Genomic DNA, 72,089 nt, shown 5'->3' with positions numbered 1-72,089 from the left:
TAACATCCACCAGACTGTAACGTCCACCAGACTGTAACTTCCACCAGACTGTAACTTCCATCTTATTATAACTTCCACCTTACTGTAACTTCCATCGGACTGTAACTTCCACCTGACTGTAGCTTCCATCTGACTGTAACTTCCATCTGACAGTAGCTTCCACCTGACTGTAGTTTCAAACTGACTGTAACTTCCATCTGACTGTAACTTCCACCAAACTGTAACTTCCATCTGACTGTAACTTCCACCAGACTGTAGGTTCCACCTGACTGTAATTTCCACCTGACTGTAACTTCCACCAGAATGTAGGTTCCACCTGACTGTAACTTCCATCTGACTGTAACTTCCACCTGACTGTAACTTCCACCAGACTGTAACTTCCACCAAACTGTAACTTCCATCTGACTGTAGCTTCCACCAGACTGTAGCTTCCACCAGACTGTAACTTCCACCAGACTGTAGGTTCCACCTGACTGTAACTTCCATCTGACTGTAACTTCCACTTGACTGTAACTTCCACCAGACTGTAACTTCCACCAGAATGTAACTTCCACCAGACCGTAGCTTCCACCAGACTGTAGCTTCCACCTGACTGTAACTTCCACCTGACTGTAACTTCCACCTGACTGTAGCTTCCATCTGAATGCAACTTCATCCTGACTGTAACTTCCATCTGACTGTAACTTCCACCAGACTGTAACTTCCATCTAACTGTAACTTCCATCTGACTGTAACTTCCATCTGACTGTAACTTCCATCTGACTGTAACTTCAACCTGACTGTAACTTCAACCTGACTGTAACTTCCATCTGACTGTAACTTCCACCAGACTGCAACTTCAACCAGACTGTATCTTCCACCAGACTGTAGCTTCCACCTGACTGTAACTTCCACCTGACTGTAACTTCCACCTGACTGTAGCTTCCATCTGAATGCAACTTCAACCTGACTGTAACTTCCATCTGACTGTAATTTCCACCAGACTGTAGCTTCCACCAGACTGTAACTTCCATCTAACTGTAACTTCCATCTGACTGTAACTTCCATCTGACTGTAACTTCCATCTGACTGTAACTTCAACCTGACTGTAACTTCCATCTGACTGTAACTTCAATCTTACTGTAACTTCCATCTGACTGTAACTTCCACCAGACTGCAACTTCAACCAGACTGTAGCTTCCATTTGACTGTAGCTTCCATCTGACTGTAATTTCCACCAGACTGTAACTTCCACCTGACTGTAACTTCCACCTGACAGTAACTTCTACATGACTGTAACTTCCACCAGACTGTAACTTCCATCTGTCTGTAACTTCCATCTGACTGTAACTTCCACCTGACTGTAACTTCCATTTGATTGTAAACTCCACCTGACAGTAACTTCCACCTGACAGTAACTTCCACATGACTGTAGCCTCCAGCAGACTGTAACTTCAACCTGACTGTAACTTCCATCTGACTGTAACTTCCACCAGACTGCAACTTCAACCAGACTGTAACTTCCACCTGACTGTGACTTCCACCAGACTGTAACTTCCACCTGACTGTAACTTCCACCAGACTGTAGGTTCCACCTGACTGTAACTTCCACCAGACTGTAACTTCCATCTGACTGTAACTTCCACCAGACTGTAACTTCCATCTGACTGTAACTTCCACCTGACTGTAACTTCCACCAGACTGTAACTTCCATCTGACTGTAACTTCCCCCTGACATTAGCTTCCACCAGACTGTAACCTCAACCTGACTGTAACTTCCACCTGACTGTAGCTTCCACCTGACTGTGACTTCCACCAGACTCTTACTTCCACCTGACTGTAATTTCCACCAGAGTGTAACCTCCACACGACTGTAACTTCCACCAGACTCTAACTTCCATCTTACTGTAACTTCCATCTGACTGTAACTTCCATCTGACTGTAACTTCCACCAAACTGTAACTTCCATCTGACTGTAGCTTCCACCAGACTGTAGCTTCCACCAGACTGTAACTTCCACCAGACTGCTGGTTCCACCTGACTGTAATTTCCACCTGACTGTAACTTCCACCTGACTGTAACTTCCACCAGACTGTAGGTTCCACCTGACTGTAACTTCCATCTGACTGTAACTTCCACCTGACTGTAACTTCCACCAGACTGTAACTTCCACCAGACTGTAACTTCCACCAGACTGTAGGTTCCACCTGACTGTAACTTCCACCAAACTGTAACTTCCATCTGACTGTAGCTTCCACCTGACTGTAACTTCCATCTGACTGTAACTTCCACTTGACTGTAACTTCCACCAGACTGTAACTTCCACCAGACTGTAGCTTCCACCTGACTGTAACTTCCACCTGACTGTAACTTCCATCTGACTGTAACTTCCATCTGACTGTAACTTCCATCTGACTGTAGCTTCCACCAGACTGTAGCTTCCACCAGACTGTAACTTCCACCAGACTGTAGGTTCCACCTGACTGTAATTTCCACCTGACTGTAACTTCCACCTGACTGTAACTTCCACCAGACTGTAGGTTCCACCTGACTGTAACTTCCATCTGACTGTAACTTCCACCTGACTGTAACTTCCACCACACTGTAACTTCCACCAGACTGTAACTTCCACCAGACTGTAGGTTCCACCTGACTGTAACTTCCACCAAACTGTAACTTCCATCTGACTGTAGCTTCCACCTGACTGTAACTTCCATCTGACTGTAACTTCCACCAGAATGTAACTTCCACCAGACTGTAACTTCCACCAGACTGTAGCTTCCACCTGACTGTAACTTCCACCTGACTGTAACTTCCATCTGACTGTAACTTCCATCTGACTGTAACTTCCATCTGACTGTAACTTCCACCAGACTGTAACTTCCACCAGACTGTAACTTCCACCAGAATGTAACTTCCACCAGACTGTAACTTCCACCAGACTGTAGCTTCCACCTGACTGTAACTTCCACCTGACTGTAACTTCCACCTGACTGTAGCTTCCATCTGATTGCAACTTCAACCAGACTGTAACTTCCATCTGACTGTAATTTCCACCAGACTGTAGCTTCCACCAGACTGTAACTTCCATCTGACTGTAACTTCCATCTGACTGTAACTTCAACCTGACTGTAACTTCCATCTGACTGTAACTTCCGTCTGACTGTAACTTCCACCAGACTGCAACTTCAACCAGACTGTAACTTCCTCCTGACTGTAACTTCCACCAGACTGTAACTTCCACCCGACTGTAACTTCCATCTGACTGTAACTTCCATCTGACTGTAACTTCCATCTGACTGTAGCTTCCACCAGACTGTAACCTCCACACGACTGTAACTTCCACCAGACTCTAACTTCCACCAGACTGTAGCTTTCACATGACTGTAACTTCCACCTGACTGTAACTTCCATCTGACTGTAACTTCCATCTGACTGTAACTTCCATCTGACTGTAACTTCCATCTGACTGTAGCTTCCACCAGACTGTAACCTCCACACGACTGTAACTTCCACCAGACTGTAACTTCCACCAGACTGTAGCTTTCACATGACTGTAACTTCCACCTGACTGTAACTTCCATCTGACTGTAACTTCCACCTGACTGTAACTTCCATCTGACTGTAACTTCCATCTGACTGTAACTTCCACCAGACTGCAACTTCAACCAGACTGTAACTTCCTCCTGACTGTAACTTCCACCAGACTGTAACTTCCACCAGACTGTAGCTTTCACATGACTGTAACTTCCACCTGACTGTAACTTCCATCTGACTGTAACTTCCATCTGACTGTAGCTTCCACCAGACTGTAACCTCCACACGACTGTAACTTCCACCAGACTCTAACTTCCACCAGACTGTAGCTTTCACATGACTGTAACTTCCACCTGACTGTAACTTCCACCAGACTCTAACTTCCATCTGACTGTAACTTCCACCTGACTGTAACTTCCACCAGACTCTAACTTCCATCTGACTGTAACTTCCACCTGACTGTAACTTCCACCAGACTCTAACTTCCATCTGACTGTAACTTCCACCTGACTGTAACTTCCACCAGACTCTAACTTCCACCTGACTGTAACTTCCACCAGACTGTAACTTCCATCTGACTGTAACTTCCCCCTGACATTAGCTTCCACCAGACTGTAACCTCAACCTGACTGTAACTTCCACCTGACTGTAGCTTCCACCTGACTGTGACTTCCACCAGACTCTTACTTCCACCTGACTGTAATTTCCACCAGAGTGTAACCTCCACACGACTGTAACTTCCACCAGACTCTAACTTCCATCTTACTGTAACTTCCATCTGACTGTAACTTCCACCTGACTGTAACTTCCACCAGACTGTAACTTCCATCTGACTGTAACTTCCCCCTGACATTAGCTTCCACCAGACTGTAACCTCAACCTGACTGTAACTTCCACCTGACTGTAACTTCCATCTGACTGTAACTTCCACCAGACTGTAACGTCCACCAGACTGTAGCTTCCACCAGACTGTAACTTCCACCAGACTGTAACTTCCATCTTATTATAACTTCCACCTTACTGTAACTTCCATCGGACTGTAACTTCCACCTGACAGTAACTTCCACCTGACTGTAGCTTCCATCTGACTGTAACTTCCATCTGACTGTAGCTTCCACCTGACTGTAGTTTCAAACTGACTGTAACTTCCATCTGACTGTAGCTTCCACCAGACTGTAGCTTCCACCAGACTGTAACTTCCACCAGACTGTAGGTTCCACCTGACTGTAATTTCCACCTGACTGTAACTTCCACCAGACTGTAACTTCCATCTGACTGTAACTTCCACCTGACTGTAACTTCCACCAGACTGTAACTTCCACCAGACTGTAACTTCCATCTGACTGTAACTTCCCCCTGACATTAGCTTCCACCAGACTGTAACCTCAACCTGACTGTAACTTCCACCTGACTGTAGCTTCCACCTGACTGTGACTTCCACCAGACTCTTACTTCCACCTGACTGTAATTTCCACCAGAGTGTAACCTCCACACGACTGTAACTTCCACCAGACTCTAACTTCCATCTTACTGTAACTTCCATCTGACTGTAACTTCCACCTGACTGTAACTTCCACCAGACTGTAACTTCCATCTGACTGTAACTTCCCCCTGACATTAGCTTCCACCAGACTGTAACCTCAACCTGACTGTAACTTCCACCTGACTGTAACTTCCATCTGACTGTAACTTCCACCAGACTGTAACGTCCACCAGACTGTAGCTTCCACCAGACTGTAACTTCCACCAGACTGTAACTTCCATCTTATTATAACTTCCACCTTACTGTAACTTCCATCGGACTGTAACTTCCACCTGACAGTAACTTCCACCTGACTGTAGCTTCCATCTGACTGTAACTTCCATCTGACTGTAGCTTCCACCTGACTGTAGTTTCAAACTGACTGTAACTTCCATCTGACTGTAACTTCCACCAAACTGTAACTTCCATCTGACTGTAGCTTCCACCAGACTGTAGCTTCCACCAGACTGTAACTTCCACCAGACTGTAGGTTCCACCTGACTGTAATTTCCACCTGACTGTAACTTCCACCTGACTGTAACTTCCACCAGACTGTAGGTTCCACCTGACTGTAACTTCCATCTGACTGTAACTTCCACCTGACTGTAACTTCCACCAGACTGTAACTTCCACCAGACTGTAACTTCCACCAGACTGTAACTTCCACCAGACTGTAGGTTCCACCTGACTGTAACTTCCACCAAACTGTAACTTCCATCTGACTGTAGCTTCCACCTCACTGTAACTTCCATCTGACTGTAACTTCCACTTGACTGTAACTTCCACCAGACTGTAACTTCCACCAGACTGTAGCTTCCACCTGACTGTAACTTCCACCTGACTGTAACTTCCATCTGACTGTAACTTCCATCTGACTGTAACTTCCATCTGACTGTAGCTTCCACCAGACTGTAGCTTCCACCAGACTGTAACTTCCACCAGACTGTAGGTTCCACCTGACTGTAATTTCCACCTGACTGTAACTTCCACCTGACTGTAACTTCCACCAGACTGTAGGTTCCACCTGACTGTAACTTCCATCTGACTGTAACTTCCACCTGACTGTAACTTCCACCAGACTGTAACTTCCACCAGACTGTAACTTCCACCAGACTGTAGGTTCCACCTGACTGTAACTTCCACCAAACTGTAACTTCCATCTGACTGTAGCTTCCACCTGACTGTAACTTCCATCTGACTGTAACTTCCACCAGAATGTAACTTCCACCAGACTGTAACTTCCACCAGACTGTAGCTTCCACCTGACTGTAACTTCCACCTGACTGTAACTTCCATCTGACTGTAACTTCCATCTGACTGTAACTTCCATCTGACTGTAACTTCCACCAGACTGTAACTTCCACCAGACTGTAACTTCCACCAGAATGTAACTTCCACCTGACTGTAACTTCCACCAGACTGTAGCTTCCACCTGACTGTAACTTCCACCTGACTGTAACTTCCACCTGACTGTTGCTTCCATCTGATTGCAACTTCAACCAGACTGTAACTTCCATCTGACTGTAATTTCCACCAGACTGTAGCTTCCACCAGACTGTAACTTCCACCAGACTGTAACTTCCATCTGACTGTAACTTCCATCTGACTGTAACTTCCATCTGACTGTAACTTCCACCAGACTGCAACTTCAACCAGACTGTAACTTCCTCCTGACTGTAACTTCCACCAGACTGTAACTTCCACCCGACTGTAACTTCCATCTGACTGTAACTTCCATCTGACTGTAACTTCCATCTGACTGTAGCTTTCACATGACTGTAACTTCCACCTGACTGTAACTTCCATCTGACTGTAACTTCCATCTGACTGTAACTTCCATCTGACTGTAGCTTCCACCAGACTGTAACCTCCACACGACTGTAACTTCCACCAGACTCTAACTTCCACCAGACTGTAGCTTTCACATGACTGTAACTTCCACCTGACTGTAACTTCCATCTGACTGTAACTTCCACCTGACTGTAACTTCCATCTGACTGTAACTTCCATCTGACTGTAACTTCCACCAGACTGCAACTTCAACCAGACTGTAACTTCCTCCTGACTGTAACTTCCACCAGACTGTAACTTCCACCAGACTGTAGCTTTCACATGACTGTAACTTCCACCTGACTGTAACTTCCATCTGACTGTAACTTCCATCTGACTGTAGCTTCCACCAGACTGTAACCTCCACACGACTGTAACTTCCACCAGACTCTAACTTCCACCAGACTGTAGCTTTCACATGACTGTAACTTCCACCTGACTGTAACTTCCACCAGACTCTAACTTCCATCTGACTGTAACTTCCACCAGACTCTAACTTCCATCTGACTGTAACTTCCACCTGACTGTAACTTCCACCAGACTCTAACTTCCATCTGACTGTAACTTCCACCTGACTGTAACTTCCACCAGACTCTAACTTCCATCTGACTGTAACTTCCACCTGACTGTAGCTTCCATCTGACTGTAACTTCCATCTGACTGTAACTTCCACCAGACTGTAACGTCCACCAGATGGTAACGTCCACCAGACTGTAGCTTCCACCAGACTGTAACTTCCATCTGACTGTAGCTTCCACCTGAGTGTAACTTCCACACGACTGTAACTTCCACCACACTGTAGCTTCCATCTGAATGTAGCTTCCATCTGACTGTAACTTCCACCTGACAGTAACTTCCATCTTACTTTAACTTCCACCAGACTGCAACTTCCATCTGACTGTAACTTCAACCTGACTGTAACTTCAACCTGACAGTAACTTCCACATGACTGTAACTTCCACATGACTGTAACTTCCATCTAACTGTACCTTCCATCTGACTGTAACTTCAACTTGACTGTAACTTCAACCAGAATGTAACTTCCACCTAACTGTAACTTCCACATGAATTTAACTTCCACCAGACTGTAACTTCCACCTGACTTTTATCTTCCACTAGACTGTAGCTTTCATATGACTGTAACTTCCATCTGACTGTAACTTCCACCAGACTGTAACCTCCACACGACTGTAACTTCCACCAGACTCTAACTTCCATCTTACTGTAACTTCCATCTGACTGTAACTTCCACCAGACTGTAACTTCCATCTGACTGTAACTTCCACCAGACTGTAGCTTCCACCAGACTGTAACTTCCATCTGACTGTAACTTCCACCAGACTGTAACGTCCACCAGACTGTAGCTTCCACCAGACTGTAACTTCCACCAGACTTTAACTTCCATCTTATTATAACTTCCACCTTAATGTAACTTCCACCTGACAGTAACTTCCACCTGACTGTATCTTCCATCTGACGGTAACTTCCATCTGACAGTAACTTCCACATGACTGTAACTTCCACCAAACTGTCTCTTCCACCTGACTGTAACTTCCATCTGACTGTAACTTCCACCAGACTGTAACTTCCACCAGACTGTAGGTTCCACCTGACTGTAACTTCCATCTTACTGTAACTTCCACCAGACTGTAACTTCCACCAGACTGTAGGTTCCATCTGACTGTAACTTCCATCTGACTGTAGCTTCCACCAGACTGTAACCTCCACACGACTGTAACTTCCACCAGACTCTAACTTCCACCAGACTGTAGCTTTCACATGACTGTAACTTCCACCTGACTGTAACTTCCATCTGACTGTAACTTCCATCTGACTGTAACTTCCATCTGACTGTAGCTTCCACCAGACTGTAACCTCCACACGACTGTAACTTCCACCAGACTCTAACTTCCACCAGACTGTAGCTTTCACATGACTGTAACTTCCACCTGACTGTAACTTCCATCTGACTGTAACTTCCACCTGACTGTAACTTCCATCTGACTGTAACTTCCATCTGACTGTAACTTCCACCAGACTGCAACTTCAACCAGACTGTAACTTCCTCCTGACTGTAACTTCCACCAGACTGTAACTTCCACCAGACTGTAGCTTTCACATGACTGTAACTTCCACCTGACTGTAACTTCCATCTGACTGTAACTTCCATCTGACTGTAGCTTCCACCAGACTGTAACCTCCACACGACTGTAACTTCCACCAGACTCTAACTTCCACCAGACTGTAGCTTTCACATGACTGTAACTTCCACCTGACTGTAACTTCCACCAGACTCTAACTTCCATCTGACTGTAACTTCCACCTGACTGTAACTTCCACCTGACTGTAGCTTCCACCTGACTGTAGCTTCCATCTGACTGTAACTTCCATCTGACTGTAACTTCCACCAGACTGTAACGTCCACCAGATGGTAACGTCCACCAGACTGTAGCTTCCACCAGACTGTAACTTCCATCTGACTGTAGCTTCCACCTGAGTGTAACTTCCACACGACTGTAACTTCCACCACACTGTAGCTTCCATCTGAATGTAGCTTCCATCTGACTGTAACTTCCACCTGACAGTAACTTCCATCTTACTTTAACTTCCACCAGACTGCAACTTCCATCTGACTGTAACTTCAACCTGACTGTAACTTCAACCTGACAGTAACTTCCACATGACTGTAACTTCCACATGACTGTAAATTCCATCTAACTGTACCTTCCATCTGACTGTAACTTCAACTTGACTGTAACTTCAACCAGAATGTAACTTCCACCTAACTGTAACTTCCACATGAATTTAACTTCCACCAGACTGTAACTTCCACCTGACTGTTATCTTCCACTAGACTGTAGCTTTCATATGACTGTAACTTCCATCTGACTGTAACTTCCATCTGACTGTAACTTCCATCTGACTGTAGCTTCCACCAGACTGTAACCTCCACACGACTGTAACTTCCACCAGACTCTAACTTCCATCTTACTGTAACTTCCATCTGACTGTAACTTCCACCAGACTGTAACTTCCATCTGACTGTAACTTCCACCTGACTGTAGCTTCCACCAGACTGTAACTTCCATCTGACTGTAACTTCCACCAGACTGTAACGTCCACCAGACTGTAGCTTCCACCAGACTGTAACTTCCACCAGACTTTAACTTCCATCTTATTATAACTTCCACCTTACTGTAACTTCCATCGGACTGTAACTTCCACCTGACTGTAGCTTCCATCTGACTGTAACTTCCATCTGACAGTAACTTCCACATGACTGTAACTTCCACCAGACTGTAGCTTCCACCTGACTGTAACTTCCACCTGACTGTAACTTCCACCTGACTGTAACTTCCACCTGACTGTAGCTTCCATCTGAATGTAACTTCCACCTGACTGTAACTTCCTCCAGACTGCAACTTCCACCTGACTGTAACTTCCATCTGACTGTAATTTCCACCAGACTGTAGCTTCCACCAGACTGTAAATTCCATCTAACTGTAACTTCAACCTGACTGTAACTTCCATCTGACTGTAGCTTCCATCTGAATGTAGCTTCCATCTGACTGTAACTTCCACCTGACCGTAACTTCTCCATGACTGTAAATTCCACCAGACTGTATCTTCCACCTGACTGTAACTTCCACTAGACTGTAACTTCCATCTGACTGTAACTTTCACCGGACTGTAACTTCCATCTGACTGTAACTTCCAATAGACTGTAACTTCCATCTGACTGTAACTTTCACCGGACTGTAACTTCCATCTGACTGTAGCTTCCACCTGAGTGTAACTTCCACCTGACTGTAACTTCCACCAGACTGTAACCTCCACCTGACAATACCTTCCACCAGACTGTAACTTCCATCTGACTCTAACTTCCATCTTACTGTAACTTCCATCTGACTGTAGCTTCCACCAGACTGTAACTTCCACCTGACTGTAACTTCCACCAGACTGTAACTTCCACCAGACTGTAACTTCCATCTGACTGTAACTTCCACCAGAATGTAGCTTTCACCAGACTGTAGTTTTCATATGACTGTAACTTCCACATGACTGTAACTTCCACCAGACTGTAACTTCCACCAGACTGTAACTTCCACCTGACTGTAACTTCAATCTGACTGTAGCTTCCATCTGAATGTAACTTCCATCTGACTGTAACTTCCACCAGACGGTAACTTCCACCTGACTGTAACTTCCACCTGACTGTAACTTCCACCAGACTGTAACTTCCACCAGACTGTAGCTTCCACCAGACTGTATCTTCCATCTGACTGTAGCTTCCATCTGACTGTAATTTCCACCAGACTGTATCTTCCACCAGACTGTAACTTCCATTTGATTGTAAACTCCACCTGACAGTAACTTCCAGCTGACTGTAGCCTCCAGCAGACTGTAACTTCAACCAGACTGTAAATTCCACCTGACTGTGACTTCCACCAGACTGTAACTTCCACCAGACTGTAGCTTTCATATGACTGTAACTTCCACCAGACTCTAACTTCCATCTTACTGTAACTTCCATCTGACTGTAACTTCCACCAAACTGTAACTTCCATCTGACTGTAGCTTCCACCTGACTGTAACCTCCACCTTACAATACCTTCCACCAGACTGTAACCTCCACACGACTGTAACTTCCACCAGACTCTAACTTCCATCTTACTGTAACTTCCATCTGACTGTAACTTCCACCTGACTGTAACTTCCACCTGACAATAGCTTCCACTTGACAATCGCTTCCACCAGACTGTAACTTCCACCAGACTGTAACTTCCATCTGACTGTAACTTCCATCTGACTGTAACTTCCATCTGACTAACTTCCACCAGACTGCAACTTCAACCAGACTGTAACTTCCACCAGACTGTAGCTTTCACCAGACTGTAGCTTTCATATGACTGTAACTTCCACCTGACTGTAACTTCCACCTGACAGTATCTTCCACATGACTGTAACTTCCACCAGACTGTAACTTCCACCAGACTGTAACTTCCACCTAACTGTAACTTCAATCTGACTGTAGCTTCCATCTGAATGTAACTTCCATCTGATTGTAACTTCCACCAGACTGTAACTTCCACCTGACTGTAGCTTCCATCTGACTGTAGCTTCCATCTGACTGTAGCTTCCATCTGACTGTAGCTTCCATCTGACTGTAATTTCCACCAGACTGTAACTTCCAGCTGACAGTAACTTCTACATGACTGTAACTTCCATCTGACTGTAACTTCCATCTGACTGTAACTTCCACCAGACTGCAACTTCAACCAGACTGTAACTTCCACCTGACTGTGACTTCCAGCAGACTGTAACTTCCACCAGACTGTAGCTTTCATATGACTGTAACTTCCACCTGACTGTAACTTCCACCTGACAGTATCTTCTACATGACTGTAACTTCCATCTGACTGTAACTTCCAGCAGACTGTAACATCCATCTGACAGTAACTTCAACCTGACTGTAACTTCCACCAGACTGTAACTTCCACCTAACTGTAACTTCCACCTGACTGTAGTTTCAAACTGACTGTAACTTCCATCTGACAGTAACTTCCATCTGACTGTAACTTCCACTAAACTGTAACTTCCACCAGACTGTAACTTCCACCAGACTGTAGCTTCCACCAGACTGTAGCTTCCATCTGACAGTAACTTCAACCTGACTGTAACTTCCACCAGACTGTAACTTCCACCTAACTGTAACTTCCATCTGACTGTAACTTCCACCAGACTGTAGCTTTCATTTGACTGTAACTTCCACCTGACTGTAACTTCCATCTGACTGTAACTTCCACCAGACTGTAACTTCCATCTGACTGTAACTTTCACCGGACTGTAACTTCCATCTGACTTTAGGTTCCACCTAACTGTAACTTCCACCTGACTGTAACTTCCACCAGACTGTAGCTTCCACCAGACTGTAACTTCCATCTAACTGTAACTTCCACCAGACTGTAACTTCCACCTGATTGTAACTTCCATCTGACAATACCTTCCACCAGACTGTAACTTCCACCTGACTGTAACTTCCATCTGACTGTAATTTCCACCAGACTGTAGCTTCCACCAGACTGTAACTTCCATCTAACTGTAATTTCCACCAGACTGTAATTTCCACCAGACTGTAACTTCCACCTGATTGTAACTTCCATCTGACTGTAGCTTCCATCTGAATGTAGCTTCCATCTGACTGTAACTTCCACCTGACCGTAACTTCTACATGACTGTAACTTCCACCAGACTGTAACTTCCACCTGACTGTAACTTCCACCTAACTGTAACTTCCATTTGATTGTAAACTCCACCTGACAGTAACTTCCACATGACTGTAACTTCCACCTGACTGTAGCTTCCACCAGACTGACACTTCCACCAGACTGTAACTTCCATCTGACTGTAACTTCCATCTGACTGTAATTTCCACCAGACTGTAACTTCCGCCAGACTGTAGCTTTCATATGACTGTAACTTCTACCTGACTGTAACTTCCATCTGACTGTAACTTCCACCTGACTGTAACTTCCACCTGACAGTATCTTCTACATGACTGTAACTTCCATCTGACTGTAACTTCCAGCAGACTGTAACATCCATCTGACAGTAACTTCAACCTGACTGTAACTTCCACCAGACTGTAACTTCCACCTAACTGTAACTTCCACCTGACTGTAGTTTCAAACTGACTGTAACTTCCATCTGACAGTAACTTCCATCTGACTGTAACTTCCACTAAACTGTAACTTCCACCAGACTGTAACTTCCACCAGACTGTAGCTTCCACCAGACTGTAGCTTCCATCTGACAGTAACTTCAACCTGACTGTAACTTCCACCAGACTGTAACTTCCACCTAACTGTAACTTCCATCTGACTGTAACTTCCACCAGACTGTAGCTTTCATTTGACTGTAACTTCCACCTGACTGTAACTTCCATCTGACTGTAACTTCCACCAGACTGTAACTTCCATCTGACTGTAACTTTCACCGGACTGTAACTTCCATCTGACTTTAGGTTCCACCTAACTGTAACTTCCACCTGACTGTAACTTCCACCAGACTGTAGCTTCCACCAGACTGTAACTTCCATCTAACTGTAACTTCCACCAGACTGTAACTTCCACCTGATTGTAACTTCCATCTGACAATACCTTCCACCAGACTGTAACTTCCACCTGACTGTAACTTCCATCTGACTGTAATTTCCACCAGACTGTAGCTTCCACCAGACTGTAACTTCCATCTAACTGTAATTTCCACCAGACTGTAATTTCCACCAGACTGTAACTTCCACCTGATTGTAACTTCCATCTGACTGTAGCTTCCATCTGAATGTAGCTTCCATCTGACTGTAACTTCCACCTGACCGTAACTTCTACATGACTGTAACTTCCACCAGACTGTAACTTCCACCTGACTGTAACTTCCACCTAACTGTAACTTCCATTTGATTGTAAACTCCACCTGACAGTAACTTCCACATGACTGTAACTTCCACCTGACTGTAGCTTCCACCAGACTGACACTTCCACCAGACTGTAACTTCCATCTGACTGTAACTTCCATCTGACTGTAATTTCCACCAGACTGTAACTTCCGCCAGACTGTAGCTTTCATATGACTGTAACTTCTACCTGACTGTAACTTCCATCTGACTGTAACTTCCATCTGACTGTAACTTTCACCGGACTGTAACTTCCATCTGACTTTAGCTTCCACCTAACTGTAACTTTCACCGGACTGTAACTTCCATCTGACTTTAGCTTCCACCTAACTGTAACTTCCATCTGACTGTAACTTCCACCAGACTGTAACCTCCACCTGACAATACCTTCCACCAGACTGTAACTTCCACCAGACTGTAACTTCCATCTTACTGTAACTTCCATCTTACTGTAACTTCCATCTGACTTTAGCTTCCACCAGACTGTAACTTCCACCAGACTGTAGCTTCCACTTGACAATAGCTTCCACCAGACTGTAACTTCCACCTGACTGTAACTTCCATGTGACTGTAACTTCCACCTGACTGTAACTTCCACCAGACTGTAACTTCCATCTGACTGTAACTTCCACCAGACTGCAACTTCAACCAGACTGTAACTTCCACCAGACTGTAACTTCCACCAGACTGTAACTTCCATCTGACTGTAACCTCCACCAGACTGTAACTTCCATCTGACTGTAACTTCCACCTGACTGTAACTTCCACCAGACTGTAGCTTCCACTTGACAATAGCTTCCACCAGACTGTAACTTCCACCTGACTGTAACTTCCATGTGACTGTAACTTCCACCTGACTGTAACTTCCACCAGACTGCAACTTCAACCTGACTGTAACTTCCATCTGACTGTAACTTCCACCAGACTGCAACTTCAACCAGACTGTAACTTCCACCAGACTGTAGCTTCCACTTGACAATAGCTTCCACCAGACTGTAACTTCCACCTGACTGTAACTTCCATGTGACTGTAACTTCCACCTGACTGTAACTTCCACCAGACTGCAACTTCAACCAGACTGTAACTTCCACCAGACTGTAACTTCCACCAGATTGTAACTTCCATCTGACTGTAACTTCCACCAGACTGCAACTTCAACCAGACTGTAACTTCCACATGACTGTAACGTCCACCAGACTGTAACTTCCATCTGACTGTAACTTCCACCTGACTGTAACTTCCATCTGATTGTAGCTTGCACCTACCTGTAACTTCAATCTGACTGTAGCTTCCATCTGATTGTAACTTCCATCTGACTGTAACTTCCACCTGACTGTAACTTCCACCAGACTGCAACTTCAACCTGACTGTAACTTCCATCTGACTGTAACTTCCACCAGACTGCAACTTCAACCAGACTGTAGCTTCCACCAGACTGTAACCTCCACCAGACTGTAACCTCCACCAGACTGTAACCTCCACCAGACTGTAACTTCCACCTGACTGTAACTTCCATCTGACAGTAACTTCAACCTGACTGTAACTTCCACCAGACTGTAACTTCCATCTGACTGTTCCTTCCATCTGAATGTAGCTTCCATCCGACTGTAACTTCCACATTACATTAACTTCTACATGACTGTAACTTCCACCAGACTGTAACTTCCACCTAACTGTAACTTCCATTTGATTGTAAACTCCACCTGACAGTAACTTCCACATGACTGTAACTTCCACCTGACTGTAGCTTCCACCTGACTGTAACTTCCATCTGACTGTAACTTCCATCTGACTGTAATTTCCACCAGACTGTAACTTCCACCTGACTGTAGCTTTCATATGACTGTAACTTCCACCTGACTGTAACTTCCATCTGACTGTAACTTCCATCTGACTGTAACTTTCACCGGACTGTAACTTCCATCTGACTTTAGCTTCCACCTAACTGTAACTTCCATCTGACTGTAACTTTCACCGGACTGTAACTTGAATCTGACTTTAGCTTCCACCTAACTGTAACTTCCACCTGACAATACCTTCCACCAGACTGTAACCTCCACACGACTGTAACTTCCACCAGACTCTAACTTCCATCTTACTGTAACTTCCACCTGACTGTAACTTCCACCTGACTGTAACATCCACCGGACTGTAACTTCCATCTGACTTTAGCTTCCACCTAACTGTAACTTCCATCTGACTTTAGCTTCCACCTAACTGTAACTTCCACCAGACTGTAACCTCCACCTGACAATACCTTCCACCAGACTGTAACCTCCACACGACTGTAACTTCCACCAGACTCTAACTTCCATCTTACTGTAACTTCCATCTGACTGTAACTTCCACCTGACTGTAACTTCCACCTGACTGTAACTTCCACCAGACTGTAACTTCCATCTGACTGTAACTTCCATCTGACTGTAACTTCCATCTGACTGTAACTTCCACCAGACTGTAGCTTTCACCAGACTGTAGCTTTCACCAGACTGTAACTTCCACCTGACAGTATCTTCCACATGACTGTAACTTCCACCTGACTGTAACTTCCACCCGACTGTAACCTCCACCTGACAATACCTTCCACACGACTGTAACTTCCACCAGACTCTAACTTCCATCTGACTGTAACTTCCATCTGACTGTAACTTCCATCTGACTGTAACTTCCACCTGACTGTCACTTCCACCAGACTGTAACTTCCATCTGACTGTAACTTCCATCTGACTGTAACTTCCATCTGACTGTAACTTCCACCAGACTGTAGCTTTCACCAGACTGTAGCTTTCACCAGACTGTAGCTTTCATATGACTGTAACTTCCACCTGACTGTAACTTCCACCTGACAGTATCTTCCACATGACTGTAACTTCCACCAGACTGTAACTTCCACCTGACTGTAACTTCCACCTGACTGTAACTTCCACCTGACTGTAACTTCCATCTGATTGTAGCTTCTGCCAGACTGTAACTTCCACCAGACTGCAACTTCCACCTAACTGTAACTTCAATCTGACTGTAGCTTCCATCTGAATGTAACCTCCACCAGACTGTAACTTCCACCTGACTGTAACTTCCATCTGACTGTAGTTTCCATCTGACTGTAATTTCCACCAGACTGTAACTTCCACCAGACTGTAACTTCCATCTAACTGTAACTTCCAGCTAACTGTAACTCCCACCTGACTGTAACTTCCATCTGACTGTAGCTTCCATCTGACTGTAACTTCCATCTAACTGTAACTTCCATCTAACTGTAACTCCCACCTGACTGTAACTTCCATCTGACTGTAACTTCCACCTAACTGTAGCTTCCATCTGACTGTAACTTCCACCAGACTGTAACCTCCACCTGACAATACCTTCCACCAGACTGTAACTTCCACCAGACTCTAACTTCCACCTGACTGTAACTTCCACCAGACTGTAACTTCCATCTGACTGTAACTTCCACCTGACTGTAACTTCCACCAGACTGTAGCTTCCACTTGAAAATAGCTTCCACCAGACTGTAACTTCCACCTGACTGTAACTTCCATGTGACTGTAACTTCCACCTGACTGTAACTTCCACCAGACTGTAACTTCCATCTGACTGTAACTTCCACCAGACTGCAACTTCAACCTGACTGTAACTTCCATCTGACTGTAACTTCCACCAGACTGCAACTTCAACCAGACTGTAACTTCCACCAGACTGTAGCTTCCACTTGACAATAGCTTCCACCAGACTGTAACTTCCACCTGACTGTAACTTCCATGTGACTGTAACTTCCACCTGACTGTAACTTCCACCAGACTGTAACTTCCATCTGACTGTAACTTCCACCAGACTGTAACTTCCACCAGACTGTAACTTCCATCTGACTGTAACTTCCACCAGACTGCAACTTCAACCAGACTGTAACTTCCACATGACTGTAACGTCCACCAGACTGTAACTTCCATCTGACTGTAACTTCCACCTGACTGTAACTTCCATCTGATTGTAGCTTCCACCTGACTGTAACTTTCACCGGACTGTAACTTCCATCTGACTTTAGCTTCCACCTAACTGTAACTTTCACCGGACTGTAACTTCCATCTGACTTTAGCTTCCACCTAACTGTAACTTCCATCTGACTGTAACTTCCACCAGACTGTAACCTCCACCTGACAATACCTTCCACCAGACTGTAACTTCCACCAGACTCTAACTTCCATCTTACTGTAACTTCCATCTTACTGTAACTTCCATCTGACTTTAGCTTCCACCTAACTGTAACTTCCACCAGACTGTAACTTCCACTTGACAATAGCTTCCACCAGACTGTAACTTCCACCTGACTGTAACTTCCATGTGACTGTAACTTCCACCAGACTGTAACTTCCATCTGACTGTAACTTCCCCCAGACTGTAACTTCCATCTGACTGTAACTTCCACCTGACTGTAACTTCCACCAGACTGTAGCTTCCACTTGACAATAGCTTCCACCAGACTGTAACTTCCACCTGACTGTAACTTCCATGTGACTGTAACTTCCACCTGACTGTAACTTCCACCAGACTGTAACTTCCATCTGACTGTAACTTCCACCAGACTGCAACTTCAACCTGACTGTAACTTCCATCTGACTGTAACTTCCACCAGACTGCAACTTCAACCAGACTGTAACTTCCACCAGACTGTAGCTTCCACTTGACAATAGCTTCCACCAGACTGTAACTTCCACCTGACTGTAACTTCCATGTGACTGTAACTTCCACCTGACTGTAACTTCCACCAGACTGTAACTTCCATCTGACTGTAACTTCCACCAGACTGCAACTTCAACCAGACTGTAACTTCCACCAGACTGTAACTTCCACCAGACTGTAACTTCCATCTGACTGTAACTTCCACCAGACTGCAACTTCAACCAGACTGTAACTTCCACATGACTGTAACGTCCACCAGACTGTAACTTCCATCTGACTGTAACTTCCACCTGACTGTAACTTCCATCTGATTGTAGCTTGCACCTACCTGTAACTTCAATCTGACTGTAGCTTCCATCTGAATGTAACTTCCATCTGACTGTAACTTCCACCTGACTGTAACTTCCACCAGACTGCAACTTCAACCTGACTGTAACTTCCATCTGACTGTAACTTCCACCAGACTGCAACTTCAACCAGACTGTAACTTCCACCTGACTGTGATTTCCACCAGACTTTAGCTTCCACCAGACTGTAGCTTCCACCAGACTGTAGCTTCCACCAGACTGTAACCTCCACCAGACTGTAACCTCCACCAGACTGTAACCTCCACCAGACTGTAACTTCCACCTGACTGTAACTTCCATCTGACAGTAACTTCAACCTGACTGTAACTTCCACCAGACTGTAACTTCCATCTGACTGTTCCTTCCATCTGAATGTAGCTTCCATCTGACTGTAACTTCCACATTACATTAACTTCTACATGACTGTAACTTCCACCAGACTGTAACTTCCACCTAACTGTAACTTCCATTTGATTGTAAACTCCACCTGACAGTAACTTCCACATGACTGTAACTTCCACCTGACTGTAGCTTCCACCTGACTGTAACTTCCATCTGACTGTAACTTCCATCTGACTGTAACTTCCATCTGACTGTAATTTCCACCAGACTGTAACTTCAACCAGACTGTAACTTCCACCAGACTGTAGCTTTCATATGACTGTAACTTCCACCTGACTGTAACTTCCATCTGACTGTAACTTCCATCTGACTGTAACTTTCACCGGACTGTAACTTCCATCTGACTTTAGCTTCCACCTAACTGTAACTTCCATCTGACTGTAACTTTCACCGGACTGTAACTTGAATCTGACTTTAGCTTCCACCTAACTGTAACTTCCACCTGACAATACCTTCCACCAGACTGTAACCTCCACACGACTGTAACTTCCACCAGACTCTAACTTCCATCTTACTGTAACTTCCACCTGACTGTAACTTCCACCTGACTGTAACATCCACCGGACTGTAACTTCCATCTGACTTTAGCTTCCACCTAACTGTAACTTCCATCTGACTTTAGCTTCCACCTAACTGTAACTTCCACCAGACTGTAACCTCCACCTGACAATACCTTCCACCAGACTGTAACCTCCACACGACTGTAACTTCCACCAGACTCTAACTTCCATCTTACTGTAACTTCCATCTGACTGTACCTTCCACCTGACTGTAACTTCCACCTGACTGTAACTTCCACCAGACTGTAACTTCCATCTGACTGTAACTTCCATCTGACTGTAACTTCCATCTGACTGTAACTTCCACCAGACTGTAGCTTTCACCAGACTGTAGCTTTCACCAGACTGTAACTTCCACCTGACAGTATCTTCCACATGACTGTAACTTCCACCTGACTGTAACTTCCACCCGACTGTAACCTCCACCTGACAATACCTTCCACACGACTGTAACTTCCACCAGACTCTAACTTCCATCTGACTGTAACTTCCATCTGACTGTAACTTCCATCTGACTGTAACTTCCACCTGACTGTCACTTCCACCAGACTGTAACTTCCATCTGACTGTAACTTCCATCTGACTGTAACTTCCATCTGACTGTAACTTCCATCTGACTGTAACTTCCACCAGACTGTAGCTTTCACCAGACTGTAGCTTTCACCAGACTGTAGCTTTCATATGACTGTAACTTCCACCTGACTGTAACTTCCACCTGAAAGTATCTTCCACATGACTGTAACTTCCACCAGACTGTAACTTCCACCTGACTGTAACTTCCACCTGACTGTAACTTCCATCTGATTGTAGCTTCTGCCAGACTGTAACTTCCACCAGACTGCAACTTCCACCTAACTGTAACTACAATCTGACTGTAGCTTCCATCTGAATGTAACTTCCATCTGACTGTAACCTCCACCAGACTGTAACTTCCACCTGACTGTAACTTCCATCTGACTGTAGTTTCCATCTGACTGTAATTTCCACCAGACTGTAACTTCCACCAGACTGTAACTTCCATCTAACTGTAACTTCCATCTAACTGTAACTTCCATCTAACTGTAACTCCCACCTGACTGTAACTTCCATCTGACTGTAACTTCCACCTAACTGTAGCTTCCATCTTACTGTAACTTCCACCTGACTGTAACTTCCATTTGACTGTAACTTCCACCAGACTGTAACTTCCATCTAACTGTAACTTCCATCTAACTGTAACTCCCACCTGACTGTAACTTCCATCTGACTGTAACTTCCACCTAACTGTAGCTTCCATCTTACTGTAACGTCCACCAGACTGTAACTTCCATCTGACTGTAACTTCCACCTGACTGTAACTTCCATCTGATTGTAGCTTGCACCTACCTGTAACTTCAATCTGACTGTAGCTTCCATCTGAATGTAACTTCCATCTGACTGTAACTTCCACCTGACTGTAACTTCCACCAGACTGCAACTTCAACCTGACTGTAACTTCCATCTGACTGTAACTTCCACCAGACTGCAACTTCAACCAGACTGTAACTTCCACCTGACTGTGATTTCCACCAGACTTTAGCTTCCACCAGACTGTAACCTCCACCAGACTGTAACCTCCACCAGACTGTAACCTCCACCAGACTGTAACCTCCACCAGACTGTAACTTCCATCTGACTGTTCCTTCCATCTGAATGTAGCTTCCATTTGACTGTAACTTCCACATTACATTAACTTCTACATGACTGTAACTTCCACCAGACTGTAACTTCCACCTAACTGTAACTTCCATTTGATTGTAAACTCCACCTGACAGTAACTTCCACATGACTGTAACTTCCACCTAACTGTAACTTCCACCAGACTGTAACCTCCACCTGACAATACCTTCCACCAGACTGTAACCTCCACACGACTGTAACTTCCACCAGACTCTAACTTCCATCTTACTGTAACTTCCATCTGACTGTACCTTCCACCTGACTGTAACTTCCACCTGACTGTAACTTCCACCAGACTGTAACTTCCATCTGACTGTAACTTCCATCTGACTGTAACTTCCACCAGACTGTAGCTTTCACCAGACTGTAGCTTTCACCAGACTGTAACTTCCACCTGACAGTATCTTCCACATGACTGTAACTTCCACCTGACTGTAACTTCCACCCGACTGTAACCTCCACCTGACAATACCTTCCACACGACTGTAACTTCCACCAGACTCTAACTTCCATCTGACTGTAACTTCCATCTGACTGTAACTTCCATCTGACTGTAACTTCCACCTGACTGTCACTTCCACCAGACTGTCACTTCCATCTGACTGTAACTTCCATCTGACTGTAACTTCCATCTGACTGTAACTTCCATCTGACTGTAACTTCCACCAGACTGTAGCTTTCACCAGACTGTAGCTTTCACCAGACTGTAGCTTTCATATGACTGTAACTTCCACCTGACTGTAACTTCCACCTGACAGTATCTTCCACATGACTGTAACTTCCACCAGACTGTAACTTCCACCTGACTGTAACTTCCACCTGACTGTAACTTCCATCTGATTGTAGCTTCTGCCAGACTGTAACTTCCACCAGACTGCAACTTCCACCTAACTGTAAATACAATCTGACTGTAGCTTCCATCTGAATGTAACTTCCATCTGACTGTAACCTCCACCAGACTGTAACTTCCACCTGACTGTAACTTCCATCTGACTGTAGTTTCCATCTGACTGTAATTTCCACCAGACTGTAACTTCCACCAGACTGTAACTTCCATCTAACTGTAACTTCCATCTAACTGTAACTTCCATCTAACTGTAACTCCCACCTGACTGTAACTTCCATCTGACTGTAACTTCCACCTAACTGTAGCTTCCATCTTACTGTAACTTCCACCTGACTGTAACTTCCATTTGACTGTAACTTCCACCAGACTGTAACTTCCATCTAACTGTAACTTCCATCTAACTGTAACTCCCACCTGACTGTAACTTCCATCTGACTGTAACTTCCACCTAACTGTAGCTTCCATCTTACTGTAACTTCCACCTGACTGTAACTTCCATTTGATTGTAAACTCCACCTGACAGTAACTTCCACCTGACTGTAGCTTCCACCAGACTGTAGCTTTCATATGACTGTAACTTCCACCTGACTGTAACTTCCACCTGACAGTATCTTCCACATGACTGTAACTTCCACCAGACTGTAACTTCCACCTGACTGTAACTTCCACCTGACTGTAACTTCCATCTGATTGTAGCTTCTGCCAGACTGTAACTTCCACCAGACTGCAACTTCCACCTAACTGTAACTACAATCTGACTGTAGCTTCCATCTGAATGTAACTTCCATCTGACTGTAACCTCCACCAGACTGTAACTTCCACCTGACTGTAACTTCCATCTGACTGTAGTTTCCATCTGACTGTAATTTCCACCAGACTGTAACTTCCACCAGACTGTAACTTCCATCTAACTGTAACTTCCATCTAACTGTAACTTCCATCTAACTGTAACTCCCACCTGACTGTAACTTCCATCTGACTGTAACTTCCACCTAACTGTAGCTTCCATCTTACTGTAACTTCCACCTGACTGTAACTTCCATTTGACTGTAACTTCCACCAGACTGTAACTTCCATCTAACTGTAACTTCCATCTAACTGTAACTCCCACCTGACTGTAACTTCCATCTGACTGTAACTTCCACCTAACTGTAGCTTCCATCTTACTGTAACGTCCACCAGACTGTAACTTCCATCTGACTGTAACTTCCACCTGACTGTAACTTCCATCTGATTGTAGCTTGCACCTACCTGTAACTTCAATCTGACTGTAGCTTCCATCTGAATGTAACTTCCATCTGACTGTAACTTCCACCTGACTGTAACTTCCACCAGACTGCAACTTCAACCTGACTGTAACTTCCATCTGACTGTAACTTCCACCAGACTGCAACTTCAACCAGACTGTAACTTCCACCTGACTGTGATTTCCACCAGACTTTAGCTTCCACCAGACTGTAACCTCCACCAGACTGTAACCTCCACCAGACTGTAACCTCCACCAGACTGTAACCTCCACCAGACTGTAACTTCCATCTGACTGTTCCTTCCATCTGAATGTAGCTTCCATCTGACTGTAACTTCCACATTACATTAACTTCTACATGACTGTAACTTCCACCAGACTGTAACTTCCACCTAACTGTAACTTCCATTTGATTGTAAACTCCACCTGACAGTAACTTCCACATGACTGTAACTTCCACCTAACTGTAACTTCCACCAGACTGTAACCTCCACCTGACAATACCTTCCACCAGACTGTAACCTCCACACGACTGTAACTTCCACCAGACTCTAACTTCCATCTTACTGTAACTTCCATCTGACTGTACCTTCCACCTGACTGTAACTTCCACCTGACTGTAACTTCCACCAGACTGTAACTTCCATCTGACTGTAACTTCCATCTGACTGTAACTTCCATCTGACTGTAACTTCCACCAGACTGTAGCTTTCACCAGACTGTAGCTTTCACCAGACTGTAACTTCCACCTGACAGTATCTTCCACATGACTGTAACTTCCACCTGACTGTAACTTCCACCCGACTGTAACCTCCACCTGACAATACCTTCCACACGACTGTAACTTCCACCAGACTCTAACTTCCATCTGACTGTAACTTCCATCTGACTGTAACTTCCATCTGACTGTAACTTCCACCTGACTGTCACTTCCACCAGACTGTCACTTCCATCTGACTGTAACTTCCATCTGACTGTAACTTCCATCTGACTGTAACTTCCATCTGACTGTAACTTCCACCAGACTGTAGCTTTCACCAGACTGTAGCTTTCACCAGACTGTAGCTTTCATATGACTGTAACTTCCACCTGACTGTAACTTCCACCTGACAGTATCTTCCACATGACTGTAACTTCCACCAGACGTTAACTTCCACCTGACTGTAACTTCCACCTGACTGTAACTTCCATCTGATTGTAGCTTCTGCCAGACTGTAACTTCCACCAGACTGCAACTTCCACCTAACTGTAATTACAATCTGACTGTAGCTTCCATCTGAATGTAACTTCCATCTGACTGTAACCTCCACCAGACTGTAACTTCCACCTGACTGTAACTTCCATCTGACTGTAGTTTCCATCTGACTGTAATTTCCACCAGACTGTAACTTCCACCAGACTGTAACTTCCATCTAACTGTAACTTCCATCTAACTGTAACTTCCATCTAACTGTAACTCCCACCTGACTGTAACTTCCATCTGACTGTAACTTCCACCTAACTGTAGCTTCCATCTTACTGTAACTTCCACCTGACTGTAACTTCCATTTGACTGTAACTTCCACCAGACTGTAACTTCCATCTAACTGTAACTTCCATCTAACTGTAACTCCCACCTGACTGTAACTTCCATCTGACTGTAACTTCCACCTAACTGTAGCTTCCATCTTACTGTAACTTCCACCTGACTGTAACTTCCATTTGATTGTAAACTCCACCTGACAGTAACTTCCACCTGACTGTAGCTTCCACCAGACTGTAACTTCAAGAAGACTGTAACTTCCACCAGACTTTAACCTCCACCTGACAATAGCTTCCACCCGACTGTAACCTCCACACGACTGTAACTTCCATCAGACTCTAACTTCCATCTTACTGTAATTTCCATCTGACTGTAACTTCCACCTGACTGTAACTTCCATCTTACTGTAACTTCCACCAGACTGTAACTTCCACCTGACTGTAACTTCCACCAGACTGTAGCTTCCACCTGACTGTAACTTCCACCTGACTGTAACTTCAACCAGACTGCAACTTCCACCTGACTGTAGCTTCCACCAGACTGTAACTTCCATCTAACTATAACTTCCACCTGACTGTAACTTCCATCTGACAGTAACTTCAACCTGACTGTAACTTCCACCAGACTGTAACTTCCATCTGACTGTTCCTTCCATCTGAATGTAGCTTCCATCTGACTGTAACTTCCACATTACAGTAACTTCTACATGACTGTAACTTCCACCAGACTGTAACTTCCACCTGACTGTAACTTCCACCTAACTGTAACTTCCATTTGATTGTAAACTCCACCTGACAGTAACTTCCACCTAACTGTAACTTCCATTTGATTGTTAACTCCACCTGACAGTAACTTCCACATGACTGTAACTTCCACCTGACTGTAGCTTCCACCAGACTGTAACTTCCATCTGACTGTAATTTCCACCAGACTGTAACTTCCACCAGACTGTAACTTCCACCAGACTCTAACTTCCATCTTACTGTAACTTCCATCTGACTGTAACTTCCATCTGACTGTAACGTCCACCTGACTGTCACTTCCACCAGACTGTAACTTCCATCTTACTGTAACTTCCATCTGACTGTAACTTCCATCTGACTGTAACTTCCACCTGACTGTAACTTCCACCTGACAGTATCTTCCACATGACTGTAAGTTCCACCAGACTGTAACTTCCACCAGACTGTAACTTCGACCTGACTGTAACTTCCACCTGACTGTAACTTCCATCTGATTGTAGCTTCCGCCAGACTGTAACTTCCACCAGACTGCAACTTCCACCTAACTGTAACTTCAATCTGACTGTAGCTTCCATCTGAATGTAACTTCCATCTGACTGTAACCTCCACCAGACTGTAACTTCCACCTGACTGTAACTTCCATCTGACTGTAGTTTCCATCTGACTGTAATTTCCACCAGACTGTAACTTCCACCAGACTGTAACTTCCACCAGACTGTAACTTCCATCTGACTTTAGCTTCCACCTAACTGTAACTTCCACCAGACTGTAACCTCCACCTGACAATACCTTCCACCAGACTGAAACCTCCACACGACTGTAACTTCCACCAGACTCTAACTTCCATCTTACTGTAACTTCCATCTGACTGTAACTTCCATCTGACTGTAACTTCCACCAGACTGTAACCTCCACCTGACAATACCTTCCACCAGACTGTAGCTTTCACCAGACTGTAGCTTTCATATGACTGTAACTTCCACCTGACTGTAAGTTCCACCTGACTGTAAGTTCCACCTGACTGTAACTTCCACCAGACTGTCACTTCCACCAGACTGTCACTTCCACCAGACTGTAACTTCCATCTTACTGTAACTTCCATCTGACTGTAACTTCCATCTGACTGTAACTTCCACCAGACTGTAGCTTTCACCAGACTGTAGCTTTCATATGACTGTAACTTCCACCTGACTGTAACTTCCACCTGACAGTATCTTCCACATGACTGTAAGTTCCACCAGACTGTAACTTCCACCAGACTGTAACTTCCACCTGACTGTAACTTCCACCTGACTGTAACTTCCATCTGATTGTAGCTTCCGCCAGACTGTAACTTCCACCAGACTGCAACTTCCACCTAACTGTAACTTCAATCTGACTGTAGCTTCCATCTGAATGTAACTTCCATCTGACTGTAACCTCCACCAGACTGTAACTTCCACCTGACTGTAACTTCCATCTGACTGTAGTTTCCATCTGACTGTAATTTCCACCAGACTGTAACTTCCACCAGACTGTAACTTCCACCAGACTGCAACGTCCACCAGACTGTAGCTTCCACCAGACTGTAACTTCCATCTAACTGTAACTTCCATCTAACTGTAACTTCCACCTAACTGTAGCTTCCATCTGACTGTAGCTTCCATCTGACTGTAACTTCCACCTGACAGTAACTTCCACCTGACTGTAACTTCCATTTGACTATAACTTCCACCTGACTGTAACTTCCATTTGATTGTAAACTCCACCTGACAGTAACTTCCACCTGACAGTAACTTCCACCTGACTGTAACTTCCATTTGACTGTAACTTCCACCTGACTGTAACTTCCATTTGATTGTAAACTCCACCTGACTGTAGCTTCCACCAGACTGTAACTTCAAGAAGACTGTAACTTCCACCAGACTGTAACCTCCACCTGACAATACCTTCCACCCGACTGTAACCTCCACACGACTGTAACTTCCAGCAGACTCTAACTTCCATCTTACTGTAACTTCCATCTGACTGTAACTTCCACCTGACTGTCACTTCCACCAGACTGTAAGTTCCACCAGACTGTAACTTCCACCAGACTGTAACTTCCACCTGACTGTAACTTCCACCAGACTGTAGCTTCCACCTGACTGTAACTTCCATCTTACTGTAGCTTCCATCTGAATGTAACTTCCACCTGACTGTAACTTCAACCAGACTGCAACTTCCACCTAACTATAACTTCCACCTGACTGTAACTTCCACCTGACAGTAACTTCAACCTGACTGTAACTTCCACCAGACTGTAACTTCCACCTGACTGTAACTTCCATCTGACTGTAACTTCCACATTACAGTAACTTCTACATGACTGTAACTTCCACCTGACTGTAACTTCCACCTAACTGTAACTTCCATTTGATTGTAAACTCCACTTGACAGTAACTTCCACATGACTGTAACTTCCACCTGACTGTAGCTTCCACCTGACTGTAACTTCCATCTGACTGTAATTTCCACACGACTGTAACTTCCACCAGACTAACTTCCATCTTACTGTAATTTCCATCTGACTGTAACTTCCATCTGACTGTAACGTCCACCTGACTGTAACTTCCATCTGACTGTAACTTCCACCAGACTGTAACTTCCATCTGACTGTAACGTCCATCTGACTGTAACGTCCATCTGACTGTAACGTCCATCTGACTGTAACTTCCACCAGACTGTAGCTTTCACCAGACTGTAGCTTTCATATGACTGTAGCTTCCATCTGACTGTAATTTCCACCAGACTGTAACTTCCACCAGACTGTAACTTCCACCAGACTGCAACTTCCACCAGACTGTAACTTCCACCAGACTGTAACTTCCACCAGACTGCAACTTCCACCTGACTGTAACTTCCATCTGACTGTAATTTCCACCAGACTGTAGCTTCCACCAGACTGTAACTTCCATCTAACTGTAACTTCCACCTGACTGTAACTTCCATCTGACTGTAACTTCCACCTAACTGTAGCTTCCATCTGACTGTAGCTTCCACCTGACAGTAACTTCCACCTGACAGTAACTTCCACCTGACTGTAACTTCCACCTGACTGTAACTTCCACCTGACTGTAACTTCCATTTGACTGTAACTTCCACCTGACTGTAACTTCCATTTGATTGTAAACTCCACCTGACAGTAACTTCCACCTGACAGTAACTTCCACCTGACAGTAACTTCCACCTGACTGTAACTTCCACCAGACTGTAGCTTTCATATGACTGTAACTTCCACCTGACTGTAACTTCCACCTGACAGTATCTTCTACATGACTGTAGCTTCCAGCTGACTATAGCTTCCATCTGACTTTAGCTTCCACCTAACTGTAACTTCCATCTGACTGTACCTTCCACCAGACTGTAACTTCCATCTGACTGTAACTTCCACCTGACTGTAACTTCCACCTGACAATTGATTCCACTTGACAATAGCTTCCACATGACTGTAACTTCCACCAGACTTTAGCTTCCACCAGACTGTAACTTCCACCAGACTGTAACTTCGACCTGACTGTAACTTCCACCTGACTGTAACTTCCATCTGATTGTAGCTTCCGCCAGACTGTAACTTCCACCAGACTGTAACTTCAATCTGACTGTAGCTTCCATCTGAATGTAACTTCCATCTGACTGTAACCTCCACCAGACTGTAACTTCCACCTGACTGTAACTTCCATCTGTCTGTAGTTTCCATCTGACTGTAATTTCCACCAGACTGTAACTTCCACCAGACTGTAACTTCCACCAGACTGTAACTTCCATCTGACTTTAGCTTCCACCTAACTGTAACTTCCACCAGACTGTAACCTCCACCTGACAATACCTTCCACCAGACTGTAACCTCCACACGACTGTAACTTCCACCAGACTCTAACTTCCATCTTACTGTAACTTCCATCTGACTGTAACTTCCATCTGACTGTAACTTCCACCAGACTGTAACCTCCACCTGACAATACCTTCCACCAGACTGTAGCTTTCACCAGATTGTAGCTTTCATATGACTGTAACTTCCACCTGACTGTAAGTTCCACCAGACTGTAACTTCCACCAGACTGTAACTTCCACCAGACTGTCACTTCCACCAGACTGTAACTTCCATCTTACTGTAACTTCCATCTGACTGTAACTTCCATCTGACTGTAACTTCCACCAGACTGTAGCTTTCACCAGACTGTAGCTTTCATATGGCTGTCACTTCCACCAGACTGTAACTTCCACCAGACTGTAACTTCCACCTGACTGTAACTTCCACCTGACTGTAACTTCCATCTGATTGTAGCTTCCGCCAGACTGTAACTTCCACCAGACTGCAACTTCCACCTAACTGTAACTTCAATCTGACTGTAGCTTCCATCTGAATGTAACTTCCATCTGACTGTAACCTCCACCAGACTGTAACTTCCACCTGACTGTAACTTCCATCTGACTGTAGTTTCCATCTGACTGTAATTTCCACCAGACTGTAACTTCCACCAGACTGTAACTTCCACCAGACTGTAACTTCCACCAGACTGCAACGTCCACCAGACTGCAACGTCCACCAGACTGTAACTTCCATCTAACTGTAACTTCCATCTAACTGTAACTTCCACCTAACTGTAGCTTCCATCTGACTGTAACTTCCATCTGACTGTAGCTTCCATCTGACTGTAACTTCCACCTGACAGTAACTTCCACCAGACTGTAGCTTTCATATGACTGTAACTTCCACCTGACTGTAACTTCCACCTGACTGTACCTTCCACCAGACTGTAACTTCCATCTGACTGTAACTTCCACCTGACTGTAACTTCCACCTGACTGTACCTTCCACCAGACTGTAACTTCCATCTGACTGTAACTTCCACCTGACTGTAACTTCCACCTGACAATTGATTCCACTTGACAATAGCTTCCACATGACTGTAACTTCCACCAGACTTTAGCTTGCACCAGACTGTAACTTCCACCAGACTGTAACTTCGACCTGACTGTAACTTCCACCTGACTGTAACTTCCATCTGATTGTAGCTTCCGCCAGACTGTAACTTCCACCAGACTGTAACTTCAATCTGACTGTAGCTTCCATCTGAATGTAACTTCCATCTGACTGTAACCTCCACCAGACTGTAACTTCCACCTGACTGTAACTTCCATCTGACTGTAGTTTCCATCTGACTGTAATTTCCACCAGACTGTAACTTCCACCAGACTGTAACTTCCACCAGACTGTAACTTCCATCTGACTGTAACTTCCATCTGACTGTAACTTCCACCAGACTGTAACCTCCACCTGACAATACCTTCCACCAGACTGTAGCTTTCACCAGATTGTAGCTTTCATATGACTGTAACTTCCACCAGACTGTAGCTTTCACCAGACTGTAGCTTTCATATGGCTGTCACTTCCACCAGACTGTAGCTTTCACCAGACTGTAGCTTTCATATGACTGTAACTTCCACCTGACAGTATCTTCCACATGACTGTAAGTTCCACCAGACTGTAACTTCCACCAGACTGTAACTTCCACCTGACTGTAACTTCCACCTGACTGTAACTTCCATCTGATTGTAGCTTCCGCCAGACTGTAACTTCCACCAGACTGCAACTTCCACCTAACTGTAACTTCCACCTAACTGTAGCTTCCATCTGACTGTAACTTCCATCTGACTGTAACCTCCACCAGACTGTAACTTCCACCTGACTGTAACTTCCATCTGACTGTAACTTCCATCTGACTGTAGTTTCCATCTGACTGTAATTTCCACCAGACTGTAACTTCCACCAGACTGTAACTTCCACCAGACTGTAACTTCCACCAGACTGCAACGTCCACCAGACTGTAGCATCCACCAAACTGTAACTTCCACCTGACTGTAACTTCCACATTACAATAACTTCTACATGACTGTAACTTCCACCTGACTGTAACTTCCATTTGATTGTAAACTCCACTTGACAGTAACTTCCACATGACTGTAACTTCCACCTGACTGTAACTTCCACCTGACTGTAACTTCCATCTTACTGTAGCTTCCATCTGAATGTAACTTCCACCTGACTGTAACTTCAACCAGACTGCAACTTCCACCTAACTATAACTTCCACCTGACTGTAACTTCCATCTGACAGTAACTTCAACCTGACTGTAACTTCCACCTGACTGTAACTTCCACCTGACTGTAACTTCCATCTTACTGTAGCTTCCATCTGAATGTAACTTCTACCTGACTGTAACTTCAACCAGACTGCAACTTCCACCTAACTATAACTTCCACCTGACTGTAACTTCCATCTGACAGTAACTTCCACCAGACTGTAACTTCCACCAGACTGTAACTTCCACCTGACTGTAACTTCCATCTGACTGTAACTTCCACATTACAGTAACTTCTACATGACTGTAACTTCCACCTGACTGTAACTTCCACCTAACTGTAACTTCCATTTGATTGTAAACTCCACTTGACAGTAACTTCCACATGACTGTAACTTCCACCTGACTGTAGCTTCCACCTGACTGTAACTTCCATCTGACTGTAATTTCCACACGACTGTAACTTCCATCTGACTGTAACTTCCATCTGACTGTAACTTCCATCTGACTGTAACGTCCACCAGACTGTAACTTCCATCTGACTGTAACTTCCATCTGACTGTAACTTCCACCTGACTGTAACTTCCATCTGACTGTAACTTCAATCTGACTGTAACTTCCATCTGACTGTAACTTCCATCTGACTGTAACTTCCATCTGACTGTAACTTCCACCTGACTGTAACTTCCATCTGACTGTAACTTCCACCTAACTGTAGCTTCCATCTGACTGTAGCTTCCACCTGACTGTAACTTCCACCTGACTGTAACTTCCACCTGACTGTAACTTCCACCTGACTGTAACTTCCATTTGACTGTAACTTCCACCTGACTGTAACTTCCATTTGATTGTAAACTCCACCTGACAGTAACTTCCACCTGACAGTAACTTCCACCAGACTGTAGCTTTCATATGACTGTAACTTCCACCTGACTGTAACTTCCACCTGACAGTATCTTCTACATGACTGTAACTTCCATCTGACTGTAGCTTCCATCTGACTGTAACTTCCACCTGACTGTAACTTCCACCTGACTGTAACTTCCACCTGACTGTAACTTCCACATGACTGTAACTTCCACATGACTGTAGCTTCCAACAGACTGTAACTTCCACCTGACTGTACCTTCCACCAGACTGTAACTTCCATCTGACTGTAACTTCCACCTGACTGTAACTTCCACCTGACAATAGATTCCACTTGTCAATAGCTTCCACATGACTGTAACTTCCACCAGACTTTAGCTTCCACCAGACTGTAACTTCCACCAGACTGTAACTTCGACCTGACTGTAACTTCCACCTGACTGTAACTTCCATCTGACTGTAGCTTCCATCTGAATGTAACTTCCATCTGACTGTAACCTCCACCAGACTGTAACTTCCACCTGACTGTAACTTCCATCAGACTGTAGTTTCCATCTGACTGTAACTTCCACCAGACTGTAACTTCCACCAGACTGTAACTTCCACCAGACTGTAACTTCCATCTGACTTTAGCTTCCACCTAACTGTAACTTCCACCAGACTGTAACCTCCACCTGACAATACCTTCCACCAGACTTTAACCTCCACACGACTGTAACTTCCACCAGACTCTAACTTCCATCTTACTGTAACTTCCATCTGACTGTAACTTCCATCTGACTGTAACTTCCACCAGACTGTAACCTCCACCTGACAATACCTTCCACCAGACTGTAGCTTTCACCAGACTGTAGCTTTCATATGACTGTAACTTCCACCTGACTGTAAGTTCCACCAGACTGTAACTTCCACCAGACTGTAACTTCCACCAGACTGTCACTTCCACCAGACTGTAACTTCCACCTGACTGTAACTTCCACCTGACAGTATCTTCCACATGACTGTAAGTTCCACCATACTGTAACTTCCACCAGACTGTAACTTCCACCTGACTGTAACTTCCACCTGACTGTAACTTCCACCTAACTGTAGCTTCCATCTGACTGTAACTTCCATCTGACTGTAACTTCCACCTGACAGTAACTTCCACCTGACTGTAACTTCCATTTGACTGTAACTTCCACCTGACTGTAACTTCCATCTGACTGTAATTTCCACCAGACTGTAACTTCCACCAGACTGCAACGTCCACACGACTGTAACTTCCACCAGACTGTAACTTCCATCTAACTGTAACTTCCATCTAACTGTAACTTCCACCTAACTGTAGCTTCCATCTGACTGTAGCTTCCATCTGACTGTAGCTTCCACCTGACAGTAACTTCCATTTGACTGTAACTTCCACCTGACTGTAACTTCCACCAGACTGTAACCTCCACCTGACAATACCTTCCACCCGACTGTAACTTCCAGCAGACTCTAACTTCCATCTTACTGTAACTTCCATCTGACTGTAACTTCCACCTGACTGTAGCTTTCATATGACTGTAACTTCCACCTGACTGTAACTTCCACCTGACAGTATCTTCCACATGACTATAAGTTCCACCAGACTGTAACTTCCACCAGACTGTAACTTCCACCAGACTGTAACTTCAACCAGACTGCAACTTCCACCTAACTATAACTTCCACCTGACTGTAACTTCCATCTGACAGTAACTTCAACCTGACTGTAACTTCCATCAGACTGTAACTTCCACCTGACTGTAACTTCCATCTGACAGTAACTTCAATCTGACTGTAACTTCCACCAGACTCTAACTTCCATCTGACTGTAACTTCCACCTGACTGTAACTTCCACCTGACAATAGATTCCACTTGACAATAGCTTCCACATGACTGTAACTTCCACCAGACTTTAGCTTCCACCAGACTGTAACTTCAACCTGACTGTAAGTTCCATCTGACTGTAACTTCCACCAGACTGTAACTTCAACCTGACTGTAACTTCAACCTGACTGTAACTTCCACCTGACAGTATCGTCCACATGACTGTAACTTCCATCTGACTGTAACGTCCAGTAGACTGTAACATCCATCAGACTGTAACTTTCACCTGACTGTAACTTCCATCTGACTTTAGCTTCCACCTGACTGTGACTTCCACCTGACTGTAGCTTCCACCAGACTGTAACTTCAACCAGACTCTAACTTCCACATGACTGTAACTTTTATATGATTGTAACTTCCACCTGACAGTATCTTCCACATGACTGTAACTTCCATCTGACTGTAACGTCCAGCAGACTTTAACATCCATCTGACTGTAACTTCCACATGACTGTAACTTCCATCTGACTTTAGCTTCCACCTAACTGTAACTTCCATCTGACTGTAGCTTCCACCTGACTGTAACTTCCACCTGACAGTATCTTCCACATGACTGTAACTTCCATCTGACTGTAACGTCCAGCAGACTGTAACATCCATCTGACTGGAACTTCCACATGACTGTAACTTCCATCTGACTTTAGCTTCCACCTAACTGTAACTTCCATCTGACTGTAGCTTCCACCTGACTGTAACTTCCACCTGACTGTAACTTCCACCAGACTGTATCTTCCATCTGACTGTAACTTCCACCTGACAATACCTTCCACCAGACTGTAACCTCGACATGACTTTAACTTCCACCAGACTGTAACTTCCATCTTACTGTAACTTCCATCTTACTGTAACTTCCACCAGACTGTAACTTCCACCAGACTGTAACTTCCACCTGACTGTAACTTCCACCTGACAATAGATTCCAATTGACAATAGCTTCCACCAGACTGTAACTTCCACCTGACTGTAACTTCCAACTGACTGTAACTTCCACCAGACTGCAATTCAACCAGACTGTAACTTCCACCAGACTGTCACTTCCACCAGACTGTCACTTCCATCTAACTGTAACTTCCACCTGACTGTAGCTTCCACCAGGCTGTAACTTCCATCTGACTGTAACTTCCACCTGACTGTAACTTCCACCTGACTGTAACTTCCACATGACTGTAACTTCCATCTGACTGTAATTTCCACCTGACTGTAACTTCCATCTGACTGTAGCTTCCAGCAGACTGTAACTTCCATCTGACAGTATCTTCCACATGACTGTAACTTCCACCTGACTGTAACTTCCACCAAACTGTAACTTCCACCAGACTGTAGCTTCCATCTGAATGTAACTTCCATCTGACTGTAACTTCCACCAGACTGCAACTTCCACCAGACTGTAACTTCCACCAGACTGTAACTTCCACCAGACTGCAACTTCCACCAGAGTGTAACTTCCACCTGACAGTAACTTCCACCTGACTGTAACTTCCATCTGACTGTAACTTCCACCTGACTGTAACTTCCACCTGACAATAGATTCCACTTGACAATAGCTTCCACATGACTGTAACTTCCACATGACTGTAGCTCCCACCAGACTGTAACTTCAACCAGACTCTAACTTCCACCGGACTGTAACTTTTATATGATTGTAACTTCCACCTGACTGTAACTTCCACCTGACTGTATCTTCCACCTGACAGTAGCTTCCACCAGACTGTAACTTCCACCTGACTGTAACTTCCACCAGACTGTATCTTCCATCTGACTGTAACTTCCACCTGACAATACCTTCCACCAGACTGTACCCTCGACATGACTGTAACTTCTACCAGACTGTAACTTCCATCTTACTGTAACTTCCACCTGACTGTAACTTCCACCTGACAATAGATTCCAATTGACAATAGCTTCCACCAGACTGTAACTTCCACCTGACTGTAGCTTCCAACAGACTGTAACTTCCACCAGACTGTAGCTTTCATATCACTGTAACTTCCACCTGACTGTAACTTCCATCTGACTTTAGCTTCCACCAGACTGTAACTTCCACCTGACTGTAACTTCCATCTGACTGTAGCTTCCACCAGACTGTAACTTCCATCTGACAGTATCTTCCACATGACTGTAACTTCCATCTGACTGTAGCTTCCACCAGACTGTAACTTCCACCTGACTGTAACTTCCATCTGACTGTAACTTCCACCTGACTGTAACTTCCACCAGACTGTAACTTCCACCTGACTGTAACTTCCATCTGACTGTAGCTTCCACCAGACTGTAACTTCCATCTGACAGTATCTTCCACATGACTGTAACTTCCATCTGACTGTAACTTCCACCAGACTGTAACTTCCATCTGACAGTAACTTCCATCTGACTGTAAGTTCCACCTACTGTAACTTCCACCAGACTGTAAGTTCCACCTACTGTAACTTCCACCTGACTGTAACTTCCACCAGACTGTAAGTTCCACCAGACTGTAAGTTCCACCAAACTGTAACTTCCACCAGACTGTAACTTCCATCTGACTGTAGCTTCCATCTGAATGTAACTTCCATCTGACTGTAACTTCCATCTGACTGTAACTTCCACCAGACTGTAACTTCCATCTGACTGTAGCTTCCACCTGACAGTAACTTCCATCTGACTTTAGCTTCCACCTGACTGTAACTTCCACCAGACTGCAACTTCCAACAGACTGCAACTTCCAACAGACTGTAACTTCCACCTGACATTAACTTCCATCTGACCTTAGCTTCCACCTGACTGTAACTTCCATCTGAATGTAATTTCCACCAGACTGTAACTTCCACCAGACTGTAGCTTCCATCTGACTTTAGCTTCCACCTGACTGTGACTTCCATCTGATTTTAACTTCCACCTGACTTTAACTTCCATCTAACTGTAACTTCCACTAGACTGTAACTTCCACCAGACTCTAACTTCCATCTTATTATAACTTACACCTTACTGTAATTTCCATCTGACTGTAGCTTCAATCTGACTGTAACTTCCACCAGACTCTAACTTCCACATGACTGTAACGTCCACCAGACTGTAACTTCCACCAGACTGTAACTTCCACCAGACTGTATCTTCCACCTGACTGTAACTTCCATCTGACTCTAACTTCCACCAGACTCTAACTTCCATATTACTGTAACTTCCACCTGACTGTAACTTCCATATTACTGTAACTTCCACCTGACTGTAACTTCCACCAGACTCTAACTTCCATATTACTGTAACGTCCACCAGACTGTAACCTCCACCCGACTGTAACTTCCACCAGACTCTAACTTCCATATTACTGTAACGTCCACCAGACTGCAACTTCCACCTGACTGTAACCTCCACCAGACTGTAACGTCCACCAGACTGTAACGTCCACCCGACTTTAACTTCCACCAGACTCTAACTTCCATATTACTGTAACGTCCACCAGACTGCAACTTCCACCTGACTGTAACCTCCACCAGACTGTTATGTCCACCAGACTGCAACGTCCACCAGACTGTAACGTCCACCAGACTGTAGCTTCCACCTGACTGTAGCTTCCACCTGACTGTAACTTCCATCTGACTCTAACTTCCACCTGACTGTAACTTCCATCTGACTGTAACTTCCTACTGACTGTAACTTCCATCTGACTGTAACTTCCACCAGACTGTAGCTTCCATCTGACTGTAACTTCCATCTGACTGTAGCTTCCACCTGACTGTAAATTCCATCTGACTGTAACTTCCACCTGACTGTAGCTTCCACCTGACTGTAACTTCCATCTGACTGTAACTTCCTACTGACTGTAACTTCCATCTGAATGTAACGTCCATCTGACTGTAACTTCCATCTGACTGTAACTTCCACCAGACTGTAACTTCATCTAACTGTACCTTCCACCATACAGTATCTTCCACATGACTGTAACTTCCATCTGACTGTAGCTTCCATCTGACTGTAACTTCCACCAGACTGTAACTTCCATCTAACTGTAACTTGCACCATGACTGTAACTACTATCTGACTGTAACTTCCACCAGACTGCAACTTCAACCAGACTGTAACTTCCACCAGACTGTAGCTTCCATCTTACTGTAACTTCCACATGACTGTAACTTCCACCAGACTGTAACTTCCACATGACTGTAACTTCCACCTGAATGTAGCTTCCACCAGACTGTAACTTCCATCTTACTGTAACTTCCACCAGACTGACTGTAGCTTCCAACTGACTGTAGCTTCCATCTGACTCTAACTTCCATCAGACTGTAGCTTCCACCTGACTGTAACTTCCACATGACTGTAACTTCCACCAGACTGTAACTTCCATCTTACTGTAACTTCCACATGACTGTAACTTCCACCTGACTGTAACTTCCACCTGACTGTAACTTCCACCTGACTGTAACTTCCATCTGACTGTAGCTTCCATCTGACAATAGCTTCCACCAGACTGTAACCTCCACACGACTGTAACTTCCACCGGACTGTAACTTCGACCAGACTGACTGTAGCTTCCATCTGACTGTAACTTCCACCCGACTGTAACTTCCACCAGACTCTAACTTCCACCTGACTGTAACTTCCATCTGACTGTAGCTTCCATCTGACAATAGCTTCCACCAGACTGTAACCTCCACACGACTGTAACTTCCACCGGACTGTAACTTCGACCAGACTGACTGTAGCTTCCATCTGACTCTAACTTCCACACGACTGTAACTTCCACCAGACTCTAACTTCCATCTTACTGTAACTTCCACCAAACTGTAACTTCCATCTGACTGTAACTTCCATCTGACTGTAACTTCCATCTGATTTTAAGTTCCACCTGACTTTAACTTCCACCTGACTGTAACTTCCACCTTACTGTAACTTCTATCTGATTTTAAGTTCCACCTGACTTTAACTTCCATCTTACTGTAACTTCCACCAAACTGTAACTTCTATCTGACTGTAACTTCCATCTGATTTTAACTTCCACCTGACTTTAACTTCCATCTAACTGTAACTTCCGCTAGACTGTAGCTTCAATCTGACTGTAACTTCCACCTGACTGTAACTTCCACCAGACTCTAACTTCCACCGGACTGTAACTTCCACCTGACTGTAGCTTCCATCTGACTGTAACTTCCACCAGACTCTAACTTCCACCGGACTGTAACGTCCACCAGACTGTAACTTCCACCAGATTCTAACTTCCATATTACTGTAACTTCCACCTGACTGTAACTTCCACCAAACTGTAACTTCTATCTGACTGTAACTTCCATCTGATTTTAACTTCCACCTGACTTTAACTTCCATCTAACTGTAACTTCCACCAGACTGTAACTTCCATCTGACTGTAACTTCCACATGACTGTAACTTCCACCTGACAGTAGCTTCCACTAGACTGTAACTTCCATCTGACTGTAGCTTCCATCTGACAATAGCTTCCACCAGACTGTAACCTCCACACGACTGTAACTTCCACCAGACTCTAACTTCCACCGGACTGTAACTTCCACCAGACTGTAACTTCCACCAGACTGTAACTTCCACCAGACTGTAGCTTCCACCTGACTGTAGCTTCCATCTGACTGTAACTTCCACCAGACTCTAACTTCCATATTACTGTAACTTCCATCTGACTGTAACTTCCACCAGACTGTAACCTCCACCTGACAATACCTTCCACCAGACTGTAGCTTTCACCAGACTGTAGCTTTCATATGACTGTAACTTCCACCTGACTGTAACTTCCACCTGACTGTAAGTTCCACCAGACTGTAACTTCCACCAGACTGTCACTTCCACCAGACTGTAACTTCCATCTTACTGTAACTTCCATCTGATTGTAGCTTTCACCAGACTGTAGCTTTCATATGACTGTAACTTCCACCTGACTGTAACTTCCACCTGACAGTATCTTCCACATGACTGTAAGTTCCACCAGACTGTAACTTCCACCAGACTGTAACTTCCACCTGACTGTAACTTCCACCTGACTGTAGCTTCCATCTGACTGTAACTTCCATCTGACTGTAACTTCCACCTGACAGTAACTTCCACCTGACTGTAACTTCCATTTGACTGTAACTTCCACCTGACTGTAACTTCCACCAGACTGTAACCTCCACCTGACAATACCTTCCACCCGACTGTAACTTCCAGCAGACTCTAACTTCCATCTGACTGTAACTTCCACCTGACTGTAACTTCCACCTGACAGTATCTTCCACATGACTGTAAGTTCCACCAGACTGTAACTTCCACCAGACTGTAACTTCCACCTGACTGTAACTTCCACCAGACTGTAGCTTCCACCTGACTGTAACTTCCACCTGACTGTAACTTCCATCTTACTGTAGCTTCCATCTGAATGTAACTTCCACCTGACTGTAACTTCAACCAGACTGCAACTTCCACCTAACTATAACTTCCACCTGACTGTAACTTCCATCTGACAGTAACTTCCACCAGACTGTAACTTCCACCAGACTGTAACTTCCACCTGACTGTAACTTCCATCTGACAGTAACTTCAACCTGACTGTAACTTCCACCAGACTGTAACTTCCACCTGACTGTAGCTTCAATCTGACTGTAACTTCCACCAGACTCTAACTTCCATCTGACTGTAAGTTCCATCTGACTGTAACTTCCACCAGACTGTAACTTCAACCTGACTGTAACTTCCACCTGACTGTAACTTCCACCTGACTGTAACTTCCATCAGACTGTAACGTCCAGCAGACTGTAACATCCATCAGACTGTAACTTTCACCTGACTGTAACTTCCATCTGACTTTAGCTTCCACCTGACTGTGACTTCCACCTGACTGTAGCTTCCACCAGACTGTAACTTCAACCAGACTCTAACTTCCACCGGACTGTAACTTTTATATGATTGTAACTTCCACCTGACAGTATCTTCCACATGACTGTAACTTCCATCTGACTGTAACGTCCAGCAGACTTTAACATCCATCTGACTGTAACCTCCACCTGACTGTAACTTCCATCTGACTTTAGCTTCCACCTAACTGTAACTTCCATCTGACTGTAGCTTCCACCTGACTGTAACTTCCACCTGACAGTATCTTCCACATGACTGTAACTTCCATCTGACTGTAACGTCCAGCAGACTGTAACATCCATCTGACTGGAACTTCCACATGACTGTAACTTCCATCTGACTTTAGCTTCCACCTAACTGTAACTTCCATCTGACTGTAGCTTCCACCTGACTGTAACTTCCACCTGACTGTAACTTCCACCAGACTGTAGCTTCCATCTGACTGTAGCTTCCACCTGACTGTAACTTCCACCTGACTGTAACTTCCACCAGACTGTAACTTCCACCTGACTGTAACTTCCACCAGACTGTATCTTCCATCTGACTGTAACTTCCACCTGACAATACCTTCCACCAGACTGTAACCTCGACATGACTTTAACTTCCACCAGACTGTAACTTCCATCTTACTGTAACTTCCATCTTACTGTAACTTCCATCTTACTGTAACTTCCACCAGACTGTAACTTCCACCTGACTGTAACTTCCACCTGACAATAGATTCCAATTGACAATAGCTTCCACCAGACTGTAACTTCGACCTGACTGTAACTTCCAACTGACTGTAACTTCCACCAGACTGCAATTCAACCAGACTGTAACTTCCACCAGACTGTCACTTCCACCAGACTGTCACTTCCATCTAACTGTAACTTCCACCTGACTGTAGCTTCCACCAGGCTGTAACTTCCATCTGACTGTAACTTCCACCTGACTGTAACTTCCACCTGACTGTAACTTCCACATGACTGTAACTTCCATCTGACTGTAATTTCCACCTGACTGTAACTTCCATCTGACTGTAGCTTCCAGCAGACTGTAACTTCCATCTGACAGTATCTTCCACATGACTGTAACTTCCACCTGACTGTAACTTCCACCAAACTGTAACTTCCACCAGACTGTAGCTTCCATCTGAATGTAACTTCCATCTGACAATAGATTCCACTTGACAATAGCTTCCACATGACTGTAACTTCCACATGACTGTAGCTCCCACCAGACTGCAACTTCCACCAGACTGTAACTTCCACCAGACTGTAACTTCCACCAGACTGCAACTTCCACCAGAGTGTAACTTCCACCTGACAGTAACTTCCACCTGACTGTAACTTCCATCTGACTGTAACTTCCACCTGACTGTAACTTCCACCTGACTGTAGCTCCCACCAGACTGTAACTTCAACCAGACTCTAACTTCCACCGGACTGTAACTTTTATATGATTGTAACTTCCACCTGACTGTAACTTCCACCTGACTGTATCTTCCACCTGACAGTAGCTTCCACCAGACTGTAACTTCCACCTGACTGTAACTTCCACCAGACTGTATCTTCCATCTGACTGTAACTTCCACCTGACAATACCTTCCACCAGACTGTACCCTCGACATGACTGTAACTTCCACCAGACTGTAACTTCCATCTTACTGTAACTTCCACCAGACTGTAACCTCCACCTGACAATACCTTCCACCAGACTGTAACTTCCACCAGACTCTAACTTCCATCTGACTGTAACTTCCACCTGACTGTAGCTTCCAACAGACTGTAACTTCCACCAGACTGTAGCTTTCATATCACTGTAACTTCCACCTGACTGTAACTTCCATCTGACTTTAGCTTCCAGCAGACTGTAACTTCCACCAGACTGTAACTTCCACCTGACTGTAACTTCCATCTGACTGTAGCTTCCATCTGACTGTAACTTCCACCAGACTGTAACTTCCATCTGACAGTACCTTCCACATGACTGTAACTTCCATCTGACTGTAACTTCCACCAGACTGTAAGTTCCACCTACTGTAACTTCCACCTGACTGTAACTTCCACCAGTCTGTAAGTTCCACCAGACTGTAAGTTCCACCAAACTGTAACTTCCATCTGACTGTAGCTTCCATCTGAATGTAACTTCCATCTGACTGTAACTTCCATCTGACTGTAACTTCCACCAGACTGTAACTTCCATCTGACTGTAGCTTCCACCTGACAGTAACTTCCATCTGACTTTAGCTTCCACCTGACTGTAACTTCCACCAGACTGCAACTTCCAACAGACTGCAACTTCCAACAGACTGTAACTTCCACCTGACAGTAACTTCCATCTGACCTTAGCTTCCACCTGACTGTAACTTCCATCTGAATGTAATTTCCACCAGACTGTAACTTCCACCAGACTGTAACTTCCACCAGACTGTATCTTCCACCTGACTGTAACTTCCATCTGACTCTAACTTCCACCAGACTGTAACTTCCATATTACTGTAACTTCCACCTGACTGTAACTTCCATCTTACTGTAACTTCCACCTGACTGTAACTTCCATATTACTGTAACTTCCACCTGACTGTAACTTCCACCAGACTCTAACTTCCATATTACTGTAACGTCCACCAGACTGCAACTTCCACCAGACTGTAACGTCTACCAGACTGTAACCTCCACCCGACTGTAACTTCCACCAGACTCTAACTTCCATATTACTGTAAAGTCCACCAGACTGCAACTTCCACCTGACTGTAACCTCCACCAGACTGTAACGTCCACCAGACTGTAACGTCCACCCGACTTTAACTTCCACCAGACTCTAACTTCCATATTACTGTAACGTCCACCAGACTGCAACTTCCACCTGACTGTAACCTCCACCAGACTGTAACGTCCACCAGACTGTAACGTCGACCAGACTGTAGCTTCCACCTGACTGTAGCTTCCACCTGACTGTAACTTCCATCTGACTGTAACTTCCTACTGACTGTAACTTCCTACTGACTGTAGCTTCCACCAGACTGTAACTTCCACCAGACTGTAGCTTCCATCTGACTGTAACTTCCATCTGACTGTAGCTTCCACCTGACTGTAAATTCCATCTGACTGTAACTTCCACCGGACTGTAGCTTCCACCTGACTGTAACTTCCATCTGACTGTAACTTCCTACTGACTGTAACTTCCATCTGAATGTAACGTCCATCTGACTGTAACTTCCATCTGACTGCAACTTCAACCAGACTGTAACTTCCACCAGACTGTAGCTTCCATCTTACTGTAACTTCCACATGACTGTAACTTCCACCGGACTGTAACTTCCATCTTACTGTAACTTCCACATGACTGTAACTTCCACCTGACTGTAACTTCCATCTGACTGTAGCTTCCATCTGACAATAGCTTCCACCAGACTGTAACCTCCACACGACTGTAACTTCCACCGGACTGACTGTAGCTTCCAACTGACTGTAGCTTCCATCTGACTGTAACTTCCATCAGACTGTAGCTTCCACCTGACTGTAACTTCCATCTGACTGTAACTTCCACCAGACTGTAACTTCCATCTGACTGTAGCTTCCACCTGATTGTAACTTCCACCAGACTGTAACTTCCACCCGACTGTAACTTCCACCAGACTCTAACTTCCACCTTACTGTAACTTCCACCAGACTGTAACCTCCACACGACTGTAACTTCCACCAGACTCTAACTTCCATCTTACTGTAACTTCCACCAAACTGTAACTTCCATCTGACTGTAACTTCCATCTGACTGTAACTTCCATCTGATTTTAAGTTCCACCTGACTTTAACTTCCACCTGACTGTAACTTCCACCTTACTGTAACTTCTATCTGATTTTAAGTTCCACCTGACTTTAACTTCCATCTTACTGTAACTTCCACCAAACTGTAACTTCTATCTGACTGTAACTTCCATCTGATTTTAACTTCCACCTGACTTTAACTTCCATCTAACTGTAACTTCCGCTAGACTGTAGCTTCAATCTGACTGTAGCTTCCATCTGACTGTAACTTCCACCAGACTCTAACTTCCACCGGACTGTAACGTCCACCAGACTGTAACTTCCACCAGATTCTAACTTCCATATTACTGTAACTTCCACCTGACTGTAACTTCCACCAAACTGTAACTTCTATCTGACTGTAACTTCCATCTGATTTTAACTTCCACCTGACTTTAACTTCCATCTAACTGTAACTTCCACCAGACTGTAACTTCCATCTGACTGTAACTTCCACATGACTGTAACTTCCACCTGACAGTAGCTTCCACTAGACTGTAACTTCCATCTGACAATAGCTTCCACCAGACTGTAACCTCCACACGACTGTAACTTCCACCAGACTTTAACTTCCACCGGACTGTAACTTCCACCAGACTGTAACTTCCACCAGACTGTAACTTCCACCAGACTGTAGCTTCCACCTGACTGTAGCTTCCATCTGACTGTAACTTCCACCAGATTCTAACTTCCATATTACTGTAACTTCCACCTGACTGTAACGTCCACCAGACTGTAACTTCCACCTGACTGTAACTTCCACCAGACTCTAAGTTCCATATTACTGTAACTTCCACCTGACTGTAACGTCCACCCGACTGTAACTTCCACCTGACTGTAACTTCCACCAGACTGTAACTTCCACATGACTGTAACTTCCACCTGAATGTAGCTTCCACTAGACTGTAACTTCCATCTGACTGTAGCTTCCATCTGACAATAGCTTCCACCAGACTGTAACCTCCACACGACTGTAACTTCCACCGGACTGTAACTTCCACCAGACTGGAACTTCCACCAGACTGACTGTAGCTTCCATCTGACAATAGCTTCCACCAGACTGTAACTTCCACCAGACTGTAGCTTCCACCTGACTGTAGCTTCCATCTGACTGTAACTTCCACCTGACTGTAACTTCCACCTGACTGTAACGTCCACCAGACTGTAACGTCCACCTGACTGTAACTTCCACCAGACTGTAACTTCCACCCGACTGTAACTTCCACCAGACTCTAACTTCCATATTACTGTAACTTCCACCTGACTTTAGCTTCCAGCAGACTGTAACTTCCACCAGACTGTAACTTCCACCTGACTGTAACTTCCATCTGACTGTAGCTTCCATCTGACTGTAACTTCCACCAGACTGTAACTTCCATCTGACAGTATCTTCCACATGACTGTAACTTCCATCTGACTGTAACTTCCACCAGACTGTAAGTTCCACCTACTGTAACTTCCACCTGACTGTAACTTCCACCAGACTGTAAGTTCCACCAGACTGTAAGTTCCACCAAACTGTAACTTCCATCTGACTGTAGCTTCCATCTGAATGTAACTTCCATCTGACTGTAACTTCCATCTGACTGTAACTTCCACCAGACTGTAACTTCCATCTGACTGTAGCTTCCACCTGACAGTAACTTCCATCTGACTTTAGCTTCCATCTGAATGTAATTTCCACCAGACTGTAACTTCCACCAAACTGTAACTTCCACCAGACTGTATCTTCCACCTGACTGTAACTTCCATCTGACTCTAACTTCCACCAGACTCTAACTTCCATATTACTGTAACTTCCACCTGACTGTAACTTCCATCTTACTGTAACTTCCACCTGACTGTAACTTCCATATTACTGTAACTTCCACCTGACTGTAACTTCCACCAGACTCTAACTTCCATATTACTGTAACGTCCACCAGACTGCAACTTCCACCAGACTGTAACGTCTACCAGACTGTAACCTCCACCCGACTGTAACTTCCACCAGACTCTAACTTCCATATTACTGTAACGTCCACCAGACTGCAACTTCCACCTGACTGTAACGTCCACCAGACTGTAACGTCCACCCGACTTTAACTTCCACCAGACTCTAACTTCCATATTACTGTAACGTCCACCAGACTGCAACTTCCACCTGACTGTAACCTCCACCAGACTGTAACGTCCACCAGACTGTAACGTCCACCAGACTGTAGCTTCCACCTGACTGTAGCTTTCACCTGACTGTAACTTCCATCTGACTCTAACTTCCACCTGACTGTAACTTCCATCTGACTGTAACTTCCTACTGACTGTAACTTCCTACTGACTGTAACTTCCATCTGACTGTAACTTCCACCAGACTGTAGCTTCCATCTGACTGTAACTTCCATCTGACTGTAGCTTCCACCTGACTGTAAATTCCATCTGACTGTAACTTCCACCGGACTGTAGCTTCCACCAGACTGTAACTTCCATCTGACTGTAACTTCCACCTGACTGTAACTTCCATCTGACTGTAACTTCCATCTGACTGTAACTTGCACCATGACTGTAACTACTATCTGACTGTAACTTCCACCAGACTGCAACTTCAACCAGACTGTAACTTCCACCAGACTGTAGCTTCCATCTTACTGTAACTTCCACATGACTGTAACTTCCACCAGACTGTAACTTCCACCAGACTGTAACTTCCATCTTACTGTAACTTCCACCAGACTGACTGTAGCTTCCAACTGACTGTAGCTTCCATCTGACTCTAACTTCCATCAGACTGTAGCTTCCACCTGACTGTAACTTCCACATGACTGTAACTTCCACCAGACTGTAACTTCCATCTTACTGTAACTTCCACATGACTGTAACTTCCACCTGACTGTAACTTCCATCTGACTGTACCTTCCATCTGACAATAGCTTCCACCAGACTGTAACCTCCACACGACTGTAACTTCCACCGGACTGTAACTTCCACCAGACTGACTGTAGCTTCCAACTGACTGTAGCTTCCATCTGACTGTAACTTCCATCAGACTGTAGCTTCCACCTGACTGTAACTTCCATCTGACTGTAACTTCCACCAGACTGTAACTTCCATCTGACTGTAGCTTCCACCTGATTGTAACTTCGACCAGACTGTAACTTCCACCAGACTGTAACTTCCACCCGACTGTAACTTCCACCAGACTCTAACTTCCACCTTACTGTAACTTCCACCAGACTGTAACCTCCACACGACTGTAACTTCCACCAGACTCTAACTTCCATCTTACTGTAACTTCCACCAAACTGTAACTTCCATCTGACTGTAACTTCCATCTGACTGTAACTTCCATCTGATTTTAAGTTCCACCTGACTTTAACTTCCACCTGACTGTAACTTCCACCTTACTGTAACTTCTATCTGATTTTAAGTTCCACCTGACTTTAACTTCCATCTTACTGTAACTTCCACCAAACTGTAACTTCTATCTGACTGTAACTTCCATCTGATTTTAACTTCCACCTGACTTTAACTTCCATCTAACTGTAACTTCCGCTAGACTGTAGCTTCAATCTGACTGTAACTTCCACCTGACTGTAACTTCCACCAGACTCTAACTTCCACCGGACTGTAACTTCCACCTGACTGTAGCTTCCATCTGACTGTAACTTCCACCAGACTCTAACTTCCACCGGACTGTAACGTCCACCAGACTGTAACTTCCACCAGATTCTAACTTCCATATTACTGTAACTTCCACCTGACTGTAACTTCCACCAAACTGTAACTTCTATCTGACTGTAACTTCCATCTGATTTTAACTTCCACCTGACTTTAACTTCCATCTAACTGTAACTTCCACCAGACTGTAACTTCCATCTGACTGTAACTTCCACATGACTGTAACTTCCACCTGACAGTAGCTTCCACTAGACTGTAACTTCCATCTGACTGTAGCTTCCATCTGACAATAGCTTCCACCAGACTGTAACCTCCACACGACTGTAACTTCCACCAGACTTTAACTTCCACCGGACTGTAACTTCCACCAGACTGTAACTTCCACCAGACTGTAACTTCCACCAGACTGTAGCTTCCACCTGACTGTAGCTTCCATCTGACTGTAACTTCCACCAGATTCTAACTTCCATATTACTGTAACTTCCACCTGACTGTAACGTCCACCAGACTGTAACTTCCACCTGACTGTAACTTCCACCAGACTCTAAGTTCCATATTACTGTAACTTCCACCTGACTGTAACGTCCACCCGACTGTAACTTCCACCTGACTGTAACTTCCACCAGACTGTAACTTCCACATGACTGTAACTTCCACCTGAATGTAGCTTCCACTAGACTGTAACTTCCATCTGACTGTAGCTTCCATCTGACAATAGCTTCCACCAGACTGTAACCTCCACATGACTGTAACTTCCACCGGACTGTAACTTCCACCAGACTGGAACTTCCACCAGACTGACTGTAGCTTCCATCTGACAATAGCTTCCACCAGACTGTAACTTCCACCAGACTGTAGCTTCCACCTGACTGTAGCTTCCATCTGACTGTAACTTCCACCTGACTGTAACTTCCACCTGACTGTAACGTCCACCAGACTGTAACGTCCACCCGACTGTAACTTCCACCAGACTGTAACTTCCACCCGACTGTAACTTCCACCAGACTCTAACTTCCATATTACTGTAACTTCCACCTGACTTTAACTTCCAGCAGACTGTAACGTCCACCAGACTGTAACTTCCACCAGACTGTAACTTCCACCTGACTATAGCTTCCATCTGACTGTAACTTCCATCTGATTTTAAGTTCCACCTGACTTTAACTTCCATCTAACTGTAACTTCCACTAGACTGTAGCTTCAATCTGACTGTAACTTCCATCTGACAATAGCTTCCACCAGACTGTAACCTCCACACGACTGTAACTTCCACCGGACTGTAACTTCCACCGGACTGTAACTTCCACCTGACTGTAGCTTCCATCTGACTGTAACTTCCACCAGACTCTAACTTCCACCGGACTGTAACGTCCACCAGACTGTAACTTACACCAGACTGTAACTTCCATCAGATTCTAACTTCCATATTACTGTAACTTCCACCTGACTGTAGCTTCCACTAGACTGTAACTTCCATCTGACTGTAGCTTCCATCTGACAATAGCTTCCACCAGACTGTAACCTCCACACGACTGTAACTTCCACCAGACTCTAACTTCCTTCCGACAGTAACTTCCACCAGACTGTAACTTCCATCTGACTATAACTTCCACCAGACTGTAACTTCCACCAGACTATAACTTCCACCAGACTGTAACTTCCATCTAACTGTAACTTCCACCAAACTGTAACTTCCATCTGACTGTAACTTCCATCTGATTTTAACTTCCACCTGACTTTAACTTCCACCTGACTTTAACTTCCACCTGACTGTAACTTCCACCAGACTCTAACTTCCATATTACTGTAACTTCCACCAAACTGTAACTTCTATCTGACTGTAGCTTCCATCTGACTGTAGCTTCCATCTGACTGTAACTTCCATCTGACAATAGCTTCCACCAGACTGTAAACTCCACACCACTGTAACGTCCACCAGACTGTAACTTCCACCAGACTGTAACTTCCATCTGACTGTAGCTTCCATCTGACTGTAACTTCCATCTGACTGTAACTTCCACCAGACTGTAACTTCCATCTGACTGTAGCTTCCACCTGACAGTAACTTCCATCTGACTTTAGCTTCCACCTGACTGTAACTTCCACCAAACTGTAACTTCCATCTGACTGTAGCTTCCATCTGAATGTAACTTCCATCTGACTGTAACTTCCATCTGACTGTAACTTCCACCAGACTGTAACTTCCATCTGACTGTAGCTTCCACCTGACAGTAACTTCCATCTGACTTTAGCTTCCACCTGACTGTAACTTCCACCAGACTGCAACTTCCAACAGACTGCAACTTCCAACAGACTGTAACTTCCACCTGACAGTAACTTCCATCTGACCTTAGCTTCCACCTGACTGTAACTTCCATCTGAATGTAATTTCCACCAGACTGTAACTTCCACCAGACTGTAACTTCCACCAGACTGTATCTTCCACCTGACTGTAACTTCCATCTGACTCTAACTTCCACCAGACTGTAACTTCCATATTACTGTAACTTCCACCTGACTGTAACTTCCATCTTACTGTAACTTCCACCTGACTGTAACTTCCATATTACTGTAACTTCCACCTGACTGTAACTTCCACCAGACTCTAACTTCCATATTACTGTAACGTCCACCAGACTGCAACTTCCACCAGACTGTAACGTCTACCAGACTGTAACCTCCACCCGACTGTAACTTCCACCAGACTCTAACTTCCATATTACTGTAAAGTCCACCAGACTGTAACGTCCACCAGACTGTAACGTCCACCCGACTTTAACTTCCACCAGACTCTAACTTCCATATTACTGTAACGTCCACCAGACTGCAACTTCCACCTGACTGTAACCTCCACCAGACTGTAACGTCCACCAGACTGTAACGTCCACCAGACTGTAGCTTCCACCTGACTGTAGCTTCCACCTGACTGTAACTTCCATCTGACTCTAACTTCCACCTGACTGTAACTTCCATCTGACTGTAACTTCCTACTGACTGTAACTTCCTACTGACTGTAACTTCCATCTGACTGTAACTTCCACCAGACTGTAGCTTCCATCTGACTGTAACTTCCATCTGACTGTAGCTTCCACCTGACTGTAAATTCCATCTGACTGTAACTTCCACCGGACTGTAGCTTCCACCAGACTGTAACTTCCACCAGACTGTAGCTTCCATCTGACTGTAACTTCCATCTGACTGTAGCTTCCACCTGACTGTAAATTCCATCTGACTGTAACTTCCACCGGACTGTAGCTTCCACCTGACTGTAACTTCCATCTGACTGTAACTTCCTACTGACTGTAACTTCCATCTGAATGTAACGTCCATCTGACTGTAACTTCCATCTGACTGCAACTTCAACCAGACTGTAACTTCCACCAGACTGTAGCTTCCATCTTACTGTAACTTCCACATGACTGTAACTTCCACCAGACTGTAACTTCCATCTTACTGTAACTTCCACATGACTGTAACTTCCACCTGACTGTAACTTCCATCTGACTGTAGCTTCCATCTGACAATAGCTTCCACCAGACTGTAACCTCCACACGACTGTAACTTCCACCGGACTGACTGTAGCTTCCAACTGACTGTAGCTTCCATCTGACTGTAACTTCCATCAGACTGTAGCTTCCACCTGACTGTAACTTCCATCTGACTGTAACTTCCACCAGACTGTAACTTCCATCTGACTGTAGCTTCCACCTGATTGTAACTTCCACCAGACTGTAACTTCCACCCGACTGTAACTTCCACCAGACTCTAACTTCCACCTTACTGTAACTTCCACCAGACTGTAACCTCCACACGACTGTAACTTCCACCAGACTCTAACTTCCATCTTACTGTAACTTCCACCAAACTGTAACTTCCATCTGACTGTAACTTCCATCTGACTGTAACTTCCATCTGATTTTAAGTTCCACCTGACTTTAATTTCCACCTGACTGTAACTTCCACCTTACTGTAACTTCTATCTGATTTTAAGTTCCACCTGACTTTAACTTCCATCTTACTGTAACTTCCACCAAACTGTAACTTCTATCTGACTGTAACTTCCATCTGATTTTAACTTCCACCTGACTTTAACTTCCATCTAACTGTAACTTCCGCTAGACTGTAGCTTCAATCTGACTGTAACTTCCACCTGACTGTAACTTCCACCAGACTCTAACTTCCACCGGACTGTAACTTCCACCTGACTGTAGCTTCCATCTGACTGTAACTTCCACCAGACTCTAACTTCCACCGGACTGTAACGTCCACCAGACTGTAACTTCCACCAGATTCTAACTTCCATATTACTGTAACTTCCACCTGACTGTAACTTCCACCAAACTGTAACTTCTATCTGACTGTAACTTCCATCTGATTTTAACTTCCACCTGACTTTAACTTCCATCTAACTGTAACTTCCACCAGACTGTAACTTCCATCTGACTGTAACTTCCACATGACTGTAACTTCCACCTGACAGTAGCTTCCACTAGACTGTAACTTCCATCTGACTGTAGCTTCCATCTGACAATAGCTTCCACCAGACTGTAACCTCCACACGACTGTAACTTCCACCAGACTTTAACTTCCACCGGACTGTAACTTCCACCAGACTGTAACTTCCACCAGACTGTAACTTCCACCAGACTGTAGCTTCCACCTGACTGTAGCTTCCATCTGACTGTAACTTCCACCAGATTCTAACTTCCATATTACTGTAACTTCCACCTGACTGTAACGTCCACCAGACTGTAACTTCCACCTGACTGTAACTTCCACCAGACTCTAAGTTCCATATTACTGTAACTTCCACCTGACTGTAACGTCCACCCGACTGTAACTTCCACCTGACTGTAACTTCCACCAGACTGTAACTTCCACATGACTGTAACTTCCACCTGAATGTAGCTTCCACTAGACTGTAACTTCCATCTGACTGTAGCTTCCATCTGACAATAGCTTCCACCAGACTGTAACCTCCACACGACTGTAACTTCCACCGGACTGTAACTTCCACCAGACTGGAACTTCCACCAGACTGACTGTAGCTTCCATCTGACAATAGCTTCCACCAGACTGTAACTTCCACCAGACTGTAGCTTCCACCTGACTGTAGCTTCCATCTGACTGTAACTTCCACCTGACTGTAACTTCCACCTGACTGTAACGTCCACCAGACTGTAACGTCCACCCGACTGTAACTTCCACCAGACTGTAACTTCCACCCGACTGTAACTTCCACCAGACTCTAACTTCCATATTACTGTAACTTCCACCTGACTTTAGCTTCCAGCAGACTGTAACTTCCACCAGAATGTAACTTCCACCTGACTGTAACTTCCATCTGACTGTAGCTTCCATCTGACTGTAACTTCCACCAGACTGTAACTTCCATCTGACAGTATCTTCCACATGACTGTAACTTCCATCTGACTGTAACTTCCACCAGACTGTAAGTTCCACCTACTGTAACTTCCACCTGACTGTAACTTCCACCAGACTGTAAGTTCCACCAGACTGTAAGTTCCACCAAACTGTAACTTCCATCTGACTGTAGCTTCCATCTGAATGTAACTTCCATCTGACTGTAACTTCCATCTGACTGTAACTTCCACCAGACTGTAACTTCCATCTGACTGTAGCTTCCACCTGACAGTAACTTCCATCTGACTTTAGCTTCCATCTGAATGTAATTTCCACCAGACTGTAACTTCCACCAGACTGTAACTTCCACCAGACTGTATCTTCCACCTGACTGTAACTTCCATCTGACTCTAACTTCCACCAGACTCTAACTTCCATATTACTGTAACTTCCACCTGACTGTAACTTCCATCTTACTGTAACTTCCACCTGACTGTAACTTCCATATTACGGTAACTTCCACCTGACTGTAACTTCCACCAGACTCTAACTTCCATATTACTGTAACGTCCACCAGACTGCAACTTCCACCAGACTGTAACGTCTACCAGACTGTAACCTCCACCCGACTGTAACTTCCACCAGACTCTAACTTCCATATTACTGTAACGTCCACCAGACTGCAACTTCCACCAGACTGTAACGTCCACCAGACTGTAACGTCCACCCGACTTTAACTTCCACCAGACTCTAACTTCCATATTACTGTAACGTCCACCAGACTGCAACTTCCACCTGACTGTAACCTCCACCAGACTGTAACGTCCACCAGACTGTAACGTCCACCAGACTGTAGCTTCCACCTGACTGTAGCTTTTACCTGACTGTAACTTCCATCTGACTCTAACTTCCACCTGACTGTAACTTCCATCTGACTGTAACTTCCTACTGACTGTAACTTCCTACTGACTGTAACTTCCATCTGACTGTAACTTCCACCAGACTGTAGCTTCCATCTGACTGTAACTTCCATCTGACTGTAGCTTCCACCTGACTGTAAATTCCATCTGACTGTAACTTCCACCGGACTGTAGCTTCCACCAGACTGTAACTTCCATCTGACTGTAACTTCCACCTGACTGTAACTTCCATCTGACTGTAACTTCCTACTGACTGTAACTTCCATCTGAATGTAACGTCCATCTGACTGTAACTTCCATCTGACTGTAACTTGCACCATGACTGTAACTACTATCTGACTGTAACTTCCACCAGACTGCAACTTCAACCAGACTGTAACTTCCACCAGACTGTAGCTTCCATCTTACTGTAACTTCCACATGACTGTAACTTCCACCAGACTGTAACTTCCACATGACTGTAACTTCCACCTGAATGTAGCTTCCACCAGACTGTAACTTCCATCTTACTGTAACTTCCACCAGACTGACTGTAGCTTCCAACTGACTGTAGCTTCCATCTGACTCTAACTTCCATCAGACTGTAGCTTCCACCTGACTGTAACTTCCACATGACTGTAACTTCCACCAGACTGTAACTTCCATCTTACTGTAACTTCCACATGACTGTAACTTCCACCTGACTGTAACTTCCATCTGACTGTAGCTTCCATCTGACAATAGCTTCCACCAGACTGTAACCTCCACACGACTGTAACTTCCACCGGACTGTAACTTCCACCAGACTGACTGTAGCTTCCAACTGACTGTAGCTTCCATCTGACTGTAACTTCCATCAGACTGTAGCTTCCACCTGACTGTAACTTCCATCTGACTGTAACTTCCACCAGACTGTAACTTCCATCTGACTGTAGCTTCCACCTGATTGTAACTTCGACCAGACTGTAACTTCCACCAGACTGTAACTTCCACCCGACTGTAACTTCCACCAGACTGTAACCTCCACACGACTGTAACTTCCACCAGACTCTAACTTCCATCTTACTGTAACTTCCACCAAACTGTAACTTCCATCTGACTGTAACTTCCATCAGACTGTAGCTTCCACCTGACTGTAACTTCCATCTGACTGTAACTTCCACCAGACTGTAACTTCCATCTGACTGTAGCTTCCACCTGATTGTAACTTCGACCAGACTGTAACTTCCACCAGACTGTAACTTCCACCTTACTGTAACTTCCACCAGACTGTAACCTCCACACGACTGTAACTTCCACCAGACTCTAACTTCCATCTTACTGTAACTTCCACCAAACTGTAACTTCCATCTGACTGTAACTTCCATCTGATTGTAACTTCCATCTGATTTTAAGTTCCACCTGACTTTAACTTCCACCTGACTGTAACTTCCACCTTACTGTAACTTCTATCTGATTTTAAGTTCCACCTGACTTTAACTTCCATCTTACTGTAACTTCCACCAAACTGTAACTTCTATCTGACTGTAACTTCCATCTGATTTTAACTTCCACCTGACTTTAACTTCCATCTAACTGTAACTTCCGCTAGACTGTAGCTTCAATCTGACTGTAACTTCCACCTGACTGTAACTTCCACCAGACTCTAACTTCCACCGGACTGTAACTTCCACCTGACTGTAGCTTCCATCTGACTGTAACTTCCACCAGACTCTAACTTCCACCGGACTGTAACGTCCACCAGACTGTAACTTCCACCAGATTCTAACTTCCATATTACTGTAACTTCCACCTGACTGTAACTTCCACCAAACTGTAACTTCTATCTGACTGTAACTTCCATCTGATTTTAACTTCCACCTGACTTTAACTTCCATCTAACTGTAACTTCCACCAGACTGTAACTTCCATCTGACTGTAACTTCCACATGACTGTAACTTCCACCTGACAGTAGCTTCCACTAGACTGTAACTTCCACCAGACTGTAACCTCCACACGACTGTAACTTCCACCAGACTTTAACTTCCACCGGACTGTAACTTCCACCAGACTGTAACTTCCACCAGACTGTAACTTCCACCAGACTGTAGCTTCCACCTGACTGTAGCTTCCATCTGACTGTAACTTCCACCAGATTCTAACTTCCATATTACTGTAACTTCCACCTGACTGTAACGTCCACCAGACTGTAACTTCCACCTGACTGTAACTTCCACCAGACTCTAAGTTCCATATTACTGTAACTTCCACCTGACTGTAACGTCCACCCGACTGTAACTTCCACCTGACTGTAACTTCCACCAGACTGTAACTTCCACATGACTGTAACTTCCACCTGAATGTAGCTTCCACTAGACTGTAACTTCCATCTGACTGTAGCTTCCATCTGACAATAGCTTCCACCAGACTGTAACCTCCACATGACTGTAACTTCCACCGGACTGTAACTTCCACCAGACTGGAACTTCCACCAGACTGACTGTAGCTTCCATCTGACAATAGCTTCCACCAGACTGTAACTTCCACCAGACTGTAGCTTCCACCTGACTGTAGCTTCCATCTGACTGTAACTTCCACCTGACTGTAACTTCCACCTGACTGTAACGTCCACCAGACTGTAACGTCCACCCGACTGTAACTTCCACCAGACTGTAACTTCCACCCGACTGTAACTTCCACCAGACTCTAACTTCCATATTACTGTAACTTCCACCTGACTTTAACTTCCAGCAGACTGTAACGTCCACCAGACTGTAACTTCCACCAGACTGTAACTTCCACCTGACTATAGCTTCCATCTGACTGTAACTTCCATCTGATTTTAAGTTCCACCTGACTTTAACTTCCATCTAACTGTAACTTCCACTAGACTGTAGCTTCAATCTGACTGTAACTTCCATCTGACAATAGCTTCCACCAGACTGTAACCTCCACACGACTGTAACTTCCACCGGACTGTAACTTCCACCGGACTGTAACTTCCACCTGACTGTAGCTTCCATCTGACTGTAACTTCCACCAGACTCTAACTTCCACCGGACTGTAACGTCCACCAGACTGTAACTTACACCAGACTGTAACTTCCATCAGATTCTAACTTCCATATTACTGTAACTTCCACCTGACTGTAGCTTCCACTAGACTGTAACTTCCATCTGACTGTAGCTTCCATCTGACAATAGCTTCCACCAGACTGTAACCTCCACACGACTGTAACTTCCACCAGACTCTAACTTCCTTCCGACTGTAACTTCCACCAGACTGTAACTTCCATCTGACTATAACTTCCACCAGACTGTAACTTCCACCAGACTATAACTTCCACCAGACTGTAACTTCCATCTAACTGTAACTTCCACCAAACTGTAACTTCCATCTGACTGTAACTTCCATCTGATTTTAACTTCCACCTGACTTTAACTTCCACCTGACTTCAACTTCCACCTGACTGTAACTTCCACCAGACTCTAACTTCCATATTACTGTAACTTCCACCAAACTGTAACTTCTATCTGACTGTAGCTTCCATCTGACTGTAGCTTCCATCTGACTGTAACTTCCATCTGACAATAGCTTCCACCAGACTGTAAACTCCACACCACTGTAACGTCCACCAGACTGTAACTTCCACCAGACTGTAACTTCCATCTGACTGTAGCTTCCATCTGACTGTAACTTCCATCTGACTGTAACTTCCACCAGACTGTAACTTCCATCTGACTGTAACTTCCACCTGACTTTAACTTCCATCTAACTGAAACTTCCACATGACTGTAACTTCCACCTGACTGTAGCTTCCACTAGACTGTAACTTCCATCTGACTGTAACTTCCACCTGACTGTAGCTTCCATCTGACTGTAACTTCCACCCGACTGTAACTTCCAACCAGACTGTAACTTCCATCTTACTGTAACTTCCACTTGACTGTAACTTCCATATTACTGTAACTTCCACCTGACTGTAACTTCCACCAGACTCTAACTTCCACCAGACTGTAACGTCCACCAGACTGTAACTTCCACCAGACTGTAACTTCCACCAGACTGTAACTTACATCTGACTGTAACTTCCATCTGACTGTAACTTCCATCTGACTGTAACTTCCACCTGACTGTAGCTTCCACCAGACTGTAACTTCCATCTGATTGTAACTTCCATCTGACTGTAACTTCCACCTGACTGTAGCTTCCACCAGACTGTAACTTCCATCTGACTCTAACTTCCACCTGACAATAGCTTCCACCAGACTTTAACTTCCATCTGACTGTAACTTCCACCTGACTGTAGCTTCCACCAGACTGTAACTTCCATCTGACTGTAACTTCCATCTGACTGTAACTTCCACCTGACAGTATCTTCCACCTGACAGTATCTTCCACATGAATGTAACTTCCATCTGACTTTAACTTCCACCAGACTGTAACTTCCATCTAACTGTAACTTTCACCAGACTGTAACTTCCATCTGACTGTAGCTTCCATCTGACTGTAACTTCCACCTGACTGTAACTTCCATCTGACTGTAACTTCCACCTGACTGTAACTTCCACTAGACTGTAACTTCCACCTAACTGTAACTTCCACCAGACTGTAACTTCCATCTTATTGTAACTTCCATCTTACTGTAACTTCCACCAGACTGTAACTTCCACCAGACTGTAACTTCCATCTTATTGTAACTTCCATCTTACTGTAACTTCCACCAGACTGTAACTTCCACCAGACTGTAACTTCCATCTTACTGTAACTTCCATCTTACTGTAACTTCCATCTTACTGTAACTTCCTTTTGACTGTAACTTCCACCTGACTGTAGCTTCCATCTGACTGTAACTTCCACCCGACTGTAACTTCCACCAGACTGTAACTTCCATCTTACTGTAACTTCCATCTTACTGTAACTTCCACTTGACTATGACTTCTACCAGACTGTAACTTCCATCCGACTGTAACTTCGACCAGACTGTAACTTCCACCTGACTGTAACTTCAATCTTACTGTAACTTCCACCTGACAGTATCTTCCACATGAATGTAACTTCCATCTGACTTTAACTTCCACCAAACTGTAACTTCCATCTAACTGTAATTTTCACCAGACTGTAACTACCATCTGACTGTAACTTCCACCAGACTGTAACTTCCACCTGACTGTACCTTCCATCTGACTGTAACTTCCATCTGACTTTAACTTCCACCTGACTGTAACTTCCATCTAACTGTAACATCCACCAGACTGTAACTTCCATCTTACTGTAACTTCCATCTTACTGTAACTTCCACCAGACTGTAACTTCCATCTTACTGTAACTTCCATCTTACTGTAACTTCCACCAGACTGTAACTTCCATCTTCCTCTAACTTCCATCTTACTGTAACTTCCATTTGACTGTAACTTCCACCTGACTGTAGATTCCATCTGACTGTAACTTCCATCTTACTGTAACTTCCACCAGACTGTAACTTCCATCTTACTGTAACTTCCATTTGACTGTAACTTCCACCTGACTGTAGATTCCATCTTACTGTAACTTCCACCAGACTGTAAATTCCATCTGACTGTAACTTCCACCTGACTGCAACTTTCACCTGACAGTATCTTCCACATGAATGTAACTTCCATCTGACTTTAACTTCCACCAGACTGTAACTTCCATCTAAATGTAATTTTCACCAGACTGTAACTTCCATCTAAATGTAATTTTCACCAGACTGTATCTTCCATCTGACTGTAACTTCCACCTGACTGTAACTTCCATCTTACTGTAACTTCCACCAGACTGTAACTTCCATCTTACTGTAACTTCCATCTTACTGTAACTTCCACCAGACTGTAACTTCCATCTTAGTGTAACTTCCATCTTACTGTAACTTCCATTTGACTGTAACTTCCACCTGAGTGTAGATTCCATCTGACTGTAACTTCCATCTTACTGTAACTTCCACCAGACTGTAACTTCCATCTTACTGTAACTTCCATTTGACTGTAACTTCCACCAGACTGTAAATTCCATCTGACTGTAACTTCCACCTGACTGCAACTTTCACCTGACAGTATCTTCCACATGAATGTAACTTCCATCTGACTTTAACTTCCACCACACTGTAACTTCCATCTAAATGTAATTTTCACCAGACTATAACTACCATCTGACTGTAACTTCCACCAGACTGTAACTTCCATCTGACTGTAACTTCCATCTTACTGTAACTTCCATCTTACTGTAACTTCCATCTTACTGTAACTTCCATCTTACCGTAACTTCCACCTGACTGTAGATTCCATCTGACTGTAACTTCCACCCGACTGTAACTTCCACCAGACTGTAACTTCCATCTCACTGTAACTTCCACCAGACTGTAAATTCCATCTGACTGTAACTTCCACCAGACTCTAACTTCCACCAGACTGTAACTTCCATCTGACTGTAACTTCCATATTACTGTAACTTCCACCAGACTGTAACTTCCATCTAAATGTAATTTTCACCAGACTGTAACTACCATCTGACTGTAACTTCCACCAGACTGTAACTTCCACCTGACTGTAACTTCCATCTTACTGTAACTTCCACCAGACTGTAACTTCCATCTGACTGTAACTTCCACCTGACTGTAACTTCCATCTAAATGTAATTTTCACCAGACTGTAACTTCCATCTTACTGTAACTTCCACCAGACTGTAACTTCCATCTGACTGTAACTTCCACTTGACTCTAACTTCCACCAGACTGTAACATTCATCTGACTGTAACTTCCACCCGACTGTAACTTCCACCAGACTGTAACTTCCACCAGACTGTAGCTTCCACCAGACTGTAACTTCCACCTGACTGTAGCTTCCATCTGACTGTAACTTCCACCTGACTGTAACTTCCATCTGACTGTAGCTTCCACCTGATTGTAACTTCCACCAGACTCTAACTTCCATATTACTGTAACTTCCACCTGACTGTAACTTCCACCTGACTGTAACGTCCACGAGACTGTAACTTCCAACAGACTGTAACTTCCACCAGACTCTAACTTCCATATTACTGTAACTTCCACCCGACTGTAACTTCCACCTGACTCTAACTTCCATATTACTGTAACTTCCACCTGACTGTAACTTCCACCCGACTGTAACTTCCACCAGACTCTAACTTCCATATTACTGTAACTTCCACCAGACTCTAACTTCCACCTGACTGTAACGTCCATCTGACTGTAACTTCCACCAGACTGTAACTTCCACCTGACTGTACCTTCCATCTGACTTTAACTTCCACCAGACTGTAACGTCCATCTGACTGTAACTTCCACCAGACTGTAACTTCCACCTGACTGTAACTTCCATCTTACTGTAACTTCCACCAGACTGTAACTTCCATCTGACTGTAACTTCCACCAGACTCTAACTTCCACCAGACTCTAACTTCCATATTACTGTAACCTCCACCTGACTGTAACTTCCACCAGACTCTAACTTCCATATTACTGTAACTTCCACCAGACTCTAACTTCCATATTACTGTAACTTCCACCTGACTGTAACTTCCACCCGACTGTAACTTCCACCAGACTGTAACTTCCACCAGACTGTAACTTCCACCAGACTCTAACTTCCATATTACTGTAACTTCCACCTGACTGTAACTTCCACCAGACTCTAACTTCCATATTACTGTAACTTCCACCAGACTCTAACTTCCATATTACTGCAACTTCCACCAGACTCTAACTTCCATATTACTGTAACTTCCACCTGACTGTAACTTCCACCAGACTGTAACTTCCACCAGACTCTAACTTCCATATTACTGTAACTTCCACCTGACTGTAACTTCCACCAGACTCTAACTTCCATATTACTGTAACTTCCACCTGACTGTAACTTCCATCTTACTGTAACTTCCACCAGACTGTAACTTCCATCTTACTCTAACTTCCACCAGACTGTAACTTCCATCTGACTGTAACTTCCATCTTACTGTAACTTCCACCAGACTCTAACTTCCATATTACTGTAACTTCCACCTGACTGTAACTTCCATCTTACTGTAACTTCCACCAGACTGTAACTTCCATCTTACTCTAACTTCCACCAGACTGTAACTTCCACCTGACTGTAACTTCCATATTACTGTAACTTCCACCTGACTGTAACTTCCATCTTACTCTAACTTCCACCAGACTGTAACTTCCATCTGACTGTAACTTCCATATTACTGTAACTTCCACCTGACTGTAACTTCCATCTTACTGTAACTTCCACCAGACTCTAACTTCCACCAGACTGTAACTTCCACCAGACTCTAACTTCCATATTACTGTAACTTCCACCTGACTGTAACTTCCAACAGACTCTAACTTCCATATCACTGTAACTTCCACCTGACTGTAACTTCCACCCGACTGTAACTTCCACCAGACTCTAACTTCCATATTACTGTAACTTCCACCTGACTGTAACTTCCATCTTACTGTAACTTCAACCAGACTCTAACTTCCACCAGACTGTAACTTCCATCTGACTGTAACTTCCACCTGACTGTAACTTCCACCTGACTGTAACTTCCACCAGACTGTAACTTCCACCAGACTGTAACTTCCACCTGACTGTAACTTCCACCTGACTGTAACTTCCACCTGACTGTAACTTCCACCTGACTAACTTCCACCAGACTGTAACTTCCATCTGACTGTAACTTCCATCTGACTGTAACTTCCACCAGACTGTAACTTCCATCTAACTGTAACTTGCACCAGAATGTAACTTCCATCTTACTGTAACTTCCACCAGACTGTAACTTCCATCTGACTGTAACTTCCACCAGACTGTAACTTCCATCTGACTGTAACTTCCATCTGACTGTAACTTCCATCTGACTGTAACTTCCACCAGACTGTAACTTCCATCTAACTGTAACTTGCACCAGAAGGTAACTACCATCTGACTGTAACTTCCACCCGACTGTAACTTCCACCAGACTGTAACTTCCACCAGACTGTTGCTTCCAACTGACTGTAGCTTCCATCTGACTGTAACTTCCATCAGACTGTAGCTTCCACCTGACTGTAACTTCCATCTCACTGTAACTTCCACCAGACTGTAACTTCCATCTTACTGTAGCTTCAACCTGATTGTAATTTCCACCTGACTCTAACTTCCACCAGACTGTAACTTCCAACAGACTGTAACTTCCATCTGACTGTAACTTCCATCTGACTGTAGCTTCCACCAGACTGTAGCTTCCACCAGACTGTAACTTCCATTTGACTGTAACTTCCACCGGCCTGTAACTTCCATCTGACTGTAACGTCCACCTGACTGTAACTTCCACCAGACTGTAACTTCTTCCTGACTGTAACTTCCACCTGACTGTAACTTCCACCAGACTGAAACTTCCATCTGACTGTAACTTCCACCTGACTGTAACTTCCACCAGACTGTAACTTCTTCCTGACTGTAGCTTCCATCTGACTGTAACTTCCATCTGACTGTACCTTCCATCTGACTGTAACTTCCATCTGACTTTAACTTCCACCTGACTGTAACTTCCATCTAACTGTAACTTCCATCTTACTGTAACTTCCACCAGACTGTAACTTCCACCTGACTGTAACTTCCATCTTACTGTAACTTCCACCAGACTCTAACTTCCATATTACTGTAACTTCCACCTGACTGTAACTTCCATCTTACTGTAACTTCCACCAGACTGTAACTTCCATCTTACTCTAACTTCCACCAGACTGTAACTTCCACCTGACTGTAACTTCCATATTACTGTAACTTCCACCTGACTGTAACTTCCATCTTACTCTAACTTCCACCAGACTGTAACTTCCATCTGACTGTAACTTCCATATTACTGTAACTTCCACCTGACTGTAACTTCCATCTTACTGTAACTTCCACCAGACTCTAACTTCCACCAGACTGTAACTTCCACCAGACTCTAACTTCCATATTACTGTAACTTCCACCTGACTGTAACTTCCAACAGACTCTAACTTCCATATCACTGTAACTTCCACCTGACTGTAACTTCCACCCGACTGTAACTTCCACCAGACCCTAACTTCCATATTACTGTAACTTCCACCTGACTGTAACTTCCATCTTACTGTAACTTCAACCAGACTCTAACTTCCACCAGACTGTAACTTCCATCTGACTGTAACTTCCACCAGACTGTAACTTCCACCTGACTGTAACTTCCACCTGACTGTAACTTCCACCTGACTCTAACTTCCACCAGACTGTAACTTCCATCTGACTGTAACTTCCATCTGACTGTAACTTCCACCAGACTGTAACTTCCATCTAACTGTAACTTGCACCAGAATGTAACTTCCATCTTACTGTAACTTCCACCAGACTGTAACTTCCATCTGACTGTAACTTCCACCAGACTGTAACTTCCATCTGACTGTAACTTCCATCTGACTGTAACTTCCATCTGACTGTAACTTCCACCAGACTGTAACTTCCATCTAACTGTAACTTGCACCAGAAGGTAACTACCATCTGACTGTAACTTCCACCCGACTGTAACTTCCACCAGACTGTAACTTCCACCAGACTGTTGCTTCCACCTGACTGTAGCTTCCATCTGACTGTAACTTCCATCAGACTGTAGCTTCCACCTGACTGTAACTTCCATCTCACTGTAACTTCCACCAGACTGTAACTTCCATCTTACTGTAGCTTCAACCTGATTGTAATTTCCACCTGACGCTAACTTCCACCAGACTGTAACTTCCAACAGACTGTAACTTCCATCTGACTGTAACTTCCATCTGACTGTAGCTTCCACCAGACTGTAGCTTCCACCAGACTGTAACTTCCATTTGACTGTAACTTCCACCGGCCTGTAACTTCCATCTGACTGTAACGTCCACCTGACTGTAACTTCCACCAGACTGTAACTTCTTCCTGACTGTAACTTCCATCTGACTGTAACTTCCACCTGACTGTAACTTCCACCAGACTGAAACTTCCATCTGACTGTAACTTCCAACCAGACTGTAACTTCCATCTGACTGTAACTTCCACTTGACTCTAACTTCCACCAGACGGTAAAATTCATCTGACTGTAACTTCCACCCGACTGTAACTTCCACCAGACTGTAGCTTCCACCAGACTGTAGCTTCCACCAGACTGTAGCTTCCACCTGACTGTAACTTCCATCTGACTGTAACTTCCACCAGACTGTAACTTCCATCTGACTGTAGCTTCCACCTGATTGTAACTTCCACCAGACTCTAACTTCCATATTACTGTAACTTCCACCTGACTGTAACTTCCACCTGACTGTAACGTCCACGAGACTGTAACTTCCACCTGACTGTAACTTCCACCTGACTGTAACTTCCACCCGACTGTAACTTCCACCAGACTCTAACTTCCATATTACTGTAACTTCCACCTGACTGTAACTTCCACCCGACTGTAACTTCCACCTGACTGTAACTTCCACCTGACTGTAACTTCCACCCGACTGTAACTTCCACCAGACTCTAACTTCCATATTACTGTAACTTCCACCTGACTGTAACTTCCACCCGACTGTAACTTCCACCCGACTGTAACTTCCACCAGACTCTAACTTCCATATTACTGTAACTTCCACCTGACTGTATCTTCCATCTTACTGTAACTTCCACCAGACTCTAACTTCCACCAGACTGTAACTTCCATCTGACTGTAACTTCCATCTGACTGTAGCTTCCACCAGACTGTAGCTTCCACCAGACTGTAACTTCCATTTGACTGTAACTTCCACCGGCCTGTAACTTCCATCTGACTGTAACGTCCACCTGACTGTAACTTCCACCAGACTGTAACTTCTTCCTGACTGTAACTTCCATCTGACTGTAACTTCCACCTGACTGTAACTTCCACCAGACTGAAACTTCCATCTGACTGTAACTTCCACCTGACTGTAACTTCCACCAGACTGTAACTTCTTCCTGACTGTAGCTTCCATCTGACTGTAACTTCCACCTGACTGTAACTTCCATCTGACTGTACCTTCCATCTGACTGTAACTTCCATCTGACTTTAACTTCCACCTGACTGTAACTTCCATCTAACTGTAACTTCCACCTGACTGTAACTTCCATCTTACTGTAACTTCCACCAGACTGTAACTTCCATCTGACTGTAACTTCCACTTGACTCTAACTTCCACCAGACGGTAAAATTCATCTGACTGTAACTTCCACCCGACTGTAACTTCCACCAGACTGTAGCTTCCACCAGACTGTAGCTTCCACCAGACTGTAGCTTCCACCTGACTGTAACTTCCATCTGACTGTAACTTCCACCAGACTGTAACTTCCATCTGACTGTAGCTTCCACCTGATTGTAACTTCTACCAGACTCTAACTTCCATATTACTGTAACTTCCACCTGACAGTAACTTCCACCTGACTGTAACGTCCACGAGACTGTAACTTCCACCTGACTGTAACTTCCACCCGACTGTAACTTCCACCAGACTCTAACTTCCACCTGACTGTAACTTCCACCCGACTGTAACTTCCACCTGACTGTAACTTCCACCTGACTGTAACTTCCACCCGACTGTAACTTCCACCAGACTCTAACTTCCATATTACTGTAACTTCCACCTGACTGTAACTTCCACCCGACTGTAACTTCCACCCGACTGTAACTTCCACCAGACTCTAACTTCCATATTACTGTAACTTCCACCTGACTGTATCTTCCATCTTACTGTAACTTCCACCAGACTCTAACTTCCACCAGACTGTAACTTCCATCTGACTGTAACTTCCACCAGACTGTAACTTCCACCTGACTTTAACTTCCACCAGACTGTAACTTCCATCTTACTGTAACTTCCACCAGACTGTAACTTCCACCTGACTGTAACTTCCACCCGACTGTAACTTCCACCAGACTCTAACTTCCATATTACTGTAACTTCCACCTGACTGTATCTTCCACCCAACTGTAACTTCCACCAGACTCTAACTTCCATATTACTGTAACTTCCACCTGACTGTAACTTCCACCCGACTGTAACTTCCACCAGACTCTAACTTCCATATTACTGTAACTTCCATCTGACTGTAGCTTCCACCTGACTGTAACTTCCATCTCACTGTAACTTCCACCAGACTGTAACTTCCATCTGACTGTAACTTCCATCTGACTGTAACTTCCACCTGACTGTAGCTTCCACCTGACTGTAACTTCCATCTCACTGTAACTTCCACCAGACTGTAACTTCCATCTTACTTTAGCTTCAACCTGATTGTAATTTCCACCTGACTCTAACTTCCACCAGACTGTAACTTCCATCTGACTGTAACTTCCATCTGACTGTAACTTCCACCTGACTCTAACTTCCACCAGACTGTAACTTCCATCTGACTGTAACTTCCATCTGACTGTAACTTCCACCTGACTGTAGCTTCCACCTGACTGTAGCTTCCACCTGACTGTAACTTCCACCAGACTGTTACTTCCATCTTACTGTAGCTTCAACCTGATTGTAATTTCCACCTGACTCTAACTTCCACCTGACTGTAACGTCCACCAGACTGTAACTTCCACCAGACTGTAACTTCCACCTGACTGTAACTTCCACCAGACTGTAACTTCTTCCTGACTGTAGCTTCCATCTAACTGTAACTTCCACCTGACTGTAACTTCCATCTGACTGTACCTTCCATCTGACTGTAACTTCCACCGGACTGTAACTTCCATCTGACTGTAACTTCCACCTGACTGTAACTTCCACCTGACTGTAACTTCCATCTGACTGTAACTTCCACCAGACTGTAACTTCCACCAGACTGTAACTTTCATCTAACTGTACCTTCCATCTGACTGTAACTTCCACCGGACTGTAACTTCCATCTGACTGTAACTTCCACCTGACTGTAACTTCCACCTGACTGTAACTTCCATCTGAATGTAACTTCCACCTGACTGTAACTTCCACCAGACTGTATCTTCTACCTGACTGTAGCTTCCATCTGACTGTAGCTTCCATCTGACTGTAGCTTCCACCTGACTGTAGCTTCCACCTGACTGTAACTTCCATCTGACTGTAACTTCCATCTGACTCTAACTTCCACCCGACTGTAACTTCCACCAGACTGTAACTTCCACCAGACTGTTGCTTCCACCTGACTGTAGCTTCCATCTGACTGTAACTTCCATCAGACTGTAGCTTCCACCTGACTGTAACTTCCATCAGACTGTAGCTTCCACCAGACTGTAACTTCCATCTTACTGTAGCTTCAACCTGATTGTAATTTCCACCTGACTCTAACTTCCACCTGACTGTAACGTCCACCAGACTGTAACTTCCACCAGACTGTAACTTCTTCCTGACTGTAGCTTCCATCTAACTGTAACTTCCACCTGACTGTAACTTCCATCTGACTGTACCTTCCATCTGACTGTAACTTCCACCGGACTGTAACTTCCATCTGACTGTAACTTCCACCTGACTGTAACTTCCACCTGACTGTAACTTCCATCTGACTGTAACTTCCACCAGACTGTAACTTCCACCAGACTGTAACTTTCATCTAACTGTACCTTCCATCTGACTGTAACTTCCACCGGACTGTAACTTCCATCTGACTGTAACTTCCACCTGACTGTAACTTCCACCTGACTGTAACTTCCATCTGAATGTAACTTCCACCTGACTGTAACTTCCACCAGACTGTATCTTCTACCTGACTGTAGCTTCCATCTGACTGTAGCTTCCACCTGACTGTAGCTTCCACCTGACTGTAACTTCCACCTGACTGTAACTTCCATCTGACTGTAACTTCCACCAGACTGTAACTTCCACCAGACTGTAACTTTCATCTAACTGTACCTTCCATCTGACTGTAACTTCCACCGGACTGTAACTTCCATCTGACTGTAACTTCCACCTGACTGTAACTTCCACCTGACTGTAACTTCCATCTGAATGTAACTTCCACCTGACTGTAACTTCCACCAGACTGTATCTTCTACCTGACTGTAACTTCCATCTGACTGTAACTTCCATCTGACTCTAACTTCCACCCGACTGTAACTTCCACCAGACTGTAACTTCCACCAGACTGTCTCTTCCACCTGACTGTAGCTTCCATCTGACTGTAACTTCCATCAGACTGTAGCTTCCACCTGACTGTAACTTCCATCAGACTGTAGCTTCCACCAGACTGTAACTTCCATCTTACTGTAGCTTCAACCTGATTGTAATTTCCACCTGACTCTAACTTCCACCTGACTGTAACGTCCACCAGACTGTAACTTCCACCAGACTGTAACTTCCATCTGACTGTAACTTCCATCTGACTGTAGCTTCCACCAGACTGTAGCTTCCACCAGACTGTAACTTCCATTTGACTGTAACTTCCACCGGCCTGTAACTTCCATCTGACCGTAACGTCCACCTGACTGTAACTTCCATCTGACTGTAACTTCCACCTGACTGTAACTTCCACCAGAGTGTAACTTCTTCCTGACTGTAGCTTCCATCTGACTGTAACTTCCACCTGACTGTAACTTCCATCTGACTGTACCTTCCATCTGACTGTAACTTCCATCTGACTTTAACTTCCACCTGACTGTAACTTCCATCTAACTGTAACTTCCACCTGACTGTAACTTCCATCTTACTGTAACTTCCACCAGACTGTAACTTCCATCTGACTGTAACTTCCACTTGACTCTAACTTCCACCAGACTGTAAAATTCATCTGACTGTAACTTCCACCCGACTGTAACTTCCACCAGACTGTAACTTCCACCAGACTGTAGCTTCCACCAGACTGTAACTTCCACCTCACTGTAGCTTCCATCTGACTGTAACTTCCACCAGACTGTAACTTCCATCTGACTGTAGCTTCCACCTGATTGTAACTTCCACCAGACTCTAACTTCCATATTACTGTAACTTCCACCTGACTGTAACTTCCACCTGACTGTAACGTCCACGAGACTGTAACTTCCAACAGACTGTAACTTCCACCAGACTCTAACTTCCATATTACTGTAACTTCCAACAGACTGTAACTTCCACCAGACTCTAACTTCCATATTACTGTAACTTCCACCTGACTGTAACTTCCACCCGACTGTAACTTCCACCTGACTGTAACTTCCACCTGACTGTAACTTCCACCCGACTGTAACTTCCACCAGACTCTAACTTCCATATTACTGTAACTTCCACCTGACTGTAACTTCCACCCGACTGTAACTTCCACCCGACTGTAACTTCCACCAGACTCTAACTTCCATATTACTGTAACTTCCACCTGACTGTATCTTCCATCTTAC

The sequence above is a fragment of the Telmatherina bonti genome, assembly GCF_933228915.1.
Source record: "Telmatherina bonti genome assembly, chromosome: 14".
NCBI lineage: Eukaryota > Metazoa > Chordata > Actinopteri > Atheriniformes > Telmatherinidae > Telmatherina > Telmatherina bonti.
The sequence above is the reverse complement of the archived record's forward strand: the minus strand, read 5'-3'. Positions refer to the sequence as shown.